General features: G+C 35.3%; 3 protein-coding genes and 1 long non-coding RNA gene across 8 annotated transcripts in view; 3 read left to right on the top strand and 1 right to left on the bottom strand.

Moving 5' to 3' along the window:
• The window catches only part of LOC100247646 (DEAD-box ATP-dependent RNA helicase 5), an 18,788-nt gene extending 3,639 nt beyond the window's left edge, over nt 1–15,149 (top strand). Inside the window, exons 3-13 of one of the 2 annotated variants that reach the window (XM_002274652.5) lie at nt 1–103; nt 925–1,005; nt 2,753–2,831; nt 8,063–8,148; nt 8,229–8,285; nt 8,396–8,463; nt 11,285–11,353; nt 11,518–11,611; nt 13,699–13,863; nt 13,975–14,067; nt 14,771–15,149. The exon at nt 1–103 is cut by the window's left edge and continues 5 nt beyond it. In XM_002274652.5, the coding sequence (XP_002274688.1) occupies nt 1–103; nt 925–1,005; nt 2,753–2,831; nt 8,063–8,148; nt 8,229–8,285; nt 8,396–8,463; nt 11,285–11,353; nt 11,518–11,611; nt 13,699–13,863; nt 13,975–14,067; nt 14,771–14,863 (988 nt within the window). In that variant the 3' untranslated portion in view covers nt 14,864–15,149. Of the gene's footprint in view, nt 104–924; nt 1,006–2,752; nt 2,832–8,062; nt 8,149–8,228; nt 8,286–8,395; nt 8,464–11,284; nt 11,354–11,517; nt 11,612–13,698; nt 13,864–13,974 lie in introns of both variants that reach the window. The other variant, XM_059734681.1, reaches the window with a different exon arrangement.
• Nucleotides 15,150–17,260: 2,111 nt separating this feature from the next.
• On the top strand, nt 17,261–21,980 carry LOC100252755 (hypothetical protein). The gene is made up of 4 exons (XM_002274593.5): nt 17,261–17,505; nt 20,130–20,341; nt 21,288–21,429; nt 21,542–21,980. The coding sequence occupies exons 1-4, from the start codon at nt 17,472–17,474 to the stop codon at nt 21,703–21,705; spliced, it is 552 nt and encodes a 183-aa protein (XP_002274629.2). The 5' UTR covers nt 17,261–17,471; the 3' UTR covers nt 21,706–21,980.
• A 24,270-nt stretch (nt 21,981–46,250) lies between these two features.
• On the bottom strand, nt 46,251–47,519 carry LOC109124367 (uncharacterized). The gene is made up of 4 exons (XR_002032343.2): nt 47,420–47,519; nt 47,097–47,152; nt 46,580–46,775; nt 46,251–46,491 (listed from the first exon to the last, which is right to left on the bottom strand). It is a non-coding gene; the product is annotated as an uncharacterized LOC109124367 (long non-coding RNA).
• Nucleotides 47,520–60,708: 13,189 nt separating this feature from the next.
• On the top strand, nt 60,709–69,064 carry LOC100257906 (translocase of chloroplast 34, chloroplastic). Of its 4 annotated transcripts, none has more exons than XM_010666271.3 (8): nt 60,709–60,819; nt 65,503–65,607; nt 65,705–65,812; nt 65,968–66,092; nt 66,277–66,541; nt 68,324–68,392; nt 68,544–68,705; nt 68,786–69,064. In XM_010666271.3, the coding sequence occupies exons 2-8, from the start codon at nt 65,509–65,511 to the stop codon at nt 68,888–68,890; spliced, it is 933 nt and encodes a 310-aa protein (XP_010664573.1). In that variant the 5' UTR covers nt 60,709–60,819; nt 65,503–65,508; the 3' UTR covers nt 68,891–69,064. The 4 variants fall into 4 exon arrangements, with proteins under 4 accessions (XP_010664573.1, XP_002274573.1, XP_010664575.1 ...); XM_002274537.5 differs by having other exon boundaries at nt 60,728–60,819; nt 65,498–65,607; XM_010666273.3 differs by having other exon boundaries at nt 60,742–60,899.
• Nucleotides 69,065–72,089: the final 3,025 nt, after the last annotated feature.

The raw sequence follows: 72,089 nt of genomic DNA, 5'->3' as shown, positions 1-72,089 counted from the left end.
AGATGTTCTGTGCGAGGCTGGAAAACATTGTGGTGTGAAGTCAGTTTGCTTGTATGGAGGAACTTCTAAAGGACCTCAAATAAGTTCCCTGAAGTCTGGTGTTGTATGATATTCGATTACTCTGCTCCCTTTGAATTCTAGTATAAATTAACCTGGATGATAGTCTGATTTACACTTACCCTTTAGAATGTGTGATGTACAGTTGTTTAAGAAATATTGCAATCATGGTTTCCATTTCATTGGTCTTCAAGCATGGATTTACCTTGGAAATGTATATATGCAAAGAATTTGCAATGTTCCATTGCAATAGTTTCACTTGGAAAGGGTATGCTATTGGGTTTTCCTCTTGGTGCCCTTTTCTAATATATTTCTGCTTTTGCCTATCAAAAAAAAAAAAAAGTTCACTTGGAAAGGCAAAAGAGCAGATCTCTCATCTTCGTCACTTAGCTAAAATGAACACTGAAAACCATTTTTAGTGTCACTGAGCTTAGTTTCTGTATGAATCTCTGACCATTGACATCTTGATGCACTGATTTACCATAATAATAAATGGATTCAATGGTGACTCGGAAGAGAGAAAGGATAGTCTTTCTATTCTTTATAATCCCAATCTTCTGGATCTATGATTTCTGATATGACTCTTGCATTAACTTGCTTTACTAATGGAAAAGTCATGAATATCCTATATGGAAAAGGACGAACTAGCTTAATAATCCAAATATCTAGTAAGGAAATATGTTTACAGTTATTGGATACTGCAAGCTTTGTGTGCAATCGATTACTAAGCTTGTTGTATTTGTAAGGGATCTGTTGTGATTGTTTCTATCTATATAATTCTGTGGAGAGATGAAGATATATATTCTTAATGTGATAAATATGCTTATAATTACCTAATATACGATGTTCCTTTCCATGTTCACTCAGGACATTGTCATAGGTACTCCTGGACGTTTGAAGGATCTAATTGAAATGGGTGTGTGTTGCCTTACAGAGGTATCTTTTGTGGTAAGTAGAGGATCATTTGAATCAACCTATTTGCTAATTATTTTCTTGTATTATGTTGCTTTCAATAGTCAACACGTTGACTCTGAAATTAGCAGTGCTCATGAGTTCTTAGGTAAAAACCTTTAGGCGTAGCTGAAATGATTGAATTTCTTATTCATGCTGGATGGCTCCTTTTTTCTTTTTGGGTAAGAATGATGACTTATTAATTTACTATGTTTTTAAGTAAAAGAGTTCATGGAGTGTAGTGCTTTTCCATATTACCAGATCAGATAATGAAGAACTTGAAGTCATTGTTCAAAGTTTGGTTTGAATTTCAGTTGGCGAAATGAAAATTATGAAACTATTTAAGCTTTTGAGAAAGATTACAAACAATAACAGTTGGACATAAAACAAAACTTTCACTATGTTCCTGCCCTGAATGGTGTTGAAGATGCTGTCATTCTGGTTTTTTTCTTGATTATTTTTTCACATTGCTGTAAGAGAAGTCACTTTTGCTCATTTAGACTTCTTGAGATGTATCTGTTCTTTTTCATGCTGGAAGGAAATGCCTTGCAAACCATGCACTTCAAAATGTACATTAGATTTGAAGCAGAACTGCATTTTCTATTTTGTACCTTCTGTTGATTTATGGTATTTTATAGTAGTGGAGAAACTTATTGCAGTAATTCTAGTTTTTTTAATATTACAGCATTTACCTTGAACAGCTATATATATATAACAAAGGAGGTTTAGTTGGGAAGAAAACTAATGAGTAAATGGACAGTACATCAGATAAATGGAGACACCAACATCTTTTAGCTATAGTATTCACTATAGTGTCGTATAATGCCGGCTGAAGCTAAAAGAACCAAGATCACAGGTCACACTGTTTAAGTATTTTTTTTATTCAAAAATCTAATAGATCTTTTTCTATTAATTAAAAGATCAAGAAGGATGAGATATCCTTCCACGATGTACAGCTTAGATCAAGACAATGAATGGACTCAAGGAACCATACAAGCTGAACAAACAAAAGAAGTTACAAAAATGGAAGCAACATTTGAACAAATATTAAGTAGACTCAAGCTGGCAAATAATCTCCAACAAAAGATACCAACTGCTTTGGTCTTCTTTTTACTGGCCTGTCTGCCATCTGATTAGCTGAGTGAGGAACCCATCAAATGGTGCATCTCAACTCTATAAAGATATATCAAATATTTGGCATAGCCACCTATCAAGCCTCAATGAACCTATTTCCTTTTTGGCCACCTATGAGATAACAACATAATCCCCTCCACCACAAAGTTTGATAAACCCAAAATTTTGCTTGTACAAGGTCCTTCAGAAGGGCTACAACCTCAGTCTCAATAGCAAAACCCTCACCTGCAGGTTTAGAATATGCTTTTGATTGCTGTTTTAGTATTCCTGATGCTTTCTCAATTCTGAGGCGATCTTTCATTTATTCAAAACTAATTATTATTTTTGAATTTTGGATGTGCATGATTGATTCATGTTCTCATACTGTTTCAGTCTGTAAATTTTTAGTTTAAGCTATATATATATATATATATTTGTTTTTGGATTAGCCTATAACTTGATAGGGTCACTGCCTTTTACCTCTCTCCTTCTAGAAACTATGATACCTCTAGTACATTAGTTTCTTTTTTTCTGATTGCAGCTATTTTTGAATTGCTTATGATATACTTTCTTTTTATAACCTAAATAGTATTTTGAGCTACCAGTGGAAGTGATCATTGCTTTTCTTTAGGTGTTAGATGAAGCAGATCGTATGCTGGACATGGGATTTGAACCAGAAGTTCGCTCTATATTAAGCCAGACATGTCCTGGTATGTGATAAAATATTAACAGTTTCCTCCTGCTGCTTCTTCTTTCTTCTCTCTCTCTCTCTCAATCTATATACACTGTTCTTTTTTTGAATTTGAATTCAAAATATAAATTATTAGCAATAAGTTGAATTTTTAAGTTGAAGGAAAAACTTTTGAGTTTGAATTCGGTCATTTTGAAGTGCAGAAGATTGGTAAGAAACTGTATGGACATGTTTGAAGTGTGTGGCAAATGGTTTTATAATTATAAATGTTTGAAGGGCAAAATTAAGTATCATGTATTTTTTAAGTTTGTTGAAAAAAATCACAAAAAGTTAGCTAACTAATACATTGAAAACAAAAATTGAGTGCAAAACTTGAAGAATAGTTTAGTAGGCTGGGTATAAGAATTATCTGTATGGTTTAGTCTTGCTTCCTAAATCTTTAGAGGAGTAGGATTTTGGGAATACTATATGGTAAGAGTACTAAAACTAAAACGAAAAGAAATGTTATTTTTGATAAGAGCTCCTTGTATATTTATTTGTTTAGTAATAAAACATGCATTTTAAAAATAATAAAGTCTTCCATTCTATGATAACTTTAAATCCTAGCTAGAGTTTGCTTTTCAATGAGCCCTTTACACCTATAAATACATGATCAAGAAATGATGTTGTACAACGCACATCAAGCAAGACCCCCAAAATAATACTATCATACTACAATATGTAAGCAAAGAAGTTTGCAAATACATGCAGGGAGCTTGTCTTTGACATACATATTTAAGATGTATAGCCAAAATTAGAAATATTATGAATAGAATAATAAGCATTTATGCATGGTTTTAAAAATCGGACCGGACCGGCCGGTCACGATTCCGGTCCGGTCCGGTCAATTGGCCTGGAAATAGGTTGAACCAAAATCAGATTGGTTGAACCAACGGTCCGACTGTCGAACCGAACGAACCGGATGGTTCAATTAATTTTTAATTTTTTATTTTTATAGTATCAAAACGACATTGTTTAATGCTTCTAACATCAAAACGACGTCGTTTTGGAGGATATAAAAACTCCAAACCCTTCCTCCATTTGAACTTTGGTGAAGAAGCTGGCGCTCCCCCAACACGCCAAGACACCCACGCCAGCTCCCACCGACGGTCTCCTCGGCTGTTACACCACTTGCCTGGCCTGTCGGCCGCCCCAGCGCAAAACCCGCTGCAACCATCCCCCCCTTTCTTCTTTCCTCGCGCTATTTCCGCTGCATCCATCCCCCTCCCCCTCTCTTCTTCCTTCGCAGATTCCCCCGTTGCAAAGCCCCCTCTTGGCGGTCTAAGTGCCCCCTCGGCGGTCTAAATGCCCCCCCAATGGTCAAAGTGCCCCCCCAACGGTCAAAGGGCCCCCCCATCCCTCCCCTCTCTTCTTCCCTCGTAGATCTCCCCGCTGCAAAGCCCCCTCTCGACGGTCAAGGTTTATAATCCATTAATCTGAGTATATTTGTCTGGACATAAAATTGCAGGACTTACCACCAGAACGAGCTTTTGCTGACTTTGTTCTCTGCAATTTGGTGATCATGAACTTCCTGGGTTAAAATTTTAGGAGGGATACTTGCTCCAATCTTGACAGTGAGTGTTATATGAGTAGTTATGTGACTATTTTTCTTAGGGCGTGTAATATGGAGATCACCATTTTACAACTAGAATTTTTGGGTCTTTTTTTTTTGGCTTGGATTTAGCAGTCATACTTATCTATTATATTAAACAAATGAATTGGAGTATCATTGCTCAAAAATAAATATTAAAATTTTAAATTTTGAATTAAAATTATGATTTTAATTTAAATTTCTAATTTGAAACTAATTTTCTGATTTTTAAGTAAAATTTTAATTTTTAAATAATATATAAATTATTATTTTATATTTTAATAATTTATAAATTGTATATTTGTGATGTTACTGGTTCGACAATCGGTCCAACTAGTGAACCGTGAACCGGTAACTTTTCCGGTTCTAAAAACATTGCATTTATGTAAAGTAAGTTACATGGAAGAATATGCAGTAATTTCTTTTCCTTTCCTTTTCTAGATGGTTCTTATGGTTCAAGTTGTAACATATTACCAAAAGGACAACTCATAATCAAGATATTGAAAAATGCAAAAATATCGGTGGTTCAATTTTACAAGAATATCAGAAATATCATACAGAAGTTTGGAAAAAAAATATCTATGAGATGAAAATTGGTCAAAACCCATTGAAATATTAAAACAAGCAATGATGCTCATGTTGAAGTTGTTTTATTGAAGAAAACTATGTATATATGATAAATTTTATAATGTTTGGTAATGATATGTAGAACTTGACTATCCAATTTGTATGTATTGAAGAATATAAAAGAAATAATGACATCTATAATTTTTTTCGTTTAAAAATATCTATAATTTTATTTACAAGTTTATAGTTCTCTTGTATTTAATTACTATACAAAAGATATAAAAAAGACTCGTTATAAAGATTATCATGATGATTTTTGTATTTTCAACTACCAATCAAATGAAATTTAAAAATTAAATAATTAAAATTAATTTGTTTGCTAAAATTTCATTTTAATATATTATTATTTTTTGTATATATAAAAGGTTTGGGAGACACAAATATGGTATATATTAATAGGCGTATATTTTATTAGGGCATAGTTGCCCTGGTGGTTGAAAACTATCTTTTCCATAGGGAAGGGCTTAGGTTTGAACCATCCTACTTGTTCTTTTCTTTAAATTTTGAAAACTTTGGTTATTGAAGATGTTGATGTGGCCACACATATGTTTACCAAATAATTGTCCATTTTGCATGTTCACAAGAAAATCACCTGTCTACTCTAGAAAGTGCCAATATATCCACGATTTATTGGAAAATTGCAAAAAAAGCAGAAATGGACGATTAATTGCAAAAGCTCAATGAACGCATGCACATAAGAGAAATTGTCTATTTTGTCTACACACGAGGAAATCGCCATATGCACAAGAAATCGCCAAAATATTGGCAATAGAGATGAAAAATCAGTGATTTATTAGAAAAGTTGCCAAAAAATAGCATAATCGAGGATCAATTGCAAAAACTTAGTCAAACTGTGGAAAGTTTTTTGTCAAAATCCTCTATTTTGCTTTGGAGCTAGGAGGTTTAGTTTCCTTTTCGATGAATGTCATTTGGAGTTCATGCATGTCGCTTAAGGTGGGGTTCTTTGCATAGCAAGCAACATGGGGAAAGACCTTAACTTTGGATAAGGTTCAGACGAGGGGGTGGTTTTTAGCAAATAGATGTTTCCTTTGCTACAACGAAGAAAAATCCATTGACTACATCCTTGTTCATTGTGTCAAGACACTGGTTCTATGGCAGTTGCTTTTTACTTTCTTTGGCATGTCTTGGTTCTTCCTCTATGGATAGAGAGACCTTTCTTGGTTGACACAGTTCTTTCATGGGCAAAAAGCTAAAAAAGACATGAAATCTTCTGAACAGTTTGGAAGGAAAGAAACAAAATTGATTTGAAAATGGGGACTTTGTGAACCAAAGGCTGAAAAGCTCTTTTGCTTGTAATTTGTGGGCATGGACTGGGGTATTCATAGATGAGGGTCTTTTGTCTTTAATCAACTTTATTGATTGGTTGAGTTCTTAGTGAAGGCAGATGTTGTTTATTGTACTCCCTCTTTTCTCTTGGTTTTGCCTTTTGCAATTAATGTATACTTCCTATATACTTTGGGATGCTCATTTGGTGCCTCCTTTTTATATGTACTCTTTTGTTTTGTGTATCAAGAAAAAAAAAAGTTTCATGCATGCCTTTCACAACAAGTGTGTAGTGTTTTCATATAAGATTTTAGGAAAATTTGTTTGCTGATTTTGAAAAAAATAAAATAAAATGGAAATGAGGATCCCACTTGTTTGAAATCAAATTCATTTTTTCAAATTTCAAAATATTTGAAGTTCGTATACACTGACTTTGCTCAGATAATTGCTCTCTCAAAATGCCCTTTTTAGTTGACACCTCAGCAGCAGCAACTACCTCTTTTTTGTTTCCTCTTCCATCACAAACCTTATCACATCCAATCATGGTATGGATTTAGGGCTGTGGCTCTAATCCCAATTTGATGTAGGAGAAAAGTGATCAAATTTGTTGTCTGCTGCTGGAGTAAGGAAATTGAGGTGGGGAAATTGATGCCTTAAAAGAAATTCTCAGCAATTCAATGCGAGGAAATAATGGAGAATCATGATGTAGTTGAAGTTAGGATTATTCCTTATAAATAACTTCATATATGAGTTTCTATTAATTCAATAGCTAAAAACCTGCTAAATAACTTATTATTAAGGTATGGCATAAGGACAACAACTACCTAACAAGCTTAACCCTTGATTACTCTTCATATCTAATAATCCTAACCTTTGAGGCATTTAAAAACATTGTATTACCCTCATATGACCACTTTAAAAGACTAGGAGCCTAAGTACTATCCATAAAAGCTGACTTAAAGCATAAGAAAGCACACTAAACAAACTGGATAATTAAAAGATGTACTTCTAGAAGTCTAAGCTAAATTTATTGGTAGACCCTCTCTGTTTTGGTAAGCCTCTTGGATGTCAATGTATCAGTCACTTTTGTCCCTAAGATAAATATTGAGGGTTTGATAGGCACATTATCGAGGGTTCAAAGGGTCATTGAAAGGGTTCTGTCCAAACGCATTAATGAGTTGCTCGATGAGCTATCTCCCCTTATTAAGAGAGTTTCTTGAAGAGAATAAGGCCTTTCGACAAGGGAAGAGTTTTGAGGCCCATATTTGTGATATTATGATTCTAATTCTCAGTTTTGCTTCTTAGGACAGATGATCATGTTCTATTTCTGATAATGGGTCCTGTATGTTTTACAAGCTGGATTGTTCTTCCCTTTGTTATCTTGTTTTATTATTTTCATCAAATATGAGTTGCTGGATAATCTAAAGTTATGAAACATTTGCATATAGTCATTGACTTTTGTGCAATTGGATTCCACCTGATGTGTCAGTCAAAACAATAACACAAAAATGAGATAGCTGTGACCTGTTTCTCATTCAACACTCAAGTTTCCTGTAAACTATTAAGCATTGGAGATTCAATGATTTCCTTTAATAAGCTTTTGAATCTAACATCTGCAAGATTTGACCTTCTGTTCTCAAGCCAGTTATAATTGCTTCTCTGGCATATTTTGATGTGGCTTAGGGATTCAAACTCTTAAAATTTTGCAGCTCGCCAAATGGTAATGTTTAGTGCAACATGGCCTCTACCTGTTCATCAATTAGCTCAAGAATTTATGGATCCCAACCCAGTTAAGGTGTGTGATATTTGTAATTGAGTTAATGACCTTTAAACAGTTCTCTATGTCCTTTTGAAAATTAATGAGCTTTCTTTCAGGTTGTAATAGGTTCAGAGGATTTAGCTGCCAACCATGATGTTATGCAAATAGTGGAGGTATAATTTAAGAACACCCCAGTTTACAGACCTATTTTACTGTCTGATTTGATTGCTATATGAATAGATCAATGCCGCTTGAATTGACAACATATATTTTACATATTCAGGTCTTGGATGATCGATCACGTGATGAACGTCTGCTCACTTTGTTAGGGAAATACCACAAGTCCCAAAGGTATTTGTCACATCATTTGTAAAAATTTGTATTTCCTATAAGTTTCCCTGGTAAGTTTTATGATTTTGTTGTCTAAGTGGATCCTCCAGGATTTTTCTCCTGTTTATGAAATAAATTACTGAAATGGACTGATTCTTATCATATACTGGATGTTCTTTATTTTTATCTTTATTTTTATTTGTGTGTGTTTTTGTGGTTGGGAGGTGTTGGTTTGGTAAAAAAGAAGTATGAATTATATATATGTATATATTTTTTTTTTATAACTAATGAACCTTCCATGGCCAACCTTAGGACTCTCTATGGGGACCCAAACCTTGGGGTGTTGATTGCACTTGCAACAACCAGCACTAAGTAAATCAAAGTATCATCAATGGCAAGATTTGAACCTAAGACCATGTGCCTCCTACTAGGACCACACCTCCCAGCATTATATATATAATATAATGAGGAATCATGCAAAATAGGATGAGAGGTCCTCCAAGATAAGATTTTACAAAGTAAATACAATATAGGAATGAAGAACCTCATTAGGTTGAGATATGATCTCCCATGAAGCTATGGAGGTTATGGTTCTACTCTTGGCTAACTTATTTCTTAGTTGATCTATGGGCTTCTAAAGGAATGGACATCCTGCATCTCTATGAGAGCTTCATTATCATATACACCCAATTGTCATATCTTGATGATCCACTCCTATACATTACCCATTAAAGAATGGTTGTCAAGTCTCCCTTGCTGAGGAGGTTAGATAACCTGGTGATCTTACAAATCTTGCATGTGAAGATTGTGGGGCAACTCATGCTCTCCCATAAATCAACCACAAACTTCATCCTGCCTTCAGAGATTCTAAAATCCTTCTCTAACCTTAAAACCCATAAGGTTGCCAAGAAGGCCTCTATAATATGAGCTCTCTTCTTGGGACTAAATCTCATTTAGGAAATAACAATCATCTTATAATGCATTGGGGGCAGTTTGTGCTAGAGAGAACTGCTTCTGCACTAGCTCCAACACAAATAGATAATGGTGAACAAGATGGTCAATCCAACCCAATTCAACCTGTTTAGTAAACATATCACACAGGTTGTTATGTTACTGATGTAATAAATGAATTGTGTTTGTTTCAAAGAAATTTGGCACAATTATTAAATGGGTGATATGAATTTAGTAAAATATGTTATCAATGTAATGAATGAATTGTGTTTGTGTCAAAGAAATTTGGCACAATTATTAAACAGGTGATCTGAATTGAGTAATTTTATAACTTTTGACCTTGATACGACATGAATCTGACCGTCTCAATTGTCACCCCCACTTCCAAGCTTGGGGCTGGTCTACTAAAGGACATGTTTTGCTGTGCACTGTCCCTCACCAGTGAAAGCATGTGTCCTTGGTTTACACTCCTCATATAGTGCTGTATCTTCATTCCAAAAAGTGTTCTTTCCTTCACAGCTCTGATGCCACTTCTGGTGCTTAGATTGTTGCCATCACCACAAGCTAAGGGTTACCTTGTGCACCTTCCATTTGTTGTGGTGGGGTCACTGCACCCACTCCTCGCTCCCTGAGAAACATATCTCAATTTATGGCTCAGATGAGGGCTGCGCTCAGTTCTATCAGAATTCTCTGGTCCACCCTGTGCCATTGTTGACCCTGCAACTTGTAGACTTGGGGGCAGTTTGTGATCTGGTGGATGCTTAGGCTTTGGAGGCAAGTTACACTTGGGCAAAAGAATAATACCTTAGGCTTCAAAATGGATTGGCCCTTGGGGTCAATTGCTTTCCCTACACCTGTCCTTTGACTGGGCCTTAACTTTGTTAAGAACCCCAGATCAGTTAACTGGAGGTATGCTTTTAACAATGGGCTCAATTCCTCCTGTTCTTACTCTGGCAAGCTGATAATTGTGTTCCCTTGATAACATGATGGAGTGAATTGCTGTACCATGGTCATAATTGTCCTGTACTCATACCCTGTTGGAACTATTGCTACACATCATACTTCATCTCAATCATCCAATCTTCGTTCCCTCAGAGAGCATCCTACCTGCCTCATCTGAACCTACCTTGATTAACCCAGTCCTCCAACTTGGCAGTTCATATTTTTCTGCCTCTGTCTGAGCCCCAAGATGTACTGGGAATTCAAATCCATAGGTCACAAACCTCCACTGGGACAGGTGGCCATCTTCCATTCATCAATTTGGACCAGGATGATGACTTTGAAGATCCAAAATGGAGTTCATAGTATGTAAACACTAATTTAGCATGCTGAAAGAATCTGCTAGGGCTTAAAAGGCACCCTGAATCCATAGATGAGGGCAGTCCTCTCATCTCAATCTGCACTTTTTAAAGTCTATTTCTTTTTAATGTGCTAATAGTCTCTGGCCACCTTCATAATGTGTGTTCTTCCAATCAATTTTTCTGACATTGTTTAAATCACCCACTGCTTTCTCGGACCTGCTTAAAAAACACCAACAGCTGAGGATGGGTAATCACAGCTAGTCCCTTAATCATCACTGATCTCACTATTGTGCATGGAGTTGGCAACTGCTTCATAAGGTGATTCTGTTTTGTACAAAAAAAATTCCATCCTAGTATCTTACCCCTTCAAGCATGCCTATACTTCCAAATGCCCAAACACTTATGCTTACCATTATTTTAATTGCCACATTTTAGGTTGTACAATTGTATGTTATTATTATTTTCAATGAAAGGATTGACCTTGACTTTGGTGAATGGGAACACTTACTCTCAACTTCTTGATCAAGTTAAGTTTTTTAATGTATTATGGTGCCACATCCTGCTGATACAGATGTTATGCTTTTGAGCAGGAACAGAGTGTTAGTTTTTGTTTTGTACAAGAAAGAAGCTGCTCGTGTTGAAAATATGCTACAAAGAAGGTAGTTTTCATCACATTTTATATGTTAGTTTTGAGTCATGGCTATAAATCTGGCTATTGAAGTGTCAGTGGCTTCTGAATATATGGTTGGAAAACTATTGGTTTTATTGAAATGTTCTCTCTCTTCAGTTCCCCTTTCATATGCTATTGTTTTCATCTTCCTAGGGGTTGGAATGTTGTTTCTATACATGGTGATAAAGCGCAACAAGCACGTACAGCGGCATTATCATTATTCAAGAAGGGAAGCTGTCCTTTGATGGTATGCTGTCTATGAAATAATAAAATATTATGAATATGTAAGAAAAATGTTGCAATAAAATAAGTAGGATTTTCAGACCTGCACTTGGATTGATATTCAAGCATAATAACTATGGTTGGGAAAGTGACAATTCTACATCTTTTCTGTAATTAATGTTATCTATATCCTGCAACATTCAATTAGATTCTATTATCTGTTTATGCTCATTCAAAATAATTTTTACCTCATTTCTTCTCATATTTTTCAGTTCAACTTGTCATGCATGCAAATATTTTTCTGTAGCACACACATAGATAAAAATAATCAACTTAATGATAAGCTTTAAGATCAAGTTGTCTTTCATGTTCTATAATTTTTTTTTTTTTTTTGATAGGTAAATTTGTGTCCCCATTGGGACGTGAACTTGGAAGGCATCTTTCGTGTTCTATAGTCTAAATAAGTATATTCAGTTATAATGTAATGCCTATTGAAACATGGGGAATCAACATCCCTTTTTTCTTATTTATCTTAAAGGATGAAATCAAATTAGTGGGCTGTTCTTCATTTGGTTATTGTCATCACACCAAGAGCATTCTTTAGGTCCATATTTTTTCCAGTACAATTTTTTTCCCTCCTCTCCCCCCTCTTCTCCTTTTATTTATTTATGGTTTGGGGTGGGGAGTTTATGCGTTTCATGGTCAATTTTAATTATTTTGTCTTCTCTGCATTTTAACTGTCTAGAGAGGGAATTTTTTTAGTTCAAATTGCAATTCACCTTAAGGGAATTTTTTCAAGTTGCAGTTACCCAAGGGGAACCATTTGGTGAGATGGAATATTGTTTTCCCTCTTAAGAAATCAGTAATTTAGGTTTGGAAAATGTGAGTCTCCAAAATGAGTCCTTGATGGGCAAGTGGATGAGGAGATAGCGAGGAGCTTGTTTTGGCACCTCATTATAAGGAGCAAATATGGTTTTCGGGTGATGGGTTTTTTGTGAATTGGGCTTCTATGCTGTCCTTCAATGTCTTTAGAAAGCCATCTTGGGGCATGATATCTTTTCTTCATCATGTCAAGTACCTTGTGGGTAATGCTGTTGGTCTTTGGTTCGTCAATCATCTTTGGTGAGGGTGTTGTCTTGTCATGGAGCAGTTTATCATCCTCTTTTACATTTTCTAGCTCCAAACAAGGCTTGCTTGATTATTTATTTTTATTTTTTTGGTCCTTCGTTAGACTATTGTTGAATCCTAGTTTTTAGAATATTTGGCTTTATTTAGAATTCTTACACTAAGAAGTTATTCCTCATTCATATTCTAAATGAAGATCCAAAGTGATTTCTTATGGAGAGGCAGGAGCTCTAGAGAGAACCTCATTTGGTTAGTTGGTCTATAGTGTGCATGATCTTTTTGTTCTCAATACTACTCTTTTGAGTAAGTGGAGTTGGAGATTTGCGTCAGAAAGGGAGTCAATGTGGAAGCAGGTGATTGTTGGGAAATTTGGGTAGGAAGGGAAGTTGGTGTTTGGGGGTGCTGGGGGGTGTTATAGGGTTGGGTTATGGAAGGCATTCAGGAAATAGTGGGAGGTTTTCAAAAGTAGAGGTCGCTTTGTTGTAAGGAATGAGAGGAGAGTTAAGTTTTGGTTGGATAAGTGGTGTGGCGACTCTTTGCAGAAAGACTCCTTAACTTCTCAAGACAATTCCATGATTGGGAGTTGTAGGTGGAGACCTTCCTGCAATAACTTCATAAGTAAGTGTGTTGGTTTAGCAGTTTGACTCGTAACATGCATGAAAATATGTCAGACATGCCTTACTAGTGTTCAAGATTTGAACAATATTTTGTTTGATGCCAAAGCAGACCAACTTTTAGACCCTAAATGAAGTTTACATTGGGATTGTACAGCAAATGGTGAAATACAAAACGTGTGAAACTTGATAGGCTAGAGGACCAATGTATAAAATTATAAATTTATGGGAAAATATATTTTGAATCTGGGGTAGGTTCCCATTTAAACTATAAATTAAAATGTTCTAAGATCACTGCTGGTTATTATATTTTGAGTCCTTGCAAGAGTGGAAATTGCAAAGTATGACATTTATTTGCTTTATGTTTGTGCAGATAGCTACAGATGTGGCTGCACGAGGATTGGATATTCCAGATGTGGAAGTAGTGATCAACTACAGTTTTCCTCTCACTACAGAGGATTATGTTCACAGAATTGGAAGAACTGGACGAGCTGGTAAGAAGGGTGTTGCACACACATTCTTCATGCAGGAAAACAAGGTAATATTAGAAAATGCTTGCAGGTGTTATTGCTTAAATTTCAGAGTTGAATAGTCTTGGTTTTGCATTTAGCCAATTCTTTTTTGATGAATAGTGATAATGTCATTGCAGGGACTTGCTGGGGAGTTGGTGAATGTTCTCAAAGAAGCAGGGCAGATTGTCCCTGCTGACCTTTTAAAATTTGGCACACATGTAAAGAAAAAGGTGCTCATTTCTCTTTCCTCTCTTAGCACGTGCTCCTACATTTTGTGTGCATGCATGCATATTTGCATATTATGTCAGCTTGTGACTTATATTATCTTTAAAAGAAACTTACAACAAATTAATTCCAAAATGTGAAAATAGAGGGTCAGGATTAGGTAGGTATACCAACATTGAAGAAATTAACTCAGGACACGAAATTTATATGTAAGTTACCTATAAATATTAATGAAGAAAAATTAGGCCTTTTTTTTTTAATTAATTTAACACTGGAAAATTTGTGTTCATTGAAATGTGCATTCTTTTATAGGGTTTGTAAGGCTATACAGACCCGAACTAGACCTTTGTGGTAACAGATCAAATAATAGATTGATAACAAATCCATTTGAACTATTGATAAAATATGGCCCTTTCTCTTTTGATTGAGCTCTTTCATTAACCGAGTATCAGCTAGTACACACCATATTTGGTCTCTTGTTAGGTGGTTAATGAGAAGGTGAAGGGGGATGTTAAAGTTTGTGCTTAATGCAGCAGCCGCATCCAGTGTGTGTGCGAGTCTTTGCTACTTGGTGATTAACATGATGTTGAGCTTATGTTGAAATAGCTGTATGTCAAATATGCTCAATATTTCAGGCCATGAGTGCTGAGCATTATTTTGATTAAGCTGGTGTGGATTGTAATATGATGCCTCATGTCTCAATTGCAGGAGTCCAAGCTATATGGGGCTCACTTCAGAGAAATTGCTGCTGATGCTCCAAAGTCCAAAAAGATCACTTTTGACGACTCTGATGAAGATTGAATGCTGTTGTCACACGACAATTCTTTTCAAGACTACCGTTTTTAAGTATTGAGCTCATCAAAGGGATAGGAAAAGAAAAGAACAAAAAATGGAAAAAGGTGCCATATGATTTTGGTTATTGATTTATGGACTATTTTTTTTCCCCCAAGGTGTATTCTTTCAAGGGAGAAAGTGGGTACTTGTGTGTTTTACCTAATTATTTAGAATACTAGCGAGGAAATTCTTCAAAATATTATAGAGCTTGTCTTATGGTTTTGGAAGTGAATAGACGAAACCTTGTGAACCACCTTCATTGCTTGTGGATTTCTTAGGAAAATGGAAATGATGATTGGCATCACAAAAACAAAGAACAGGATACAAATGAGGAAACAAAAAATGCAAAACTTAGGATGGTCAACCTGTATTATCACCGTTTCGATTTAATCTAAAAAGTTGTTTCCTTTTTACTGCCTTTGGTTTCGTGAATTGTGTAAAAATTCAGTTTTTTATTTTATTTTATCAAATTTACTTTTAAAAAATGTTTAAGTTAATAAAAAAAAAAAGCCTTTTTGGTATTTTTTTTTAAATTTAAAATAAGGGTAGCAATGATGAAAATATTGATAATTACGGATATATAGATATTTCAATTTTATGGATATATCGAAAATATATTGATGGATATTTTGATATAAAATATCGGATAAAAAAATGTAAGAAAAAACTCTTAAAAATAAAATTAGAAATATAATAGAATTGTAATTGATATATATAATATGATTTATTATATTTGATAATAATATTGTATAAGCTAATAAAAAAATATGAATTTCATAAGTATATATTTATTATTAAATTATATCAAATATTATTGGATAATAATGTTGTGATATTTGATTATAATATGTCCAATTTAAAAATATATTTAATATTAAAATTATAATTCATTTAATACAATTGTATTAAATAGTATAAAATAAATGATAATATATGTATAATTTTTAATACTTAATAAATATATTAATGATATTAAAAACACTATGAAGAAAATTATCATGATAATTTTTATATTTTTGGTATTCAAATGGGTGAAAAATTTTCATTTAATTATAATTAATTTGTTCTTTAAAACATTTTTTATTATTATGTTTCTATGTTGAATTTGAGTATATATATATTTGATGCAACTTATGTATTAAGGGGAAAACTTGCCCTAATGGCTGACACAATGCACTGCAAACCTTTTGGCGCATTGCAACTTTTTTTTTTTTTTGATGGGTCGTTTTTAAATTTAACCAAAAAAATGCTTATTTGCATAAATAATTTTGTTTGATTTTTTAAATTTATTTTTGAATTTTCAAAAATATTATAAATTTGATTTAAATAATATTAGACAAACTTCTTATTGAAAAAAATAGTTTTTTTAATTACAAATGGGTTAAAAAATCAATAATTTTTAAGACATTATGAATACTAATATTATATTTGAATCATAAATTATATATTTTTATTAAAAATTGAATTATATATATATATATATTATGAAATATGGATATTTAGATTTTCGTGAAGGTATAATTAAATTTTTATTAAAAATGAATGATAATTTTTAAAAAATAATAATACTTAATAATATTTTATTTAAAATGAATTAAAAAATAAGCAATTTTTTTTTAAATTTATAAATAAACTAATTTTTTTATTACATGTTCATATTTAGTACTTAATTATGAATATAGGATTTTAGATTAATTTTAATTTAATATATTATTAATTGGGTTAGTTTTTGGAATTCTAAATTACTATCTTGCCATCATTACATAAAAAGTGGTCAACCACCAAGTTACACAATTATTGGTCAACAACATGGAAAATATTTATATATCTTACTTTAAATTTTTATCATATAGGACATTTAAATAAATATAAATATTTATATCTACCACTATTTATATAATAATTAATAATTATAAATATAAATTAATTGATATAATAGTTTTTAAAATTTTAAAATAACAAAATTCATATATATGCAATTAATTTAAATATTATAATTTTTTATCTTAAATATATCCTTATATTTAAATATTACATATGTTCTATTTAATAAAATTTAATATATTAATACATTTATATTTATATTTGTCATTTAATATTTAATTTGACATGTCAAATATAAAATATAAATATTATTAAAAAATTTAATTATGTGTATATGTATATTTAATTTATTATAATTATTTTTAATTTTATTAAAATATAAATTATATATTTATGATATCATCTTTGATTATGGTTCAATCCGATTAGTGAATTATAAATTAATAATTTTTTCGATTTAATTTTTCATAATTGTAAAAATATTACTATTATATATGAAGATGGGCCCAATTTTTACATCCATTTGACCCACATAGCACACTTCCCCCAAATTATCTACACAGTTGATGACGTGACATTTCATGATTGGGTAAAGCGGGCTGCCAGTTCACAGTTGTAACGAAACGAAAACCACTCTATAAATAAAAGAATCATTCAAATTGTCAACCCAAAATCACTGGTGGGAAGCTGATCGGCTGCGGTTCGGCTCACGATTTCTACACTTCTTCTAGGGTTTCGATTCCAAGTGATCATGTCTACAAAATCAGGTTGCGCAGTTTACATAGGTTTGTTTCTATACACTTCTGCTTGGTTCCTCGGAAATTTTTTTTCTTTTTCCGAGAAAATTGATCTCAGGTGTGATTTTATCTGTAGCTTGACGGAGAACAATTTGATTCAAGGTTAATTTAACTCAATGGTTGTTTTATGGGGAAAATGTATGAGGAAACTTCATTTTCCGCGAATTTTATTCTTCCAAAGCGTTTCCTTTGAAACAAGCGGAACTGTGGAGAGAAGTTTGGTGATTTGGTTATTTTTTTGTTTTATGGTGGAGAATATTATGATTTTTGTGCATATTAGTCGTGATAGTGAATTGTGTTGTTTCATTTCTTTTTTCTTTTATTTTTCGGCTGCTATAATATTTTACTTTCCGAGAAATTGATATCAGGTGTGATTTTATCTGTAGAACGCAGGGAAGCATTTCTCCTCAATGTTTAATCTAAATTGGTAGTTTTTTATGGGGAAATTTATGAGGAAAGTTACATTTCCGAGAATGTCTTTTCCTGGAAAGTGTTTTACCGCCAAACAAATTGGTGGAGAAAGTTGAATAGATTTGGTTGTTCTGCTATTTTATGGTGGAGTTTGGTAGTGTTTTAAATAATTCAGTCATAATTGTTGATTTTGACGTTTAATTTGTGTTATCCATCTTTTCCATTTTTGTCTGTACGGATGTTAATTCCAGTGTGATATTTATCTGTAGACCTAGGGGTACATTCTAATTTGAGGTTTAACTAACTTGACGGTTGTTTTATGGGGAAAATTTTGAGAAACTTCTTAATTTATATATATGTAGATAGATAGATAGTGTCCGTTTTGTTGTTTAATTTCTAGTTCCTCTTATCCTTTTTGGTAAGGGTTCAGAAATCAGTTGAAGGCACTGTGTTTTCTTAGTTTTTTAACTTCTTACTTTTTAATTTTATACCCTTGCATGTAGATGGTGAAGTTGTTCATTGATAGGTGATGGATATGCATCTTAGATGTTACTTTGCATACTGTTGGCTGTAGATTGCATGACACTTCTCTTAGGAATTAGATGCATACTAAACAGCTGTCAGTATGAGTCATTTCTGGCATAGCTTTGGGATGTCAGGAAAGGATATGCTGAGCTTGCATTTTAGTTTTTACTTTTTAAGTGTTCAGTTCAGGAGTAGGCCTCCTCAGGTGTTGTGCTTATGGAGTGGATGCCATTTAATGATGTTTTTGGCAGGAGGGTGGGCAGAACTGTTGACATGTAGATACACACACCCTTCAAGCCCCCCAATGTGTAGCTCAATTGTAGTGTGCTCTAGCAATGAACTAGAGGTCCCAAGTTCAAGTCCTCCCCGTATTTAAGGAGTGTAGAGTAGAGGGGCAAAGCCATATCACCTGTGGTAACAGTGAACTAGAGGTCTTGAGTTTGAGTCATCCTAGTATTTAAGTGGTCTAGGGTAGAGGAGTGAACCCATATCACTGTCGTTTGCTTTGTCGCCATTTGGAATAAATGACTCCTTGTCATGGTGGATTTCCTCTTATCATAAAAAAAATAAAAAATAAAAAGTAAAGGAAAGAAAAGAAAAGGTTTTGGATAGGAATGGATCAAAGACAATGTAGGGAATGTTTAAAATAATAGAAATAATAATAATTTCAACTATATGATTCAATGGAAGCGATCATTGTCAATCTGCTTTGGATTCTTAGAAGAAGTGTTGAATGTGGGGATAATGGGTGGATTTTCTTAAAATAATTTGAATTCCATTGTTCAAGAACAAACAAAAAAGAAAACAAATTTTGTATAGAGGAATTGAGAGGGATTTTCAAGGTCAATATAAAATTTGTGTAAAGAAAAAGGTTTATAAAATTCATGAATGCATGTTCTCTTAGTAGTAAGTTGATTTTTGGTGAATGGCATAATCAAGAGAACATGTAGTTATTTATTTGTGAGTTGAACATTTTGGGTTATAATATAAAGAACATTGAGTGGAAATATTAAAGAAAGGTATTAACAATATTAAGTTTGGCAAGTTGGAGACTTCTTGATAATATTGGATTAATACACTTCTCAGGACCATTATGTTTGCCAAATATCAACCTAATACTTTTGGTGCTCTGTGTACTAAGTTTCTTATCATAGGATATATGTGTTAAATGCAATGAATTGGTTTGTTCTGATAAAAACAAGCTATACTTTTTGGGGCCTGTTTCTAGGAAATGAATAATAATTTGCAATTTCATAGTCAAATAAGGTTTCTCAATACCATGCTGGCTGCTAATTCAGCCTTCAGAAGTACATATGCAAGCATGAACTTGCACAAATAGGTGCATATTTTATTCTAAATGCATCAACTTGCACACTCACACATTCCATTCTGATAATTGAACTGTTGAACATCTTCCATTTTTGAACAATATTTCTATGTTGGGACAGCTTTATTTGTCCTTTTTCCCCTTAAAGGTTGGACTTCTTTATTTCACTTGTGATCATTACATGGCTCCCTAAGTTGCTTAATTGGTTGATGCTTCATGCTGCACTATGGTCTTTGTCTATTCTTTTGCAGCATGTTATTTATCTGCCTTTATGTTCAAGTTATTTAAATAATAATTCATATAAAAAGGCTAACGTGTTTTAATTGGTTTTAATTTCAATTGTACATAGGTAATTTGGATGAGAGGGTAAGCGAGAGGGTTTTGTATGATATTCTGATTCAGGTAGGGAGGGTGGTGGACTTATACATCCCTCGTGACAAGGAAACTGAACGGCCAAAAGGTTATGCCTTCGCAGAATATGAGACAGAGGAAATTGCAGAATATGCTGTCAAGCTTTTCTCTGGCCTTGTGACATTGTACAACCGAACCCTGAAATTTGCGGTGAGATGTTGATATTTATTGCTTTCTACTTACTACATCCCTAGTCTAATTGCTGTTTGGTGAATGCTTGTTGCAAGAAATAGTTACCTAGATTGTCATGTGGTTTCATTTTTGTAGGATTATGTTATCATTTATTTATTTTAATATTTGGTAAGGGGAGCAGTGTTTGTTTTATTTACACCATTTATCTGTAAGATTTCGTGGCTAATGAGTGTTTGGGAGACTTAAGGCCACATTTGGTTCCTGGAAAGTATTACGGAAAGAAAAAAAATGCTAATGTAAATGATTTTCTCATGTTTCATTTTACTATGAAAAATATGACGGAAAATAAAATATAATTAAAATTAGTTAGACTTGTAGATTTTTAAATTACTTAATCTTTATATAGAAGAAGAAAAATAAGTAAATTGAGTTTAAAGTAACATATAAAATAATTTATTGTCTTTAAATCTAATTTTTATTTTCCTTCATTTTTTCTTTCCTTTCACTTTTCCTCTATTTTCTTTCCCTCCCATTTTTTCCTTTATTTTCTTTCCCTCCCATTTTTTCCTCAAATTTTTTGACAACCAAATAGTCTAAGGTTATATTTGGTCCTTGGAAAGTACTAAAGAAAGCAAAAAATGCTAAAGAAAATGATTTTCTTATACTTAGTTTCATTATGGAAAATACCAAAGAAAATCAAATATAGTTAAAATTAGTTAAAAATATTTAATCTTTACAAAGAAGAGAAAAAATAAGTGAAATGAGTTTGAAGTAACATATAAATTATTGGTTTTAAATATATTTTTTTTATTTTCTTTCACTTTTTCTTTCGTTTTACTTTTCTTCTTTATTTTCTTTCCCTTACAATTTTTCTTAAATTTTCCGAGAACCAAACCTAAAAGTGTTGGTCCAGTATTCTCCTTCTTGGGGCTCTAAATAATGACAAATGAAATCTTACCAACAGATTTCTGGGCAAGATAAGCCCTCACCAGCAGCAATCACCCCAAGACACCATGTACCATATAACAATATGGAAAGTTCTCAACACTCCATGGGGTTGAAAACGCCTTGCAGATTATCGGCTCACCCAGTAAATAATGCACAAGGTGATGTATCCTTCTTTTATTCCGTCACCCTCATGCTTTACCATGGAAACAGTCACAGTTTTGGCTCTTTTTACTTACATGCTGAACTTCCTTCTCTTTTTGTCGCTGCCAGCATCCTCTGATGTGTTACACCAACCTAATAGGAATAGTTCACAACATGATGGCAACAATTATGACTACAGTCGAAGAGTTTTTGGTGCAACATTGGATAACATTAGCCGCTCTAGGTCAAGATACTATGATTCCAGTAGTCCAGTCACATATCCCTCTTACTAATTTGCTGCAGATGAATTAGGGAGTAACTCTTCTCTGAGGCCTAAAATGCTTCTCTTTTTTATTTAAGTAGCATACCTGCTGTGTAAATCTGAAGGTTAGTGGAAGATGCTTGATTGTGGTTAGTTTTCTTCTGTAGTTAGTCCTACTAATAGGTGTTCTGGGTTATGTCATTGTTATGCTTCTCATAGTTAGACTTTTGATGTTGTGTTTCTTCTTTTACTCATGTAAAGATGTTAGAAGTTTTCTTCATCTTAAAAAGCATGCTTTTGTACTAAGTTTTGTCGGAGCTGTGATGGGCTTGGCCATGACACAGAAGTATCCATTGTTATGATTGGTTGTGTCAAGAACCATCCATACTCCTGCTTATGTAAATCTCCTGTCAGGGTGTCATGTAGAACTTTCCAGGTCTGTCAATCGTCCACATAAATAGCTAAAAGTTTCTGAATAAGACAAACTTATATTAGTAGTCACATTTAAAGATTTATTTCTATGGAAGGGCTTAAATTTTCCTTTCTCCAGGACTTCGCTTTTAACTTAGTTTTAGCATGCTCATGAGTAGTTCTAATCACTCGTTCCACTTTTTCTCTCCCTTGTTGACAAACCAGACAGGGAAAGTGGAATTTTACCGGACTGTCTGATTAAGAGGGTATTGTTTCTAATATTGGTTCTACCTATTTTCAGGAAGTAGGTGGTTCAGGTTGGGTATTTGAATAGCCAGACTTGATCTCAAGTCTGGTTATATACGGGTCTGGTTTGCATAAGTATCTCTAATCTTGTTGTTTATTTCAAGTTGATTTTGAATGCTTAGTTTAAATTTATTATTTTTATTATTTAGAGATGAAACAAAATGTCTTCTTCCATTTTTTCCCCTCAATCTGAATCAAATTCAACTCCATAAAAAATTATTTTCTTGCCTTAAAGTTTAATCGACAACAATTCTAACTGTATATGCTACAAAAGTTGCCCTCCTAATGACTTGGGGTAGGTGAAATTAATGCTCTACATTATATTAGAAGAATCCTAGAGATTTTTTAGGATGCAACAATGTCGTTCTTAAGCATGACGATGAGTAACCTTAATAATGGTGGTTGAATGTCATAAAACGATTACAATATTTTCATTGGACACTAATTGATTTTCAAATGAGATGATCAAGTCTGATCCAAGAATGTCATAGCCAAAGGTCATGGTTTTAAGCCATAGGAGCATTTTGTAAGGTTTTACCTAGAGGGTCCAAAACTTATGGTGATTAGTTATAAATTATCATAATCATGAATCGAACCAATGACCTTTATTTGTAGAAGTGTATTAAAAAAGTGCATTAAAAATATGAGTATTTTGTATAAGAATTTCTAAATTTTCAATGTGAATTGAAGTTATTATTATTTTAATTGTGTCCACAAATTTATAGTTTAATAATACAAGATTAAAGATGCAGAAAACAATTGGGTTCTTAGTTGATGCAAAAATGGTAACATGAATCTGGATTTCTGAATCCCTTTTATGGCAGAATAATCTCGAACTTCTCCATCTTTTCTTCAATCCAAGTTCTTGGAGTTCAGAGTGTTTATATCTTGCTTGGGTGAGGTTGTTTTGGAGTGGGGTACATTTTAGGTATCTGGCGCAGTTCTTCCTGCTATTATTTTAGGCATACCTGAAAAATTCTATGATACCAAATTATCAAGCATGGGGTATTTTTTGGGCTTTTGTTCTATCATCTATGATACCAAATTATCTCTTTTGGTACCATGTTTGTTGAGTGTAATGAATAAGTTTAGATCATGTCTAAAATCAATAAATTTTAAGTTAATAAAATTTAGATCTTTTAGTGATTAGAATCAATTAACACTATTTACTTTTCGAACAGTAACATAGATGATCCTTTAACCCCTCACAAAAAGGATCCTTCGACTTCGAGGAGAGAAATTAAATGAGTACTTTCTTTTAGAAAGGAGGGTATGTCTCTTTACCATGTGGGGTTGATGGCAAATTTTACAATGCTTGTGACAAAACAGTTAGATTTCCACGTACAAATTTTCAGCTTGAAAACATTTTTCCTTTTTCACATCGGTACAATGGGCGCCCTCCTCTGTATTTGTAAGTTTCTATTTCTAGAGATTTAGACTTTGGTTACTTGGATATAGTATTACAGATGCCTATATATATATATAGTATGACATAGAATAAGAGAGGGGATAGCATATTTGATTTCATGTTTGGTTGGTGATAGGAAATGATAAGTTATCCTCTTACTTATTTTATTTTATATTTAACCAAACCTTAATAAGTTGATAAGTTGGGTGATATATCCACCATTTTTAAGGGACAATCATGCTTTAGGGCGAGATGGGATTAATAATAGCTTTAAGGACAAGTTTACATAAATGGAACGAAGAGGTAGAGAAAGTTTGTAAATTGCAGGAGAGAATATAAGCCTATTTTGTTAGCTGAAAATGCCCATAATACCTTAAAAGATAATTAGGTACTCATGATAATCAATATATTAATTTATCACAAAAATTTAAAAATAATAAATAAAATCATTCTCAAAATCTATTTAATATTTATATAGTTTTTATTTATTTTTTTCAAGTTGTAACTGTTATCTTAATTTATTTTTTATTTTTAAGGTGCAATTATTATTATATTATTATAATATATTTTTTTCCCTTGAAATTTTATATTTTTTTATTTTTGAAATTTAATTAAATGACAATGGTATGAGACAAGTTTTATTTTATATATATTTTGGGGAAAAGTGGGTTTTGATTTACTAATTTGAAAAAATATAGAAAAGGAAATCGTAACTTTTATAAATCAATTTTATCTTTATCTATTTAAAAATATTTTAAGATACATGCACTTTTTCATTAGTCGGATATTTATTTCCTGAAATGATCTTTTACTTGTAACATTAATAATATCAATTGATAACTTTTTTTTTATTGTGAGAATTGATTAAAATAGAAAATTTTAAAAATGAAAAATACAATTAAATTTTAAAAAGCTTTAAAGCTAAAAATATAAAAATAAAATATTAACTTTTACTTTGTCGAATGATATTAGTAGAAAATATAGATATCGAGTAAGAGTTGGAAATACAATAAGATTCAATATTTTATTTATTTTTTAAAATTTTAGGTTTTTTGGTTTTAATTGTATTCAATTATTAAGTATTTTAGTTTAATTGCATTTTAAATTTTTAAAATTTATTATTTTTTTATTGTTGATGTGAACTAACAAATTTTTTATTCAATTTTATTAAAAAAAAGAAAGAAAAGATGAGTAAATTTATAAAATATTGTATTGTAGACCCCTCTTTGCAAGCCAGGTGTTAATAGCTTGTTGCTACCACCCTATTATTATTATTTTTATGACTTGAAACAAAAGGGATTCCATGACCACTTGGGAGGGGGGAAGCTTTTAGATTTTTTGAAGTGGGGGGGGGGGGCGCGGCCCTTTCAGTAGGGACGAGTTCCATTGAATGTGCAACAAGAGAGAATGGTCGACCATGAGGGTGGGCGAAAGAAGCCATGCTGGCTGATGGAGGAACAGTGGAGTTGGTAATGGCTTGCTGCGGAAGATAGAAAACGAGGGGAAGAGGAGGGAACCGGGGGGATTTTTTTTTGGAAGGAGGCTGTTGTTGAGAGCTTCCGGGGGGGTTCTCTGAATTAGAGGAGGAAGCTTGGCCGGAAACAGGATAGCAGACTGATTTTCTGGAGTAAAACTTGGAGTCTTGTTGGTCTTTGCTAGAGAAATACTTCCACAGGTATGAATGCTATAGGCTTGTTGCTTGATTTGGCTGCTTATTATTCCTCCATATATCCTGTCAATATTTGCATGTTGTTTGGTTTGCTTGGGGTGGATAGTGAAGACCACTTGCTCGTTAATATATAACCGAGTGTTCAGGTTTGCCATTGTTGATTTTAGTAATGCCTTGCTCCTGTTATGAAAATGTCCATAGTCGCATTTGAAAGGTTTTTTTCCCACCTAATCAGAGGGCTCATTGACGACCTGGGAAGTGAAGCCTTATCTGAAGATATTTTAGCTTGCTTCCTTGGTGCTTTGTTTTCATGAGTTTTTCATTGTTGTGGCCACCTCTGTTCTTGGATCCTATTCATTGTATGAGCTTTAAGAAGTAGAAGGTTCCTTCTCCGCGTATGGGTGCATCCCTTTTGCTTTGGCTTACGTCAGGTCCACTGCCCCTTCGCCTCATCTCTAGTACGCCATATATGGCCACCCCTCAAGCTCTCTCCAATGTTTCTGCTAGCATCTCAAGTTCATCCACCCTTGTGCATGGGAGTCATGCAAATATGACTACCTCTTCCACATCCATTTCCTGTTAACCCACATCACTTAATATCATTGATTCTATGCCCTCGCTATATCCCCATGCACCTTTCACTCACACCCCCACTAACCCATTTTCTTTATCACCTACCATATCCATCCCGAGACCCATCAAGCCCGCTCCGTTTCACCACCTTTCTCCCTCTATGCCATTCACATCCATCCCTTCATGCCCCAAACTTCCTAATACCCATGCATGTTGCCACCTTTTCTCTCTCTACACTCTATCATATACCCATTTTTGTTCATGCCCATCATACAAATTTTCTACCATGCACGGGAATCACTCATCCATAACCGTCTTCATACCCATCATTCCATTCATTCAATCTCACGGCTCACTTCCTGTGTATACATGCAGGGATCACACACCCATGGACTCCCCTCATTCCGATGCCAAGCCGTTTTTCTCGTAGCCTTTTCCTTTCAAACATCATCTCACTCTCTTTCGTATGCATGCAACTCGCAAGACGCAACATCCATTTCATCCAGGCTTTTCCCTCTCCTAGTGTTTTATTCTCTCTAATTTTCGTTCCCATGGCGCCAAAGGCAGAGAAGAAGCCAGCATAGAAGAAGCTAAAGGCCGGGAAGAAGCTTCCCAAGGAAGACGCTGCTGCCGGTGACAAGAAGAAGAAGTGGTTGAAGAGGAACATGAGTAATAGGCCCAAGAAGAGAAAAAAAATGGTTTGGGCTTTAATGGGCAGGACCCAGATGAAAGGCCCAAGAAGAGATAAAAAAAAAAAATGGTTTGGGCTTTAATGGGCAGGACCCAGATGAAAGGCCCAAGAAGAGATAAAAAAAAAAAAAATGGTTTGGGCTTTAGTGGGCAGGACCCAGATGAAAAGCCCAAGAAGAGATAGGAGATGGCTTGGGCTTTAGTAGTCAATAGTGGTTGGACCTTGTTGGAGGAAAGCCCAATACTTTTTTTTGTACAAGTGGAACCAAAGAGTATCCGTTTTATGGCTTGGGATTTACTAATTGATTTGTTTAATTATCATTTTTGCTAGTAATATTATTATATTTATTTATTTATTAACATATTTTCTAAAAGAAAAAAAGGGTTTTTATCCTTAAATAACCTTTCAAAATTCATTTTTAAATTTTAATTATATAAAACACCATTTTCGAAGTGCTTTCTTAAAATTTAATTTTAAATTCAATTTATAAAACTTTGGTTCTCGAAAATTCAATTTACCTAAACTTCATTTTCTTTTTTTTTTTTAAAAAAATTCAATTTTCCAAATTTCCATTCTTGAAGTAATTTTCTAAGGTTCTAATTTTAGGTCTAGTTCTCCAAGATTCAAAAAATTTTAATTTAATTAAATTTAATACCCCAATAAAATTCCATGATTTTGAATTTAATCTTCTTAAAGTGCCACTTTCAAACAAATTTTCAAGAGTCCATTTCCTCTCAAATCAAATCTTCAAAAATTTCACTTTCAAATAATTCTTCAAAATTCCGTTTTCTTAGATTTAATCTTCAATTTTCCATTTATCAAATTATTTTATTTTACTTTATTTCATTTTATTTGAAAATTCCATCTTCATTTAACTTCCAAAATCTCAATTCTCACTTTTTTTTAGTCATCATTATTTTCGTTATTATTATTATTATTATTATTTTATTTATCATTTTATTTATTTGTTTTAAGATTTCGTCTTTAAACAATTCTTAAAAAATCTGACTCCCAAATTTAATTTTCAACCTCAAAATCTCATTGTTCACTTTCACCCGTTCAAATATCATTTTGATTAATAAGTAACATTATTCCATATTTATTTATTTAGTCCTTTTAAAAAAATCTCAATTATTAAAGTACAATTCTTAAAAAATCCGACTTTCAGATTTAGTTTTTCAATCTCAAAAACTTCGCTATTTACTCTCATTTGGTTAAACATCATTTTTGTTAATCATTATTATTATTCCATATTTGTTTATTTCTTTTCAAAATCTCTATCATCAAATTTGATTTTCAATTCTAAAAATTTCACTATTCGTCTAAATGTTATTTTCGTTAATTAGAATTATTATCCTATATTTATTTATTTATTTAAAGTCTAATCCTTCAAAAATCCAATGCCCTAATTTAATTTTTCAACCCTAAAAATTCCACTATTCGTCTAAATGTTATTTTCGTTAATTAGAATTATTATCCCATATTTATTTATTTGTTTAAAGTCTAATCCTTCAAAAATCCAATGTCCTAATTTAATTTTCAATCCTAAAAATTCCACTATTCGTCTAAATGTTATTTTCGTTAATTAGAATTACTATCCCATATTTATTTATTTATTTAAAATCCAATCCTTCAAAAATCCAATGTCCTAATTTAATTTTCAACCCTAAAAATTCCACTATTCGTCTAAATGTTATTTTCGTTAATTAGAATTATTATCCTATATTTATTTATTTATTTATTTAAAGTCTAATTCTTCAAAAATCCAACGTCCTAATTTAATTTTCAATCTCAAAAAATTCATTACTCATTTTTTATTCGTTTAAATATTATTTTTGTTAATTAGCATTATTATTCCATGTTTATTTATTTATTCTAATCGTTAAAGTTTAATTCTTCAGAACCCGACTTCCAAATCTAATTTCCAATCTCAAAATCTCTACCGTTCGTATACTGTTGTTTAATGATTATTTTCGTTATTAATGTTATCTCATCCATTTATTTATTCAGTTATTCATATATCAAAGATCTCATCTTTAAATAAATTTTTAAATTTTCAATCTCTAAGCTTAATCTCCAATCTCTAAAAATACCATCTTTCGCAATTATTTACATAATCTTTATTATTTCATCGTCATTATTATTCCATTCATTCACTTATTCACTCGTCCACTTATCCACTCATTTAAAATCTCGAACTCTCAAATCATTTTCAAAATTCCAATTTCGTTCAAATTTAATTTCTAAAATTTTCATTCTCACATTTAATCTCTAAAAGTCTAATCTTCAAATAAACTCTAAAACTTCAAATTTCCAATAATCTTCGAGATTCCAATTTTTCAAATAAATTTCAAAAATCTAATTTTCTCTCAAATAGTTTTAATTCCGCTCTGGTTTTTAAACGATCTTCTGCTCCTCTTGATTTTAATAAGCATGAATGAATTTTTCATAATTCCAGAATACTGGAATCGGTGACATTAATTCATGCAAAATAAACGGGTTTTGGTGGGGGCCCAACATGGGTGACTTTATGATTGATTGATTGATTGATTTGATTATCATATATGATTGATTTATCTTACTCTCTGACATGCATGAGATTATTCTTAAATTGTGCACTAATCCTCTCTATTGATAGCGCATGGTGGCTCGTTGCCCAGGTATGTACCCATTTTCCCTCTAGTCATTGTCTATGCATGTCCCGATTCTCACATGTGCATGATTTATTTTGGGTATTCATTGATTTACTCATCCATTGCCATGATTGCTTCAATTTTATTAGTAGAGACCCGACTTTAGGGACTTAAAGGGGTGCTACGGTTTTTATCGTACCTTCTCGATAAGTAACCCGACCCCTGAACCCGATCTGATTTTTCGTAGATCACCTTTTATAAAATAAGGAGTCACACTTAGGGTTTTCTTTCTTATTTTGTTTACCCTTTTAAAATAAGACAAAAATAAGTGGCGACTCCAAGTCATTTTTCTTAATCAATAAAATCATTTTTCAAAATAAAAATCGAGCTCGCCATCAAGTGAGAAATGTATGAGCTGAAATGCGGGGTCCACGAAATGACGACTCCACTGAGGAGGATTTAGAGGGTCAAACTTGAACTTAAGATGAAGCAAATGTGGCGTTTGATGAGTCGATCAGTGGGTACTCATCTCTTGATTGCACATTGAGAGTTTCTGAGTTTTCATTTGGGACATTTACATGATTGATTGTGTTGGTTGATTATCTTGATTGAGGATTCAGATATAGTGATTCTTTTTGCGTTCCATTGATATATTTGTTTGAAACATTTTTTATATGCTGATCATGATGATTGGTTTATATTGATTGAGGATTTCGAGATAGTTATTTTCTCTATTCTTCATTGGCATATTCGTTTGAAATATTGACATACTGATCACATTGATTGCTCATCTTGTTTCGCTTAGCATAGTGATTATGATCTTTGCCATGATTGTTCTGATTGCTTTGCACGTATGGATTCATTGTCATATACCGTTTGATTCGACATAGTGATTCACTTACTTGTATATTATCTAGATCGTCTTTGAGCATGATGTACGTATCATTTTTTTATCTGATCGTTATAGCTTGTATGTGTGCATGAGTGATATATCCTGTACTCTGCTTGACCGCATGTTGCGTGACTGCCCTTCTTCTACATGATTGCATGACGCTTGTCCATGTGGGCTGCACATCTATCCCCTTTACCTCTAACTCTCTTGGTCTCGGTCATTCCTTTCATTCCGGTTCTCACTATTGCAAGTGAGGCCCTCTGCGTGCTTGTTACTCTGATCGAGCTAGAGATTAGGGGTAGGGTCTGGCGACGGGCTATACCGATGTTTGGGAGCGTTTTGAAGGTGACTGACACTTTGATGTCAATTGGAGTCTGATTATTGAAGACCTGTATAGCCCAGAGCTAGGTTTCATGGATATTTGTGTGGCCAGTGTGTTTCATTGTCCTGTTTTAACTTCCTAGGGTTTTTGGATGCACCCACACCATCACCGCGCACTCTAGTTGACCATTGAGCGTTGAGAGTTCGAGAGGTTTTCACCATAGGGAACCCCTTGGGATGTCAAGGTACTGCATGTGTGGAGGTGATGACCACCTTGCATGGAAGCACCCCGTCTCTTCAGAGGCGTGTAGAAGGTTGCGTACCGCCGGAGGGTATGATCGCTTCTGTTAGGGATCTTTTAAAGTCCACCCATATCCATATTAGAGCCACCTTGACCTCGTAGGTTGAGCCGTAGATCCTTCGATTAGGACTCTCTTCCTACACGTGGGTGCATCTGAGGGCTTTCAGAGCCTCTATAGTCATAGCTTGGATTCTGAATACTCTTTCTTCAGTCTTCAATTGAGAGTGCACAGAGATTAGTATGAGTTTGAGTACGGTCGGACCGTCCGTCTTCACTTGGATGCCTTGCTTGTTTCCGTTCAGATTATTATTGCTGCCATGCTTTCTCCGGGTCATATCCTTATTCATTTATTCGCGTTTTCAGGATTGGATCTTTGTTCACAGTTTGGATACACCTCTTTGGGTCAGAGTAGAGGGGAGATTAGTCCGGTACACCGAGAGATCGAGTATGGATCAACAGGTTGTTACAGTGGATCGGTTTACAACTGCCATGGCTTCTATTCAGGAGGCTTTGGCTAGCCTCAGGCAGGAGATTGCCACCGCCACCACCGATGCCAACGGTGCCTCAGGCCTCACCTTATGTATTGCATGGGCATTCTGAGGTTGCTCCACCTGCAGTCGTTCCGACCACGGTCACTGATGATGCTCATGCACGTATGGACCATCTTGAGCAGCGTATGAGGCAGATGAGAGTGTCAGATGGATCAGTTGTTTGGGATGATTTCAAGGGTATGTCGGTAGCCAGTTTGCCGGTTAAGTTTAAGATGTCAGACATCGAGAGATATACGGGTATTGGCTGTCCTCGCATCCACCTCAAACTCTACAGCACAGTGATGAGAGCACACGGATTGGATGAGTCGCAGATGATCACTCTGTTCCCGCTATTTCTGAGTGGGGCAGCCCAGCGCTGGTTTGCATCCCTAGAGTCTTCACGATGCCGGACGTGGGACGACTTGGCCCAGGAGTTTTTACAACAGTTTTCATTTAACACTGTCGTAGATATATTTAGGAGAGAGCTCGAGGCTCTGAGATAGAGGACAGATGAATCCGTTTCATCATTCATCTCCCGCTGGCGCGGGAAGATTGTCAAGATCATTGACAGGCCTCCGGAGAGGGATCGGATACAGATGGTATTGAGGAGCCTACAGCCTAGGATTGCCAGACACGTGGTCGAGGTACCCTTCACAGATTTTGGTTTGTTGGTTTCGGCTTTGTACGATGTCGAGGACGGCATCTTGAGAGGATTGTGGACTGATTCTTCCCCTAGTGATGTTAAGGGGAAGAAGCCCTTCGAGGGACAGAGGTCAGGGGATGTGAGCGCCATTAGTTCTTCCAGTCAGAGGCCTCCTAGACGTCATAAGCCAGTCCCACAGTTTCCCGAGACTCATCATTCTTATTCACCTCAACAGCATAGGCTGTGAGCGCCTCGTCCGACTTATGATCAGTCCTACGTGCCATAGACTTTGACTTTGCCTTATTATGCCACCCAGGGCATTGAGAGACCCCCAGTTTCCTACACAACTGTAGGACAACCATGTTATGCTGCTCAGTTCATTGCGAGACCCACAACGCCTTATCCTCGACCCAGAGCTCAGCAAACTTCTGTTCCATTTGCTTTGGGGACACAAAGGCAGTTCTCGTAGTTAGGCATGTCATTGAGCTAGGCTCTTTCAGAAGCTCACAGAGGCAGAGTTGTTGACTGCTCTCACTCTCAGGCCGCCACCTCAGCCAATTCCACCCTAGTTTAGGATGGATTTGCACTGTGCATACCATTAGGGGCCTAGACATGAGACCGATCGTTGTATTGCTCTCAGACAAGCCGTACAGGATTTGATCGACTAGGGTTTGGTACACTTTGGTCAGCCGAGTGTGACCACAAACCCGTTACCGACCCACACCACACATGCAGTCCCTCCACTAATCGATAGTATTCATTTCTTGGACTTTGATGAGATCAATGACCACGTCCACATGTTGAGTGGGGATGATTCAGACCCAGAGCCCATCATTCCAGATGTGATTTATGAGATGAGTGAGGTGACTCTAGGGTCTCGGATGCCCGCTCCATTCCGATTAGTTCCTGAGGTAGTATCTATACAGGCGACCACTTCCGAGCCTCTAATTTTCACATGTTATAGCGTTCAGACGCCATTCGTCTTGATCTCGGATGTTGAGGAGGTTCAGGCTCCGCGTGTTGATGATTCTTAGACTCTGGATGTTCAGTATATTCTCCGAGGAGGTAGAGTGATGCGATAGCCACCTCCCGGGGCAGCTAGGCCGGTTGAGGGTACATCTGCCCTAGAGGAGGTCAGAGCAAAGAATGACGAGATTTTGAGGCAGCTATAGAGCACTCAAGCTCGTATTTCCATATGGAGCTTGTTGGCATCCTCGAGCACTCACCGTGATGCATTGATTGGAGCCTTGAACTAGATCAGGGTCGAGACTACCACCTCACTTGAGGGATTGATTCATATGATGACGATCGGTAGAGCCACATGCATCGTATTCTTTGATGATGACTTGCTACCGGAGGGCTCGGACCACACACGTCCACTCTATATATCTGTCAGTTGTTTAGGCCGTCGAGTCCCATCTGTCCTTTTGGACAATGGCTCGGCCTTGAACGTCTGTTCTCTGGCCACCGCCATTGCCCTCGGCTATGCACCATCTGATTTCGGTCCCTCCACTTAGACCATTCGCGCGTATGACGGTACTCGGAGGGAGGTCATGGGTACACTGGAGATTGAGCTACTGATTGGCCCTGACCCTTTGACTTTTGCGTTGATCGCTCCTTCCTCCCCAGATCGCACGAGCCTTATGACGCTTTGCTTCCCGGATGAGATCGATGAGCATGGGACTTTTGCCGAGATCAAAGACATAGTGGACGGAGCTGTCCACGTGACGAGTATGTTGATGAGATGCTTGCGATGAGCTTGAGCCAGATTGAGGAGATAGCCCCGCCTGAGCTCGCTTCACCATTTGATATCTTTGGGGTCTCCGTCCTCGAGATCGCCGAGGAGATCCAGGTCGCCCCTGCTCCGGAGACTACTGAGGATGTTATAGTTATTGGCGGTTTGTTTGATGGCCCTGTTGGCCTAGTTGAGGGGGCGTCTGACTTTGTGGACCCACCTCTTTCCTTTGATGTTTTATCGGGATTTGTCTCCCATCATGACTATGTTTCTGACTTTTCATCTATGGATTTGAGCATCTTTGAGTATTTGCCTGTCTGTCATGTTATCGCTTTATCCACACCATCTTCACTCGCATCACAGATTTTTGACATTGATGATGAGATTGCACAGCGTGATTCAGAATATGACTGGTCTTCTGTTTCCGATTCGGATCCTGTTGATGAGAGAGTTTCACCTGTTGTAGGGGACGTGATGATTGTTGATTTTGGCACAGCATATCAGCCTAGGGAGTTGAGGATCGGATCAGATTTATCTGTTGATGAGAGAGATAGCCTCATCCAGTTGCTCAGAGCATACTTAGACGTTTCGCATGGTCCTATGAGGACATGCCAGACCTTGATCCATCTATCGTCCAACATCGTTTTCCACTTCTGCCCCATGTCAGACCGGTTAAGTAGAAATTGAGACAATTGCACCCTTGTTGGAGTTTGCAGGTCAAGGAGGAAATTCAGAAGCAGCTCAGTGTAGGATTTTTATCAGTGGTCGAGTACTCGGAGTGGTTGGCCAATGTCGTCCCTGTTCCCAAAAAGGACGACAAGGTGAGAGTCTGTGTTGATTTTCGAGATCTCAACAAAGCTAGTCTTAAAGATGATTTTCCTCTCCCACACATCGACATGTTGGTTGATAGTACGACGGGTCATTCGATGTTGCCCTTCATGGACGAATTTTCTAGGTACAGTCAGATCTTGATGGCTCTAGAGGACATGGAGAAGACGTCCTTCATTACCGAAAGGGGTACTTATTGCTATAGAGTCATGCCATTTGGATTGAAGAACACAGGAACCACCTATCAGAAAGCAGCGACCACCCTCTTCCATGACATGATGCATCGGGATGTCGAGGTTTATGTAGACGACATGATAGTGAAATCCTGAGATAGACCATATCACCTAGCAGCTTTGGAGAGGTTCTTTGAGAGGATCAGGCAGTTCAAATTGAGACTGAATCCCAAGAAGTGCACTTTCGGAGTGACTTCTGGGAAACTCTTGGGGTATATGGTTAGTGAGAGAGGCATAGAGGCAGATCCGGATAAGATTAGAGCCATCCTTGACATGCCTGCATCGAGGACAGAGAGAGAGGTCAGAGGCTTCTTAGGTAGACTTCAGTACATTAGCAGATTCATCGCCAGATTGACAAACATTTGTGAGCCCATTTTTCGACTCTTGAGGAATAGTCAGCCTACTGTTTGGGATGATCAGTGTTAGCGCACATTTGAGAGGATCCGAGAGTATTTGTTGTCACCTCCAGTCTTGACACCTCCTATACCAGGCCGCCTATTACTCCCATACTTGTCAGTCTCAGACGTGGCCTTGGGATGTATGTTGGCTCAACTCGATGATTCGGGCAAGGATCGAGCCATTTATTATCTGAGTAAGAGGATGTTAGACTACGAGACGAGATATGTCGTGATCGAGCGCTACTGCTTGGCATTGGTTTGGGCCACTCGACGATTGAGACATTACATGACCGAGTATTCAGTGCATTTGATATCTCGTCTAGATCCTCTGAGATATTTGTTTGATAGGCCTGCTCTGGTCGGTTGCCTCATGAGATGGTTGGTATTTCTAACTGAGTTTGACATCCACTATGTCACCCAGAAGTCCATCAGAGGGAGCATTATCGTGGATCACCTAGCTTCTTTACCAGTTTCCGATGATAGAGCCATTGATGATGACTTCCCGGACGAGGATGTCGTAGCTGTGACTAGTCTATTGGGTTGGCGCATGTACTTTGATGGTGCAGCCAACCATTCTGGATACGGGATAGGCGTCTTGTTGATATCTCCTTATGGCGATCACATTCCTAGATCTGTTCGTTTGGCATTCTCAGATCGACATCCTACCACGAACAACATTGTTGAGTATGAGACTTGCATCTTGGGATTAGAGACGACTCTCAAGCTCGGGATTAGACAGATGGAGGTGTTTAGTGACTCCAATTTGGTATTGAGACAAATTCAGGGCGAATGGAAGACTAGAGATGTGAAGCTTAGGCCTTACCACACGTATTTAGAGCTACTAGTCGGGAGATTTGACGATTTGAGATATACACATCTGCCTAGAGCGTAGAACCAGTTTGCTGATGCCTTAGCTACTTTGGCTTCCATGATTGACATTCCTGTTGATGCCACTATTTGCCCATTGTTGATCAAGTCGAGATTTGTTCCTGCCTACTGTTGTCTAATCAACGATACGGAGATAGACGATGGTCTGCCCTGGTACCATGACATATATCACTTTCTGAGACTTGGCGTATATCCTGAGGCCGCCACGACCAAGGATAAGAGAGCATCGAGACAGTTGGCCGCCCGATTTATGATTTGTGGCGAGACGTTATATAGACGATCAACTGATGGGATGTTATTGTTGTGCTTAGACAGTGCCTCTGCCAATCGAGTGATGAGAGAGGTTCATGCGGGAGTTTGCGGATCACATATGGAAGGACATATGTTAGCCCGTAAGATCATGAGGACTGACTATTTCTGGTTAACCATGAAGACGGATTGTTGTCAGTTTGTTCAGAGATGTCCCGAGTGTCAGATACATGGGGATCTCATTCACGTGCCGCCCTCCGAGTTGCATGCACTGACTTCACCATGGTCATTTTCAGTATGGGGTATCGACATCATCAGGAAGATTTCACCAAAATCTTCCAATGGTCATGAGTTCATCTTGGTCGTCATTGATTACTTCACCAAGTGGGTGGAGGCTGCTTCATATGCGAGATTGACATCATCTGGAGTTACTAGTTTCATCAGATCACACATTATTTGTCGTTATAGAGTCCCTCATGAGTTGATTTCGGATAGAGGGTACATTTCAGGGCAGAGGTTGACACCTTAGTGCAGCGATATAGCATCCGGCATCATAGGTTGTCTGTGTACAGGCTGCAGACGAACGGGGCAGTAGAGGCCGCGAATAAGAATATCAAGAGGATATTATGGAGGATGGTCGAGACTTCTTGGGATTGGTCAAAGAAGGTCCCATTTGCATTGTGGGCTTATCGGACTTCTTTTCGCACCTCTACAAGAGCCACACCCTACTCATTGGTATACGGCATGGAGGCGGTGCTACCCGTTGAGATTGAGATGAGTTCATTAAGAGTAACACTAGAGTAGCATATTCCCGAGGCAGATTGGGCTCAGGCTCAATTTGATTAGCTCAATCTCCTAGATGAAAGGAGATTGAGAGCAGCAGACCATGTTCGTGCGTATCAGAGGAAGATAACCCGTGCTTTTAAGAAGCGGGTCAAGCCCAAACCATCACGGATAGGTGACTTGGTTCTAAAAGTCATTAGGGGATTGATTAGAGATCCTAGAGGGAAGTTCAGACACCCAACTGGAGCGGACCTTATTTCATTAAGGAGTTGACCCTAGAGGGCGCCGCATGGTTGATGGATTTAGATGGAAACCGATTCTTAGAGCCGATCAATGTGGATCAGCTAAAGAGGTACTATGTTTGAGACCATGGTCGTAGGATGGGTGGCCATCAGTTCGGTTAGTCATATACCTTGTTATTCCCTTCTGATATATAGTCTGTTGCTAGCCCATTGAGCTTCGCATGCGCATTATAGTCTTTCTTTCTTATCGCCTTGCTCACATTTTCACACCGGGATAGGGGCCCTTTAGTGTATGCATGCATTGTTTGGGAGTTTCACGAGCCTTGGACCTAGAGGCACGTTTTTCTCATTATCTTTTCCTATCACTGCATCTCTGCATTTTCATCTCATCTCGTTGGTTGTGTTCCTCGTCTCTTCTTCCTTATCCTATCTACTACTTGTTTGTTTCATATTCTCTCCACCCTGAGTGGTGATCTTCCTCAGTTTATCACATGGAGGATAGTCACATCATTTCCACCATCTATCTCGCGGACATTGGTTTAGAGATCCTTAGTTTGAGAAGGTCATCTCGTTTGAGAAGGTCATCTCGTTAGAGAGAGTTTTTGTTGCCTTAGCACTTGAGGTGGTGTCCATCCATTATCGACATCATCCTTGGGGTTCATTTGTTCATGTTCAGGGTATATGTATTTGTATATATGTAAAAAATAAAAAAATAAAAAAAAATAAAAAATAGAAAAGAAAAAAATGATGATGAAAATGAAAATGAAAAGAAAAGAAAAAATAAGCACATGTGTGTATGTGCATAGTATTCTCGATCATTGAGTGTGTGTATCGATATCTGAGGGTCATTTTTATCGAGTATGTTTGTTATTGAGAGTTCGTATGTGAGTTCTCTGAGATTCTATGTTATTTGTATTTGCTTTGTCTTATCTCTTTGAAAGTGAGATGAGTGACCTTTTCCTAAGGACTTCGAGTCATTGTCCTTTCGATCATTACATTCATTATTGATGTGACTTCACTTCATGTTTGATTTGAGTCGATCACCACCTTTCTTCGTATATTCATTGTTTCGCTGTCATCTTTGTCATTGCTTATGATTCATCCATTCGCTTCACCCTCCTTGTCCTTTTCTTACATTGACCTATTCCAAATTTGACGTTTCCCTTTCATCGTTCCTGCATATCTCATTATCAGTTTGATTTGCCTCATTGTCTTATTATTGACATCATATTCGCGTTAGGCATCCTCAGGTCCATGGCTCACAGGATTTACTATACATGTTGCATTTCATATATGAGGGCATGAGTTTTTTATCATTGGGTATTTGAGCCTAGTTTTCCTTCATTTCTATTGTCCTATTACCCTAGCCTACGTTACGTCCTGTGTCTTAAGACCACCCTGAGGCCATGGGATCAGATGTTGTCTTTGATAGCCTCTACTTGGACAAGTGTTTGAGATTTAGTTGATATTTAGATATCGTCATGCTTCTTCTTCTGGGAGTCGCCTCTTTGATGTGTAGGTCTAATTCAATTGTGTTCGGATTACTGGGATCGTGCATTTGACGATGATTGATTTGGTGTCACCTGATTTTTGACCTATCGTACCTCTGTTGCCACACTGGGGCATATCCCATTTCATTTGGAGGTTTATGGATCCTCATGGACTTGCACGATCTTCATCACTTACTGGATGCTCACTGAGACGTGGACATGATCGTTGCCTTATCATGATTCCTCAGTGGAGCCTCCCGAGAGCCATCCAGCTAGGCCCGCACTTCTCGACATTTAGATGCCATCATGCTTTTCCATCCAAGAGGTACATCTTGGATTTGTGGGCATGATTCAGTTATGGATTCGGATGACTAAGATTACATGTTTGATGAGAGATGGTTTCATGTCACTTGTTTTTTTGACCTGTCACACATCCGATGCCATACTAGGGCATATTTCCATTTCGGATGAGATTTACGGATCTTCACGAAGGTCATATGTTCGATGATAGATGATTTCATGTCGCCCGGTCTTCGGCCTATCATACATTCGATGCCATACTAGGGCATATTACCGTTCTGGATGAGATTTACAGATCTTGGTGGAGTTGCACGCTTATCCTCATTCGCGAGACGTATGTCGAGACGATGATCTATTCGTTATCTTCACGATGATTCCTTAGTGGAGCCTCTTAGGAGTTGCCCAGTTAGGCTTGCATTTCTCGACACTTAGATGTCATCATGCTTTCCTTTTGGGGGGCGCCCCTTTGATCTATGGGTTTGATTCAGTTATAGACATGGATGACTTGGATCGCGCATTCGATGATGGATGATTTGAGTTCATCTGATTTTCCGACTTGTCACATTTTGATGCCATGCTCGGGCGTATTCCTCATTTCGGTCGAGATTTGTAGAATCCCCCACTAATTTGCACGATCATCCTCGGTTTTGAGATACACATCGGGTTGGTGATTCGATTTCATTGTGTCCTGATACTCCGTGGAGCCTCTTTTGAGTCTTTCAGCAAGATTCACATTTTCTGATATAGTCGTGATTTTTAGACGGAGTTATCTCATGTGCGTGGATTCCCGCGTCACCCTTTCTACGGAGTACATGTTAGATCCTTTGTACGTCCCCATGGAGTTATTCGCGAGTTATCAGGATAGATCGGATATACCTGATGCCATATTGGGGCATATTTCCCTCCTATAGCTATGGAGATGATAATTCTCTCACAGATCTGTTACAGTTTTCATTACTTGGTCGAGAGATATTGCATTTTCTTATCTGGTCACTATTCCTGTGCTTTTTCGTCGAGATGAGCTTTTAGTGGAGCACGATGTTTGAGTTTTGATCATCCCACTAGCCAGGACTATTCAGTAGATTGTTATGTTGAGACCGTGATATGTCTCTTACCATACTACACCCTGAGACTCTATCGGATTATCCATTCGGGATGACGATGGATTCTTCCGGCAGAGCATTATGAGTTAGAGGAGTTCGGCTTATTGCGACACTTTGACAGACCTCATGATTTCGTCGAGCGGGTCATGAGACTATGTTCACCGTCGACCCGATCATTCCGACTCACTAGTGGAGCATCGTTCGAGACTCGTAGAGTCCCTTTTAGCCATTTACACTGGATTGAGGGTTGTGGTGGCATGCTACACTGGGACATATTTCCTCTTCATTGTTTTCTTGTTGTTTGGCATTCAGAGCCTTCATTCATCCACTGTTTACGACATCCATAAATCATTGCCGAGCTTGTTGCTACCACCCTAAAGTCACCCCACTCATCTTATAAATCACATATGGCATGATGGGCTCTAGGTTTGAATCGTCCCCACTCAACATGTGGACGTGGTCGTCGATCTCATCAAAGTCCAAGAAATGAATACTATCAGCTGGTGGAGGGACTACATGTGTGGTGTGGGTCGGTAACGGGTTTGTGGTCACACTCGGCTGACCCAAGTGTACCAAACCCTGGTAGATCAAATCCTGGACGGCATGTTTGAGAGCAGTACAACAATCAGTCTCATGTCCAAGCCCCTGATGGTATGCATAGTGCAAATCCATCCTGAACTGGGGTGGAATCGGCTGAGGTGGCGGCCTGGGAGTGAGAGCAGTCAACAACCCTGTCTTTGTGAGCTTCCGAAGAGCTTGGCTCAATGGCATGCCTAACTGCGAGAATTGCCTCTATGTCCTTAAGGCAAATGTAGTAGAAGTCTGTTGAGCTTTGGGTCAGGGATAAGGCGTTGTGGGTCTCGCAATGAACTGAGCAACATAACATGGCTATCCTGCGGCTGTGTAGGAAACTGGGGGTCTCTCAATGCCCTGGGTGGCATAATAAGGCAAAGTCAAAGTCTGTGGCACGTAGGACTGATCATAAGTCGGACGAGGCGCTCGCAATCTATACTGCTGAGGTGAATAAGAATGATGAGTCTTGGGAAACCGTGGGACCGGCTGATGACATTTAAGAGGCCTCTAACTGGAAGAACTAATGACGCTCACATCCCCTGACCTCTGTCCCCTAAAGGGCTTTTTCTCCTTAATATCACTAGGGGAAGAATCAGTCCACAATCTTCTCAAGATGCCGTCCTCGACATCGTACAAAGTCGAAACCAACGAACCAAAATCTGTGAAGGGTACCTCGACCACGTGTCTGGAAATCCTTGGTTGTAGGCTCCTCAAAACCATCTATATTTGATCCCTTTACAAAGGTCTGTCAATGATCTCGACAATCTTCCTGCGCTAACGGGAGATGAATGATGAAACAGACTCATCCGTCCTTTGTCTCAGAGCCTCGAGCTCTCTCCTCGATACATCTACGACAGTGTTATATGAAAACTGTCGTAAGAACTCCTAGGCCAAGTCGTCCCACGTCCGGCGTCGTGAAGACTCTAGGGATGCAAACCAGTGCTGGGCTGCCCCACTCAGAGATAGCGGGAACAAAGTGATCATCTGTGACTCATCCAATCCGTGTGCTCTTATCACTATGCTGTAGAGTCTGAGGTGGATGCGAGGACAACCAATGCCCGTATATCTCTTGATGTCTGGCATCCTAAACTTAGCCGGCAAACTGGTTACCGACATATCCTCGAAATCATCCCAAAGAACTGATCCATCTAACACTCTCATCTGCCTCATACGCTGCTCAAGACGGTCCATACGTGCATAAGCGTCATCAGTAACTGTGGTCGGAATGACTGCAGGTGGAGCAACCTCAGAATGCCCATGCAATACATAAGGTGAGGCCTGAGGCACCGTCGGCACCGACGGTGGCAGTGGCAGTGGCAACGAATCATGAAGAGTCTCATCCTGAACTACGGGCGGTCTGCTCTACTGGCTGCTAATCTCCTGCCTGAGGCTAGCCAAAGCCTCCTAGATAGAAGCCATGACGGCCGTAAACTGATCCACTATATCAACCTGCTGATCCATACTCGATCTTTCAGAATACGGGATTAATCTCTCCTCTACTCTGACCCAAAGAGTCATATCCAGATTGTGAACGAAGATCCAATCCTGAAAACGCGAAGAAATGAATAAGGATATGACCCGGGGAAAGCATGGCAGCAATAATAATCTGAACGGAAACAAGCAAGGCATCCAAGTGAAGACGGACAGTCCGACCGTACTCAAACTCATACTGATCTCTATGCACTCTCAACTGGAGACTGAAGAAAGAGTATTTGGAATCCAAGCTATGACTACAGAGGCTTTGAAAGCCCTCAGATGCACCCACGTGTAGGGAGGGAGTCCTAATCGAAGGATCTACAGCTCAACCTACGAGGTCAAGGTGGCTCTAATATGGATATGGGTGGACTTTAAAAGATCCCTAGCAGAAACGATCATACCCTTCGGCGATACGCAACCTTCTGCACGTCTCCGAAGAGACGGGGTGCTTCCATGCAAGGTGGTCATCACCTCCACATATGCATTACCTAGACATCCCAGGGGGTTCCCTATGGTGAAAACCTCTCGAACTCTCAACGCTCAATGGTCAACTAGAGTGCGCGGTGATGGTGTGGGTGCATCTGAAAACCCTAGGAAGCTAAAACAAGAAAATGAAACACACTGGCCACACAAATATCCATGAAACCTAGCTCTGGGATATACAGGTCTTCAATGATCGGACTCCAATCGACATCAAAGTGTCAGTCACCTCCAGAACGCTCCCAAACATCGATATAGCCCGCCAAACCCTACCCCTAATCTCTGGCTCGGTTAGAGTAACAAGCACGTAGAGGGCCTCACACTTGCAATAGTGAGAATCGGATTTAAAGGAATGACCGAGACCAAGAGAGTTGGAGGTAAAGGGGATAGATGTGCGGCCCACATGGACAAGCGTCATGCAATCATGCAAAAGAAGGGCAGTCACGCAACATGGGGTCAAGCAGAGTACATGATATATCACTCATGCACACATACAAGCTATGACGATCAGATAAAAAAATGATACGTACATCATGCTCGAAGACGATCTAGATAATATACAAGCAAGTGAATCACTATGTCGAATCAAACGGTATATGACAATGAATCCATACGTGCAAAGTAATCAGAACAATCATGGCAAAGATTAGAATCACTATGTTAAGCGAAACAAGATGAGCAATCAATGTGATCAGCATGTCAATATCTCAAACGAATATGCCAATGAAGCATAGAGAAAATAACTGTCTCGAAATCCTCAATCAATATAAACCAATCATCATGATCAGCATATAAAAAATGTCTCAAACAAATATATCAATGGAATGCTATATCTGAATCCTCAATCTAGATAATCAACCAACACGATCAATCATGTTAATGTCCTAAATGAAAACTCGGAAACTTTCAATGTGCAATCAAGAGATGAGTACCCACTGATCGACTCATCAAATGTCACATTTGCTTCATCTTAAGTTCAAGCTTGACCCTCTAAATCCTCCCTAGTGGAGTCGCCATTTCGTGGACCCTGTATTTCGGCTCATGCGTTTTTCACTCGATGGCGAGCTCCATTTTTATTTTGAAAAATGATTTTATTGATTAAGAAAAATGACTTGGAGTCGTCACTTATTTTTGTCTTATTTTAAAAGGGTAAACAAAATAAGAAAGAAAACCCTAAGTGTGACTCCTTATTTTGGAAAAGGTAATCTACGAAAAATCGGATCAGGTTCGGGGGTCAGGTTACTTATCGGGAAGGTACGGTAAAAATCGTAGCACTCCTCTAAGTCCTTAAAGTCGGGTCTCTACTAATAAAATTGAAGCAATCATGGCAATGGATGAGTAAATCAATGAATATCCAGAATAAATCATGTACATGTGATAATCGAGACATAGACAATGACTATAGGGATGGGTACATACCTGGGCAATGAGCCACCATGCGCTATCAATAGAAAGGGTTAGTGCACAATTTAAGAATAATCTCATGCATGTCAGAGAGTAGGATAAATCAATCATGTATGATAATCAGATTGAAAATTAAATTAGGACGTTAGATTTTTGAAGAATTGGACTTTAAATAAATAAATAAATATGAGATAATAATTCTAATTAATGAAAATAACATTTAGAAGAATAATGGAATTTTTAGGGTTGAAAATTAAATTAGGACATTGGATTTTTGAAGGATTGGACTTTAAATAAATAAATAAATATGGGATAATAATTCTAATTAACGAAAATAACATTTAGACGAATAGTGCAAAAACTTCGCTATTTACTCTCATTTGGTTAAACATCATTATTGTTAATCATTATTATTATTCCATATTTGTTTATTTCTTTTAAAAATCTCAATTATCAAATTTAATTTTCAATCCTAAAAATTCCACTATTCGTCTAAATGTTATTTTCGTTAATTAGAATTATTATCTCATATTTATTTATTTATTTAAAATCTAATCTTTCAAAAATCCAATACCCTAATTTAATTTTTCAACCCTAAAAATTTCATTATTCGTCTAAATGTTATTTTCGTTAATTAGAATTATTATCCCATATTTATTTATTTGTTTAAAGTCTAATCATTCAAAAATTCAATGTCCTAATTTAATTTTCAATCCTATTGAGATTGAAAAACTAAATATGAAAGTCGGATTTGTTAAGAATTGTACTTTAATAGTTGTAAATAAATAAATATGGAATAATGTTACTTATTAATCAAAATGATATTTGAACGTGAATAGTGAGATTTTGAGGTTGAAAATTAAATTTGGGAGTAAGATTTTTTAAGAATTGTTTAAAGACGAAATCTTAAAACAAATAAATAAAATGATAAATAGAATAATAATAATAATAATAATAATAACGAAAATAATGATGACTAAAAAACAGTGAGAATTGAGATTTTGGAAGTTAAATGAAGATGGTTCAAATAAAATGAAATAAAGTAAAATAAAATATTTGATAAATGGAAAATTGAAGATTAAATCTAAGAAAACGGAATTTTGAATAATTATTTGAAAGTGAAATTTTTGAAGATTTGATTTGAGAAAAAATGGAGTCTTGAAAATTTGTTTGAAAGTGGCACTTTAAGAAGTTAAATTCAAAATCGTGGAATTTTATTGGGGGATTAAATTTATCCAGTTTCATATATCCAGTTTCATAAATAGGATCGTCAGCAGCTATGTACCATTCTCAATGAAGAAGACATTAATTAGCTGAATTTCGGGATGTTGTGGCCTTGGTTTGAAGAAGGCTCAGAAATAGCTAATGCTTTGGGCAGAAATTTTTTATTTTTTATTTTTGTCTTCTGATTTGCCAAAGTTCATTAGTTGCTCATTTTTTTTCCTTTATTTTTTATTTTATTTTATTTTTTATTTAATATGTTTGGTTCCCGGAAATTACTAAGAAAAGAAAAAATAAATAAAGGAAAATGATTTTTTCATATTTGGTTGTCTCAATAAAATGAGTTTAAAGTAACAAAAAAAATAATTTATCGACTTTTAATTTATTTTCCTTTACTTTTTCTTTCCTTCTACTTTTTCTTTGTATTTTCTTTCCCTTGCATTTTCCCTCAAATTTTATAGAACCAAACATAACGTTTTGTAGGATTGTTAGAATTTAAATGTATTCTAAAAAATTTTAAACCTTGTCTTAAATAAAAAAGGAAGACTCATATTATATAATGACAAATATGATTTTATTCTCCCTTATAAATAAAGTCCACCTTAACCTCTCACAGCCATAAAATGATAGTTTATAGTAAAATCAAAATAAAAAATTCTTAACATTTTTTCTTTCTTTTGTTTGTACTTTTGGCATTTTAAATCACAAGGTTTAGATCAGTTTGTAAAGCCTGCAACTTTGAAATGCAACTCCAGGAATGAAAAGTTGCAAGAATTCCCCCCAGCTTTCCCATGGGGTTTCTGGGTAGCCAAGCAGAAGCAGAAAATACATGAAACATGCACAAAATTGAAAACATCTACATTATCACGTTCCAAATATCAGAGTAGTAGTATTCTTTATTTACATCAGTATACAGGATTCTTTATTTTCAACTGAGTAGCAAACTTTCATGAAATGAACAAAAAATATATTCAGGACCCAAAACAAGCCATTTTGCCTTTTCACCAATGACTTTCTTCTTCTCCATCTCAGCAGCCTTCAACAATAAAAGAAAAAACATCAAACCCAGAAAAGAATGAATCAAAGAGAATATTAGAATTAAAGAAAAATGAAAAAAGGGATACCTCATTCCACATGATTCTCGTCCTCAAGGTCCTCTATAAACTGACCATCAATCCACAGACGCACAAGAACGAGAACAAAAAACCATAAAAACAATACCAAAAAGAGAACATGGTAGACATGAGATTCTATCTCCTTTTGTTCTAGTTCCAGCCCCTCTCCAAAAGCTCTCATAGTGATGTTCCACATTTTCGGTGTCTGTTTCTTGGTCAACAAAAATGATTTTCACTGAGTTTCATGGCAACCAAACAGAAGCACCACGAAATAAACAGAGATGCACAACAGAAACAGAAAAGATCATGATTTCCCAAAAGAATCAGGTGGAGCGTATTTTTGTACAAAATTTCTTTTCCTTTTCCCAGGTTTACTCGGCAACCAAACAAAGCATTTTACAAAGTATAATAATTAAGGAATATAATTCAAAGTTGGCACAGAGAATCAACAAAGACTTTACTTAAAAGAAATAAAGAGAGATAATAAAATTTTCTTGGCAAGCAAACACGGGCATTAGAATTTTACAGGTTCAACCCTTCAGAGTTCGGCTTTATACAGGTTCAACTCCTCGATTGAAACAACTGCATTACAAAGACAAGAAGGTTTTAAGAAAGATCTAGGTAAAGAGATAGCATTGAGAATGCTTGCACCAAAAAAAGAAAGGAAAAGATTATCTCAGTTCTCCAAGAAAATGTAAAACATTGATGCATTTTCTCCACAAGCAAACAAAGAAAATGAAATCTCTTGCACACAAATTAAAACCTAAGAAAAGTGGCAGATTCTTGAATTTTTCTTGGGAGCCAAACAGGGTTAAATCGTAAAGTTAGAGGATTAGAGTTAGGCCTTACTCACGAATCACCGGAGTCCACACGCTCTGCTATTCAACTCAGTTGCCAAATGAAGTAAACGAACCACTGTTTTATGTGTATATATATACAAGAAAAATAAATTATGATAATTCATGTAGTTTGATAACAATAATTAGTTAATAACTACCAAAAAAACTGAACACGTCAAGCAACCCGTCCAAAAAAAAGGTTAGAAATTCCTTAAATTTTATTTTATTTTTATCCTTAAAATCAAAATTTTAATAATAATTAAGAAATATATTTTTAGATTAGGCATTTTATGGATTTTTTTTTCCTTCTTATTATATGGGTTAGAAAACCTCAATAAATTATCATAATGAATTTTGAAGGGGAAAAAAAAAAAAAAATCAGTTTCCTACCCATAGAGTTACACTAAAAGATAACCTAACAAAAAGTTCAGAAAGGAAATGAGTCATGCCTGTATGAGAGCCATGGCTTGTCAGCTAGGCTCTCACTTCTTTCCCTGTGCTTTGGAATCTAAAATTTCTTCTTCATATTGTATGTAAGCTTAGGTGAAAAATTCGTAAGCAACATGTTCCAAGTCACAATCATTTGTTGCCTATGCACATCATAAAGACGACCGTAGCATCAGTTCAGATGCTGGAACAGCTGACAAAGCCTCAATGGTCTGATTTAAAAACTGGAAAATTTTCTTTGGTGAAGCCGAAGCCTCTTCTCCAGCAACATTTTCATCCTGACCTTGCTGTTTCCTGATCAACTTAAGAGAAGAACCTTCCATATGGCATTACTCAGCTTGGAAAAAACTTACTTGCAGGAATTCAGGTAACACTTCTGCACTTGAGGCTTCACAGTTTGATAATCTCTCCATTAATTGAGACAACATTGTCTTAACGTCAACAGTAGGCTGAAGTTGTGGAGTTGACAGTATCTTTGAGATTCAACTGGTCCTTCCCATTCTTTATGACTAGTATTAGATCGGCAGCAAGTGAGAACTCTACTTGATGTGTAAGCTTAATCACTGTTTTCGAACCCAAATGACCCAGTAAACATTCATTAAAGAGATGGGTTCCGGCAATGAACAATCACAGAACTATAACTGACAGATTGCCAAATGAGAGAACCTCCAGACCCTTCTTCAAGGGACATGCATCAAGGACCCTTCCATGGCTTTCTTTAGTGACAGCTTTGTCTTCTTAGGTCGAGATACTGGTTGGGTTTCCTGGTTCCTGTCTACAGAGGCTTTTGCATTCATCAGTAGAAACTTGGATTCTTTCAGCCGTTTCTCGAGTGAACCAACCTTCTCCTTCAATGTGAATGCCTCGGAATTAGAAAGAATTAATTTATCTTCAGCTTCCCTCCGGCCAGCCTTCAAGTTGTTCATCTGCTGTACAAGGAAGTTATGAAGTTCATCACTATTCTTGACTACATAGATATACCTTACTATTCCAAACTTAGAGCATGCAACTTGAACATCTACTTTAATGTCCAGATCAAAATCTGGCTCCGTCTCTAACGTAGGATCAAGCATATTCCTTCATAACAAACAGTCGCTGGCGGCACCAATAGCGTCAATAGAAGGAACAATAACAACTGAAACTTGAAGACTAGCACCTGGCAATCCTGCAATTCAAATTCCAAACACTCATTTCTCAGAAATAATTCTCTAGCATTAACAGGGTTCCCAAGAACAGTCCGAGACTCATGCTGCATCATTCTTCCATGAAACACTTTTCTTCCATCCAACGATTTCCACCACTCCATTTGGTTATGCTTGGTCAACAGAATAAAGACGGATTTCTGATCCTCTAATTCTGTACATATTCTATCTGGAAGATTTGGGCGAACAAATCTTTGCCTGGAAATGTCAATATGCTAGACGTGTCAGGAGTCATAAGAATCAATGAATGCACATGATTTTGAATCTGCAGCTGTCATCAGGGACTATCATCACTTATGATTCCCAATTTGACCCATCTGAAATACTTGCCTCAGCATCACAGATGAAATACAAAATTTCCATGACACCTCGGAGTTCCTTTGGAGTGTGTCAGCATGAGGATACCAGCAGTTCAGTGACCCTGTTTTCATAATAAAATTGGTCACCTCAAATATATAAATAAGAGGAATGCTTTGGCAAAACACAGGAAAGGAATTCCTGGTACAGAACTGACATAAGGCTTCAAGATTTTCCAAAATCTCTATCCCTACAGAAAGTAATTCTGAACACTAATAACTCCTAGTAGTAGAGACAAATTGTTGGGATTGGCCCCTAAAAGCAAAACATGATGTAACAAAGTTACACTTGACTATCCCTTTGTTATCCTTTTTTGTATATTAACATTGATTTGAGCATTCAGCACTTGTCTCTTACATTGTACATGATTTTGAGTGCATTAAGAGTTACACAGAATATATAAGTCATAAGTTCCTTGTAAATAAATAAGTTATCCACAGTCGGCTCATAGATTTGGACAATCCAGTAGAGACCGTAGTGTACCACCCCCTAATTAGGAGGGATGTCTTGTCTTGTCCATCAAGATAGGTTTCCCATAGTGAGTGTACTAGTATATGTGATGTACATTGGAGAGGACCTATAGTGTATCATAACGCAAGGCTATCAATTGTCATGACTCACCAAGCTACTATACTGCATGGACTCTCAACCTTGAGTGAATATTGAGTTTGTGTCAAAATCAATAGGGGGTTTAACCTATGGGTGAGAACCTAAAGTGGTCATATATCCCTATAGATTTGGTCACTATTGATGAAGGTTGGTAGTAATAGGTATTCTCAATAGAACCACTATGATATCTCGTGGGATTGAGACAGTGTGTGCTCTTAGGTGATCCAAAAAACATGTGATCATAAAATTTATGATCATAGTAATTCCTTCAGTGGAATTTGACATATGCTCTTTGGAATTAAAGTATGTCAATTGATCACATAATAAGTGAGATCTATAACTTAAGGATTTGAGAGGTAATCTTGATAGGTGATAGCACTACCTTGTTAGATTACAAACACCAATTCATAAGGAGTCTACATGCAATGGATAGTATGGCATGGACCTGAACTTCGTCTCATTGTTATTTACATAAGGTATTGGAGTGCAGTTGATTTTCTTTAGTGAAATATTGAATCAACTTCATAATTGAATTTTGAGGGAGCCAGTACTCCTATTCATGTTATTGGTCCCCACTCTAAGCTCATATACCATAGTGACACGGTTTATGAGGGTTAGATTGACTCTAAGTTCATTCTTGCGTATAAGGGTGTTTTGGTAATCAGGCAAGGTTGCATAGGTAATAATAAGCAAGGTCTCTGAATTTAGTTAATTAATTAATTAGATAATCCTATGTGGTTAATTAATCAATTATGACTTGTTTTAAGCAAGATTAAGTGAGTCAAGCCTTAATGGGCTCAAGTCACTTAAGCCTAGTGAGCAACCCTATAAATACCCCCTTATGGGTTAGGGTTTCCAAATGACTTTCAATTAATCATCTTCCATCTTCAAAGAGAGAGCCAAAGCTTCCTCCCTTCCATTGCCCACACTTTGTTGTGCCAAGATCATAGTTCAAGTCATTAAGCGGAAGATCTCAGGTGTACGGGACCTTTGGACTCATCAGGCTTCTTCTTTATCAGATGGATTTTGATATGGGAACATCTAGATCATAGGTATGAATATTGTATCTCTAGATCTATAGTTAACAATGGTTTTTATAGTCATATGTTTTCATTGCGATAGATTTAAAGATGTTTAGGAATAGATGCACACACCCTACAAGATCCAGGGCATGGGAACGAAGTAATCCGAGGTTCCCAACACAAATCGCCTAGCATCAATGAAGACCAATTTTCCATTTGTATGCAAAAATATGTCATCCACTTTCCCTTACCTGATCTACATCATGCAAGAAATCCATTTTGTCCCCAACAAGAGACCCAGCATTGGAAACATTTCCATTCTTAATTTGTATTCATCCCTACAAGATTGTTAACCTATCTATCATAAGCTCTACGCCTACGAAAAACTTTCAACTGCTCTAGAATAGTCTATCCCATAAATAATCCCTCATTTCATTCACTTTAACTTTTCTGATTCCACTATAGTTGAAATATGGACATGCTATGGTATGAGACATAGATAAACCAAATGAAGAATCACTTTTGAATCAATACTCAAGACCTTTTCTTCCCGTCCAATGACCTAACAACGATTGAACCATCTCTAGTAGTAGTAAAACACTAAAAAATTGTCCTTATAGAGAATTGATGCCCTTATGTCCAATGCAATACAGGTGAACTAGCTATGACATATCCTTTCCAAATAGCTTTAGGACCATTCCTAATGATTTCACACTTCGATTTTTTATTAAATAAAGCAAAAACCAAAGAAAAACTAGGCACTTGAGATGCTATCAGGCTGCTTGGAGCATCAAATATTTGAAAGGCCAACTCTCATAACACATTAACCAACTTACTATAGATTACCAGATTCAATCTTAACCAAGTTTCAACCATTTCTTCATTGCTCAAAACATCCTAGATCCTATCAAAAGCAAGAACCATGAACTGATCCTCTTTTGCAAGCATTCAATGAAAAAATTCTAATGTGGAGATGACCTCATGCTCTTTTCACGGCACGAAACCCAAAAATTTCAAATTGATCTATTAATCATGCAAAGCAACACAAATTCCAGAGAAACATCTTCATAGTTTAAACCCATAAACATCCAACCTAGAAATGCAACAAACTAAGAGCTCCTAGAAACAAAGATAACCTTTACATTTTACTAACCCTAAGCAACCTCCATTGTATATATACAATCTTCACAGAGTTCCCACCTCTCTTGAAATACTTGTGCTATCATGATCTCCATAGCCTAGAGCACTGAAGAAAGGAAAAGGAAGAAACATAAATGCAAAAGCATAGAAATGAATCCTAAGAAAAATAGAGGAAATGTAGACAATGGGTAGGTGACTAAACAAGCCACATTTCATTATTTTTCAATGGGCTTCAAACAACTAAACATGCCAAGATGAGTTCAAATAAAACTAAAACAAATGTTAAGCAAAAAATAATACCCAATAATCAATAGAAACAAAGAACAACAAATAACACCTAATAATAAAAAAGAAAGAAGAATAGTGGAAAATGAGAAGTCTGATGATCATTCCTGGAAAAGATCTCTTCTTAAGTACTAGTCTGCTTGGCTTTGAGATAGTTCATCTCCTCTAGTTGGAAGGACTGAGCTCTCTTCCTTTTTCTTTCTAAGACCCAATCCCAAAAAAGCATCTAAGTGACCTAGGTGAAAAGCGCTTAAGTGACCTAAGTGGAAAGTGCCAAGGTGAACTAGGTGGAAATTAAACTAAGAAGGTGTCTAAGTGAGCTAAGTGGGAACACAATTAAGTGAAACCTAACCTAAGCTCAAAAGGTGGCCAAGGTCACAATGAGAGTCCAAATGAGCCTAAATGGATCAGGTGCATCTAAATGAGTCAGAAGTACCTAAATGGGCCTAAGTGATAAAAAATGTGCTAAGTGGCCTAGAAGGTTGAGAAAAGTGCCTAAGTGATGTAAGGTGATAAAAAATGTGTTAAGTAACCTAGGGTGATTAGAAATGTGTCAAGTGACCTAGGAGTGTACCTAAATGGGATATTCTAAAAAGAAAAAAGGAAAATTCTAGATCTAACTTGGGGGTTCCAAGTATCACAATCAGGGACCAAATAAATCATTCAACCAGAATCTCCAAAGTGGCTTTAAAACGTAAGTTATATGAGTAACAATGGGCCACTAGGGAACTACTGTGAAGTACTAAAAGAACACCTAATAGGGGATGTGCTAAAAGGACAAAATGAAGGGTCTACAATATTATTAAAAAAGTTTTAAATTTATTAAAAACATGACTTTAGATTCCAAAGAAAAAAAAGATTTATTTAAAAAAATTATTTAAGGAAAAACTCAATTTGTCAAAAAGAAATTCGATTTTATTAAAAGAAGATTTTTTTTTCCTTTTTAGTTTTATTCTAAAAATGTTCTTTTTTTTCTTACTTTTATTAAAAATCGGTTTGTCAATTTTTATTTTGAAAAAAAAAAAAGTTTCTGATTTGATTTTAAGAAAATGGTTTTTATTTACTAATATAAAAAACAAGATCTGATCAAAAAATATTTTTGATTATTAAACGAACATTTATTTAAAAAGATTGAATTTTTATTCCAAAAAGAATTTTGGTTCATTAAAAGAAAAAAAAAATATTAAAATAGTTTTCAAACAAAAACATTATTCTATTGTTGGATTATTCTACCAATAGAAAGATGAAACACAAATAAATAATGATATGCTACACTTGTCATGCATTTTTCATTAATAAATAAAACAACTAAGACTAACAAAATAACAACATATTTATCATATAACAAACAAAAATATATCCATGAATAAAAAATAAATCAAATATGTTGGCAGATCGAAGGGTTGGCTACGTCCATCAACTCTCCTTGTGTTCGCCGTGGGCGCTTAGGTGAATGCACTATAAAGATATGGTATGCGTCTTTCCTAACAGCAATTGCTTTTAGGAGAGTTGGTAGCGTTTGAGGTCCTACAAGTGGTATCAGAGTCGAGGTCACAGGTTTGAACCCTAGGGGTGTCATTGGGGGGGAGATTGTTGGCAGATCGGAGGGTTGGTCACGTCCATCAACTCCCCTTGTGTTCGCCGAGGACGCTTGGGTGAATGCACTATAAGGTTAGGGTATGCGCATTTCCTAACAACAATTGTTTTTAGGAGAGTTGGTAGCACCTGAGGTCCTACAAGTGGTATCAAAGTCGAGGTCACGAGTTCGAACCTTAGGGATGTCGCTGGGAGGGAGATTGTTGGCAAATCAGAGGGTTAGCCGCGTCTATCAACTCCCCTTGTGTTCATCGTGGGTGTTTGGGTGAATGCACTATAAGACTAGTGTATGCGCCTTTCCTAACAGCAATTGCTTATAGGAGAGTTGGTAGCACCTGAGGTCCTACAAAATATATACAATAAAAAAAAAAAACTAAACACTAATGATCCATTTTCATGTATATAAAAAGAAAATAAAACAAATATATACAACAAAAAACTAGGAAGAAAATAATGAACTGAGTAACCTTACTATGCAGTCCCAATAACAGTAGTTGCTCTCCCACAGTTCCAAAATGAAGCTCAAACATATCAAAACTCCTAACCCTCACAAAACATTCATTGAAAATATAGAAAGAGAGAGAACTCATCCTCCTATCATACAAATATATATATTTTCAATGAATGTTTTGTGAGAGTTGGGAGTTTTGATATGTTTGAGCTTCATTTTGGAACTATGGGAAAGCAACTACTGTTATTGGGACTATATATATATATATATTATATTGAAAATCTAAATAGGAAAGCCTTCAATCAATTAGGGAGTTGTCCCCTCCAATTTGTCATTGCCTATACTTTACTTCAACCACCATCAACTCCGCTCCCATATTGCTTTTCCCACTCTCAACAACCATTAGTCTATGAAAAAAAATAAAGTCCTTAAAGCGAAAGAAACCAATTCAAAGCTCATCCAAAGAAAAAAATGCAAGCAACCTCAACATAATGAAATTAAAAGCAAAAAACTCAAGCCTAAATCAACATAACTACAAATTATATTAAATCAAGTCCAAGTCCACATTAAAATTGTAGTCAAGCCCAAAGCCCCACATTTAATCATCATAAGCATATTAAACCCAAGGACTAAAGCTCATATTAAATATCCCAAGACCAAATTCAAGCAATATCAAGAAGTTGAAATCAATAATGAAACAACAAAGCCTAATAGCAAAAAAACAAAAAACAAAAAACACACACACACACACAAACAAACAAACAACCACTATAGAAACCAAGGAGGAATTTACCTCTTTTTAAAAAAAATAAAAATAAAAATAAAAAATCCCTAAGGTGGCAAACATAGTGGATGGCGAGATCTGATGAAGGAAATGGTGTGGTGCAATGGCAAGCGTGTGGCAAAGAGGTACAATGGCTGCCAAGGTGGAGTCGTGGCCATGGTATCTCATGGCCAGAGATGGGTGTGGCGGAGGCTATGAAAGCATGGGTCTTAGTGTGGACAATGGAAAGGATAACAAGAAAGAGAGGAAGTGAGGCATGTCGATGAGGATGTTGACCGTGCTATCAAGTACTAGTAGTGGAGACAAGGGTGGTTGGAAGTGAGAAAGTGGGGAAAAAGAAAATAAAAGAAAAAGAAGAGAAGAAGAAGGGGAAGGAGCAAGGTTTGTGAGTGGGATGGCAAAAATTTGATGAAGAGTTGTTCATGAAGCCCCTCCACACCCTAAGAAGAAGGAAAAAAAATAGACTATGTATATGGGTGAATGAGTTAAGTTGAAGAAAATGGACCAAAGTTGAAAGACAATGTGCCTAGAAATAAAGATAAAAGGAAAAGGCCCAAAAATAAAATAAAATAAGTAATAAAATTAAAAATAAAATAACTAAGAAATAAAATAAAGATGAATGAAAAGAAAGATTTGGACAAATTTTGGGATCTACAACTTCCCTTATTTTAAGTTAAAATGAGAAGTGAGTGAAAACAACAAATAAAAAATATATGAGAAGTATTAAACGAAATTTCATATTAATATGAGTTAGGTATATTTAATCAAAACGTAAGATGAGGTAAGTAAAATTACCCCTTGAAAATAAAAAAACTGTTTTTGAGAATTCATTTTCCAATCATAATTTTGTTTTTAAAAACACTAAAATTTTTGCTTTTAAGAACTGTTTTAAAACGTTTGTCAAACAAAGCATATATAAATTGATTTTGTTTTTTTTTTTCATATAGTCAAAAGTTATATGAATTTATTATTTTTAATTCCATATAACTGGAAGCATATAAACTGATAACTTTTGAATCATATAGCAAGAAGTAGTATATATAAATTAACTTATTAACATTCATATAGCCATAATCTATAAATCTAAAACATATTTGAAGTATGATAAATTGATATTTCATTAGAACAATGATACATGCCCAAAGCATTGTGGATACATTGGTTTAAAAGCCATTCCCTAGAAGTGAAAAAGGCATAAAGATATGTATATGCATGTAAAAATCAGTACTCTTAAAGATGTCATACTTATTTAGAAAATGATAAGAATGACTGAATAGTTTAAAATTGATTAAATAAATAGTCAGTGAAGAGACACAAGTTACATTTGAAAATGTATAAATTGAATAAATTGTTGTAGAAGAGGAATAACTTGCACAATAACCCTTAAAAATGTATAGGTACCTGAAAGTAAAGAGATCTCTATTAGTTATATAAATATTAAGAGGAAGACAATATCAAATAATGTTGTCATTGACAATATATCTTCCTTTTAGATGACCTTAATATTGTAAGGAATGATGACGAATGTCAATATAGCAATATAGAAATAATTGACTAGGGTAGAAAGAAGAAATTGAACATAACTAAACTTGCCTATAGAAGTATATAAGACCTAATGCTTAAAAATATAAGTTTGATTAGATACAAATGGACCCAAAGTTCAATATCTGAAAAAGTAAAGTTTAGTGAATATAAATGGCTTGAAATTAATTTGATACAATGAGATGCAAAATAAAAAAATAAAAAAATGATATAAATGGTTATTGTATAAAAATGTGCTTAAGATAAAATGAAAAATTATAGCCTAAGGTTTCCTAAAGATATCTTGAATCAACTCCCACAATGACTTAATAATATGATCAAGAATTTTTGAAGAATTCGATACATACTTTATGATGTAAATACAACATATTTACATAGATCTATAGATATGTTAAAATCCCTAAAAGATTTAAAATGTCTGAAACAAATAATTCTACAAAGGATTAAAATATTTGAAACAATGATTGAAAATCTCAAATCACATTTTAAATCAAGTCATGATGATAATATATATGATTAAAATTGCTTCCTTATATGGATTAAAGTGGGAGTTTGTAGTTGTTGTAATCCTGTTGAAATTCCTAAAAGGTTAATAAAAACAATTAATTATCTAAAGTAAGAATTTAAAATAAAAGATCTTAGAAAACCAAAGTTTTGTCTTGACCCGTGGCTTGAGCATTTTCCAAGTGCATATTAGTCCATAAATTTATATAATATATATAGAAAGTTTTGAAGTACTTTCATATGAACAACTTATACCTATTTAGTTCCTTAATAGTTATTCATTCACTTGAAGTGAATAAAAATTGATTTCCTCCTTTAAAAAAAATGAAGAATTATTTGATCTAGAAGTATCATATTGTGGGAGAAAAGTGGTAAAAAATTCTTATTGAATCAATTATTACAATCCTAGTTTATATCCTATATTTATAGAGAAATTCAAGGAAATAAACAAACTAATAATCCTTATAAATCAACACAATCCTTATAAATGAGGGATTATTCTTCCTAATCTAATTTACAAGTTATAAACAAAATTACATAAATATAGATATATATATATATATAAGAAACACCAAATAGGAAAATTCAAATTTCTAACACTCCCCCTCAAGTAGGTGAATAAATATTATTCCTTTCCCAGGTTGCCTATAATTGCTTGAAATGTTGTTCTTGCCAAAACCTTGGTCATAACATTTACAAGTTGTCTTTTTGACGACATGAGTGGAGTGCAAATCAACCGACTTTCTAACTTTTCTTTTATGAAGTGTTTATCAACCTCAACATGTTTTATTTGATCATGTTGTACCAGATTATGAGCAATGTTGATGACTGATTTGTTATCACAATACAACCTCATTACTCCTTCCCATTTAATCCATAGGCCCTCAATAATAATTCTTATGTCATAGCTCTAAACTTTGCCTTCACACTAGACTTGCCACAAACTTATTGTTTTTTACTCCTCCAAGTCACTAACTTTCCTCTAAGAAATGTGCAAAAACTTGATGTAAACCTCCTTCAGATTATGCATAAACTAACTCACTACACTCATGGAATAGGCAATATGCAATTTTGTGTCTAACAAGTAAATCAATCGTCCCACTAATCTTTGATACACACCTCGATCCACTTCTTTGTCTTCCAATGCTTCCCCAAGCTTATGATTTGCCTCAATCGGAGTCCCTATAAGTTTACATCCAAGATTTCCCGTTTACTTAATCAAGTCAAGGATATATTTTTGTTGTGATACAAAAATGCCCTATTTTGATCTTGCCACTTTAGTTCCCAAAAAATATTTTAGTTTGCCCAAATTCTTCATCTCAAACTCAACATCCCCATCCTCATCCTCATCCTCGTTCTTGTCTATGTCCTTGATTGATAGTTATGGTGATGGCATAATCAAAGGTGTTGGTAGTAGAGTGGATGACTCCTTGGTGCTAGATGGTAACTCTGAAAATGTATGAGCAACGGGAGGTACTTCATTGTGCATGGTGGACTCCTCTTAAAGTGGCGGGTTGACATGTAGCTATATCACCACCTCATCACAAAATAAAAGCTTTAATTGAGGCTATGATTGTGTATATACCTATTGATGTGATCTAAGTGCATGTGATATATATAATGATGGTATTTTAACATTACAACCCCCTTGGAAGGCTCTAATGGAACCCTCCTCATAAGCAGTTGAGAGCCCACTAAAATGCTTTAATTGGGTTCTCTCAAAAACCAAAAATTCATCAAATAACACAATTAGGTATTTTACAAAGTCAAATTGCAACAAAACTATAGAGTCTATGAGTTGGTGTTGTAGTATGTGGCTCATATTTGAGCGAAAAGACATGGAGAAAAAAGGGGCAAAATGTTGTTGCTCCGCTTCGTTCCACTTTGCTACGCTCTCGTTCCACTCTGCTTCGCTCCGGCATTTGCCATTCAGGCTTGTACTTCTTTTGTTGTGGGGCAAACGATAGGTTAAGGGGCGTTGCCCCCCATGGTATGGTTCAAGGGTACTTTTGAATTTCATTCTTAAGAGTTAGTATAAATACCCTTTTATGTAACCCTAATTTGAACATAATGAATATCCTTTTTCCCTATTCTTGTGGACGTAGGCAATTAGCCAAACCACGTTAAATCTCCGTGTTCTTCTTTCTCGTTTTTTTTTTTCTATTTTTCGCCATTAATCGTTGCACAAATTCCAACAGTTGTTTGGAATAAAATAGGAAATTACCAATCAATATAGGCAATTATACAAGAGAGGAAACAAAGAAAGAAATATTTCATAGTCAAATCTCACACAACAATCCTTAACAAATACAAAACCAAAGAGATGAGCACAAAACAAAAAAAAAAAAAATGGTTGTCAATTGGGTCACCCCAAAACGAAAATAAAAAAAGTAATACCCTTGATGGGCATTGAAACCAACTTGAGTGAGCTCTGTTTTCAAAAATCAAGGTGGAAGAAGAAGAAGTTGAGGCATGTTTGAGAAGAAGCCAATTGACAAAAAAATAAAAATAAAAAAATAAAAATTTCATTGATTAATTAATAAGTTTTGATGAATTTTTAAATGTTCATTTGTAAGATAATAGTATTATTTGGTACATAAAAAACAATAAGACATGAGTGAATCATAAGTGTTAATTTTTAAAATATGATTAAAAAATTTGATAATCAAAATGTTTTTAATTATTTTATTTTTTATTTTCTAATTAAGGGTGTGTTTGGGAGGTTTTTAAAGATAGTTTGAAAAAAATTAATTTTTAAGAAAAATTATAAAAAATAATTCTTATTTATTTATTTTTAAATAAATTCTATTTGAAAACACCAAGATGAAAATGGTTTTTTTTTTTAATTTATTCTCCATAAAGACATTCCACACTTATCTATAATATAGAGGTTTCTAAAATATTATCAGTATTTTTAGGTGTTAATTATCTTATAAAAATGAAATTGGAGACACCTAAAATTAATTTTAAAGAATAATTTTTTTTAAATATATATTTAAAAAAAATTATTATTAGATTAATTAGTTAAAATAAATGAAATAATCCTCATATTTATGAATTTAACCGTTTTCACGATTTTCTTTTAAGAGATTTCATTTTTGATATAAATGTATTTAATTATTTTAATTATTTATATGTAGATTTAAAAAAAAAAAGTTATTTTTTATAATAAAAGAATAAAGATATTTTTGTTAAAATGTAGCAAAAAATGATAGAGCGTTAAATTTCAAAAATTGAGTTTTAGATTGCCGGCCTAAACCCACATACATCCAAGTTGGTCGTAACGTTGGGAGGAACGGCCTTCGTTGTGTTACACGTGTCCCTATTGTAAAAAAAAGGGTGAAGTAAATGATTCAAAAGAGGGATAAATGGTGGATACGTTTCTTGTTTGGCGAAACAAAGCCCTAAGCCACCTGCCAGAGACAAAAGGACGAAGAAGATAAGCGGGCTCACTCTCAGACTCATAAGAGGGTACTTTTCCTTTGCGTTCTCTATCAGTTTTTTTTTTCCTTTGCTCTTCTGTTTGGTTGGAGAGAAATTGAAGGAAAAAGGTGAAGAAGAAAATTACAAGTTATGGTTTCTGCTTCTTATAGTTTTCTAGGATGTGGAATTCCATTACAAGTTTTGGTTCTGCTTCTTATAGTTTTCTAGGATGCGGAATTCCACTTACTTTGACGTCTTTCCCCACATTTCTGAGCAAGAACACGGTGGCTATATCCCGTTTTGTTGCTAAGAAACTGCGAGAAAAGAAATTAATTTCAGACTTTGCTTACTTACCTTTCTTAGCAGTCAGGCGGTGCGTATTGTTCAGTTTGGTTGCTAAGAAACTTTGGGGGTTGTAGTTTGGTAGAAGAATAAATTTCCAAATCATGGTTATGTGTGGTTGTTTCTCTTTGCATCTTAAATTGTCATTTCTGTATGTTGAGATGGTGCTTTATTGTCTGATGTTTATTTTTATCCTATTTTATTTTTCTTGTGTGGCTGTTTTTGTTTTCGGAAATGAGCGTCTCTGTTTTAGAATTATTTGGTTTGAAATTTTAAGGTCAAAAGACTATAACTCATCAGGTTTTGTTAAGGTTGTAGAAGTTACGCATAGAGGTTAGAGAATTTGGAAGTTAAGAAGAACAGATTAGAGAAAGAAGAAAATCAAGGTAACATCTAGGGTTTTAGGCAATTACTTCTAAGAGAAAATTTTGGGCAAAAGATCCTGTGGAGAAGATTGGAGGTTTTAAACATCTCTTCATTGCTTAAATCTTTCATCATATCTCTTGAAAACAGTAAACGACTAACCAGGTATTGTTGGTAGCAATAAAAGCTAAGGTGGTGTTTGTTTTTTTGACCGAAATCTAAATAGAACTTAATTTAACTTAACTCTAATTACAACTTAATATTATTAAGTATTAAGTTGTTTGTTTTTTCATAATGAGGGTGGGGTGTGAGGTTTGGGGGTTAGAAGTATGAATTACCTAACTTGTTAGATTAAGAAAAAAGCCACATATTTAATTTTTTCTATTCAATTAAAAATATTGGTAAAAAAGTTAGAAGTTCAAGAAAAAAAAAAAAAAAAAAAAATTAAAAACAAACGGTTGGGATCTAAAAGTAAATTGCATTCAACATTAAGTTAAAAAAGACAAACACCACCTAAGAGTTGGACCAACTAGATCAATTAAAAACTATCCCAAACAATGGGTATACCTGACCAACCTTCAGGCAAGTCTGGAACTGGATATGAAAAATATACCCCTGAAACAAAAGACTTAAAGACTATTGAAACTAATGACAAGACTCAAAATGCTTTGAACTCCTCAAGTAAGTTATAGCTAATATTCATGCGAAATAACTGTTTTTGTTGTAGAATCGGTTTTCCTCCTCTTTGAGTGTTCCTCTAACCTCTATTATACTGCTCTACCCACATCAAGCTTCTGATATTGCCTTTTGATTTCTCAAACAATAGCCTCTTCTAGCAGGGTCATCTCTACTGTCTCTGTTGAATTTGCTTGCTCAGGCATTCAATCTGAACTCGTGTCCCCACTTACTTTCTAGATGTGGCTACAGAAGCTAATGAATGTGGCTCTCTTGGTTGAGAATGATGAGATTGGTCTCTTGTGTAAGGTATCAAGAAAGCCTATAATTATTATTTTGAACTTTTTACTTTTTCTTTTGAGGATTATCAGTTTTGGGGAGAGATGGCAACGTTGGATGTCAGCTTGTATTTCGTTGGTTAGGTTTTTGGAGTGGGTCAATGGTAGTGTAAGGTTTTTCAAGAGTTCAAGGAATCCAAAATCAAGGCGATTTTTTATTTATCCCCTTACTTATTCATCCTTCTTTGGGAGCCCTTTAATGGTATGATTGGCAGGGTGGAGAATTGGCATATGTTTGGATTGTTTTGAGGAGAACAAGTGTTTTGGTGGGGAATTCTGTTTATCACTCAAATATGTTGATAACATGGTAGTTTCTTGTGCGCTGACCCAAAATCCTACTAGGAAGGATATATATTTATCACTAATAATATGCTGATGACCTGCTAATTTTTACGGGGTTAACCAAAGTCAATTAAGAATTCTCAGATGCATTTTGCTTGGTTTTTAAAATAGTTTTAAGCTTCAAATTAATATGGATAAGAGTAGTATTGTTGTTTCTGGCTTGCTTACACCTACAATGGATAGTTCTTGAAGGATGTGATTGCATTCACTTAACACCCTTGCGATAAACAAGAATTACAATCAAGTATTGGCCCCAAATCCTTCTGGCATATATATTAATTTTGTGGTGATTGGTTGGAAGATTTTTCCCAAGATGGATTGGAGAAGTGGTTGGCATCAAACTAGAGTGAGATGTGATGATCATGGAAGGCTGCATTTGAGGAACAGTTTGGTTTGTGTGAATGGTTGGTAATGTCAGTTACACTCTCAAGTGTACTGAGCACTTTCATGTGAGTTATGACTTAGGTACTAAAACCTTCCTTGGATTTGTATGTAGTTTATTTTTGTAGAAGTTTCAACAAGGTCATGCAAGAGTGGGAATTTATGTCACTTGTAATGGGGAGCTCTATGTAGACATGAAAAAAGCGCTCTTTCATAGGGGAACAAGGTTGTATTTCCTACTTTTGTAGTTGTTGCAAATTGGACCTGGGAAAAGTAAAAGCCATCAAGAACTGGCCATTGCCAAACTTCATCAATAATGTTCGCATCATTTGTGGGTTGGTTTCATATAGCCGAGGTTTATTTGAAAATTAAACTCTATCAGGAGTTCAACTAAAATGACTGAAAAGAACACTTTTGTGTTTAAACTCTGCAAAAAGTTTTAAGATCAAATTAAAAGGATGATGAATAAGGGCTATTCTCAGGGGGGAAATACCTGTAGCATTTTCTATAGAGAAGTTGAGTGAAGCAGAATGTTGGAGAAAATACATGCAAAAAGGCATAGAATTCCAAGCAGAAAAAAAGGGTATTTTCTTCTTATAACATTCCCTGTAATTTTAGGAGTGTGTACTTTAACTGATCATCAATTGCTAAAGTGTTCGAATTCTCAAAAGAAGCTTAATCCACATCATGCCAGTTGAAGTGAGTAACTAAGAAAGTTGCAGATGCATTAGGTAGGCACTCTTTGTCGTTAGCTGTGGTGTGTGTGGCAAGGTTATGGGTTCTTTTAGAACTTCATGTGAAAATCTTGGGAATCAATTAAAATACTCCTGCACATGCCTCCCACAAGAAAATGGTAAAACTAAGGTAGTCAATTATTGCTTGGATAGGCTGTGAAGATGAAAAATATGGAATTCTTGTGCACTGTGAATAGAATTACTTGCAACAATTTTGTATTACAGATTAACAAGAGGGGGAAGAGAAACATTTGAAGCAACTTGTGGAATAAAGCCTCAAAATGTTCTTGTCTTGGTTCTACTAGAATACATCAACATCAAAGGACTGAGGATTTTGAAGATGGGGACTTGGTGGTATTCCGTTTAAGATGAGGTAGATTTCGTAAGGGTTGTTAAAACAAGCTAAAGTTTAGGATTTCACATTTCTAGAGAAGTGGTTGGGCAGACCGGCAAGTGAAAGCAGTTGGATTGCTAAAGAAGATCTAGAGAAGCCTGTCACAGAAACACATATGCTGAATATATGAAGTGCTTTCATAGGACTTGAGTTCTTCTCAGCTTGTGGATGATGATGCAGGAGCATCCAAGAGGCTTGAAGCAGGTTTGCCGGTTTGCTTGACCTAGATTACTAAATAGCCCAAAAATGGAAAATTTATTTGTTCAATTCAAAATGGTTAGAACAATGTTACTATATCATGGAGGTAGCAAATTTCCTATAAAAGAACTCAAATGTATTGGTCAGCGATTTTTTGACACATTCTCCACATGATTGGCCAAGAAAGGAACCTGGCCACAGGAACATTCCAACTCAAAGTAATATTGAGCAGCCACTCGTCAAGCTTCCTATGATGTGGTGGTCATGTGGCCTTTTAAGTAGTGTGAAGGGCTAAGGTTATACAATTGTAAGAGTAATCATACTGTTGGGTGTCTGTAGCCCTAGTGTAATTACACTTTGAGAGTTAATTGTAATCAGTCCATTCATCTAATTTTAGAAATAAGATCAAGGAGTCATTCTGGGGTCTGCTAAACAGCCTCAAATGTATTAAATCATAGCTTCAATTTCTTTGTATCTTTGGCCACTCTTTTATTACATAATTGCTGGAAATTTATAATATAAGTCATGGATTGCACTTATTTCAACTGCTAGGCAGCAGATCTGATGCTTTGACTGCCCTAAAACCATTTTCAAAAGCTTATCTCCACCCATCTATCCACCACCCCCAATCTGAAAAGCCCACTCTTAGCCTAAAGAAGGAAGGTAGTAGGGGATTTAAGATTCAGTTAGCTTAACTTTAGCCTGTTAATCTTTGCCTTGTTAGCTTGGATGCCTCAGAAACAAATGTGGTTGCATCTTCCTGTTGCTGTTCATCTGAAAATCTGTAGATTAGAATTGTTGCAATCTTTTGGGGACATTCCATTTAGCTGCAACTAATTTATGAGGTCAATTATTTGTGACAATTAATATTTGCTTGGAAACTTTATTTCTGAAGCTTTTATATAGTCCATGATGCCCATCCATTGACTATGTATTTTTTTTCCCCTTTTGATTGCTAGAACAGGAATCCATGGCATCCCAATTAATCCGTGAATGGACTGGGATTCAACAATTCCCCCCTGTTACACAGACCAAATTGATTGAACTGCTGGGAAAACTAAAGCAGGAGGTTTAGTTTTTTTTCACCCAAATGATCCTGGTAAAGCCTCATGATATAGTGTTTCCATAATATTTTGCAATTTTATTTTATTCATCTACTCTTGTAGAATGTGAGCACATTGACAATCCTTGTAATGGGGAAAGGTGGTGTTGGAAAATCTTCAACTGTAAACTCAATCATAGGGGAAAGAGCAGTTGCTGTCAGTGCTTTTCAGGTATTTATTGTTGTCAGTCTGTGTTCCAGGTTTATTATTTTATTATATTTCTTTCTATTTTCAGTTGTGAATCATGTTTGTAAGTATAGGATGCATAGTTCGTGCGCTTGCTGTGCTGGTTATTTATGTATGGACACTTTATTATTCCTCTGCAGTCAGAAGGACCAAGGCCTGTTATGGTTTCACGGTCCCGAGCAGGATTCACATTGAACATTATTGACACACCAGGGCTTGTAGAAGGGGGATATGTCAATGATCAGGCACTTGAGATCATAAAACGGTTTGTTCTATCTTTGTGTGGCATTAATTTTGTGAGGTCTCAGCCAAAGGATGTGAGTCCTTTTATGTCTCTGTCATTTTTAAGTATGTGATTGAATTCTTGCTGACTATTGAGGGACACGTCTTTTAACATCTCTTTCACAATATTGAGATTAAATTGATTTTTCGTTGGGCTGTCTGAACAGATTTCTTCTAAACAAGACCATAGATGTTCTACTCTATGTGGACCGATTAGATGCATATAGGGTAGACAACTTGGATAGGCAGGTTGTCAAAGCTATAACTGATAGTTTTGGCAAAGAAATATGGCGAAGAGGTGTGGTTGTCCTTACACATGCTCAACTCTCTCCACCAGATGGGTTAAATTATGAGGATTTCTTCTCCAAAAGATCAGAGGCTCTCATGAAAGTTGTTCGATCGGGAGCTCGGTTAAGGAAGCAGGATATCCAGGTATATTATTTCTCAACCTTTAGGAGGCTATTCCAGCAAGTCCCCTCCTCCCTATCACAATCTAGTGCCTTTGGCAGCCTTGAAGTTAAAGTGTCTTCTTGTTTCTATGTTATTTCAAGTCTATTCATAATTCTCTTCTATTATTTTCTCTTATTCTCCATGGGAAGATGGATAGTGTGGTGAGTGTAGTTAGTGAACCTAATGAAAAACGGGGAATTTAGGGGTTCTATTCAAGGCACATTTATTTAATTTATTTTTGATGATGTATAGAAATTCAATTTATGTAGTACTTCATTTTACTACTTTATTTGCTTGGAGGCACCCTTCAGATTTTCCTTTCTATTTTTCCTTAAAACAAGAAACTAATAGTAACTTCTATATTAAATGCAAGAACTCTCTTAAGACTTAATTTAAAAAGATAATGACTTCTAAAAAGTGTTTTACAAAATTGAAGTATTAAAAAATTTTTACTACCTCAAATTTAAAAACTTCTAAAATTAATTTCTAAAGATATAATTTAAATCTATACTTTTTATAGAAGAGTTACTAAATATCATATAAAAGTTACTACTATTTAATATTTTTGAAAACAAAAATGGGAAATGTTTCCAAACAACTACTTAATAATTTAATTTTATTACCCTTAACTTTTTCATGCATGTGTGCACACACACACACATATGTATATATATATATAGATAGATAGATAGATAGATATAGAACTTTGGGCTATTTTTGTTTCTTGGAAAGTTTCTGGGAAAAAAAGAAAGGAGAAAAACAAGCAAAGAAAAAAGTGAGGAAAAGATATAAAAACTTTCTTTTGTTTTGGTTGTCCATGGAAAAGTTGAGGAAAGAAAATTAAATTGTTAAGAAAGGCACTTTCCTCAAACTTTCCTCAACTTTTTGGAAGGAAAATAGGGTGGAAAAATTTTATTCATTTTTGTCTTTCTTTTCCTTACTTTTTTTTTTCTTTATTATTCAAAAGAATATAATTTTCCTTAATATTTTTTTTCTTTTCTTTTGTGTGTTTGGTTCTAAAAATTTGAAGAAAAATACAAGCCAAAAAAAAAAAAGAAAAAAAGAAAAAAGAAAAAAAAAGAAAAAAAAAAAAAAGAAAGAAGAAAATGTGAAGGAAAAAAATAAAAAATAGATTAAAAGTTAATAAATTATTTTTACATGGTTCTTTAAATTCTTTTAATTTATTTTTCCTCTTCTATATAAAACTTAAATAATTTGAAAATGCATGAGTTTATAAATAGTTTTATTATATCGATTATTATTATTTTTATTATTATTTTTTATTTTTTATTTTTTCCCATAGTAATCCAAATATAAGAAAATTATTTTCTTTAACATTTTTTCTTTCTTCCCTTAGTACTTTCTTGGAAACAAACATAGCCTTGGTATTTTCCAAGAACAAACATTGAATTAGGAAAGGAGTTAGAAGCATTCCATATCTAGTAGGTTATATCAGTTACTTGCACTGCTCCTCTTACTAGTAAAGAGTTTATTATTGCCATATGATGTTAGTAATATAATTGTGATTTTCATTATATGGACTCTAGTGTAAATACAGAGGTATATTGTGTTAGCTACTATTGCTGCTTTTATCTACTTGTACTGTTGTCCAATATTCATTGTCCTTTTCTCATTTGTCCTGCTATTGCTACTTATTCGGTATTAGTTTATTCTTGTTAATGTTTTCAAATTTGTAAATTGATTACTTGACCAGTTGTGTGAATATTGTTCTCTCTAATTTATGTCCATGTTGTCATTCTTTAGGATTCTGGCATTCCTGTTGTTCTGGTCGAGAATAGTGGGAGATGTCATAAGAATGAAAGTGATGAAAAGGTTTGTATTTTAGCCTCACAACATTTATAGTTGTTTCATTTTCTTTTCCCGTGATTCTTTATTTGCATTGCTTTTTCTATTTTTACCACTTCATTTGCATTGGCTTTTCTATTGGTACTATTGGGAGGATTGGTTGTGACTTGAGTTGCAGATTCTGCCAAATGGAACTGCTTGGATCCCCAATTTAGTCAAAACAATCACAGATGCTGTGTCAAATGGAAGCAAGGGTATTTTGGTTGACAAGAAGTTGATTGAAGGGCCGAACCCAAACGAGAGAGGAAAGTTACTCATTCCTTTTATTTTAGCCTTCCAAGTAAGCTTCTAAACTTGGCAGATTAGTGCAGGAATTAGTTGTCAATTTACTTGACTTTTTTTGTATTTACTTTACGACAGTACTTCTTTATCGTGAAACGAATTCAACGGGCAATCAAAAGTGATATGGCAAAGGAGAGAAAAGCTCCATGGGAGTCGCGGGAGGCCAACCGTTATGAACCTTGATCGTGGTAAAACTTTTTGGAATGTGTTTTTGTTCCTTTTTGGTACTAGTTGTAATACAAGTTATCTCGGGAGCTTGATTTTATGTTTTGAGAGGTGGTTTTTGTGCACTCCTGCCCTACTCATGTATTTTCATCTGGATAGTTGAGATTTTCTTCAAGTTTCATTTCTCATCAACTGTTTTTACATAAACCTTCCAACCCAATATGGTTATCCCATTTCACATTTCTAATGGTTTCTGGCTTGGGCACAAAAGGGTGTAGATTGGGTTTGGTATGAGCTCCTTATGGGCCCAATGGCTTCGCATTCTTAAGGGGCTGGAGGATTGAACCATTGACTTTGGCTGAGTGGAAGGGCTGGTGTACCACCAGGCTAGGTACAAGTTAATAACTCCACGGTTAGTTAAATTTACTAATAATATATTTGAAAATAATATAAATAAAATAACCTATTATCTTTTAAAATTATAAAATAATTTAATATTTAATATGTAAATAAAATTAAAAAGTGTAATCTTCTTTTCATTTTCATTATATATCTTCATATTTATATTTATTTATTATTTAATTTGAAAATATCAAACATGAAAAATAAAAATGATTGAATTTATGCTTCTTTATACATATTTAAAATTTTTTTTATAATTATTTTTAGTTTTAATGAAATATAAACTATATATTTTTGATATCACTAGTTCGATTACAATATGACAGTAGGTCTGATAATTGAAGCGTGAATCAATAACTTTTTTAATTGAATGTTGGGCTTGGTTCTAGTTCGATTACAATATGACAGTAGGTCTGATAATTGAAGCGTGAATCAATAACTTTTTTAATTGAATGTTGGGCTTGGTTTTTAAAACATTGAATTTTTCTATAAACTAGTCTAGCTCATGGAGCTATTTTTGGACTTTTTTTATGAACATGTCTAGCCCATGGAGCTAGTTTTGGACATAACAAGAAGTGGGTTGTAGACATTCATCTTTGTGATGTATTTCTATTATATCTTAAAAAATTATTTGAATTTAGGGAGTACCCTAATTGAGTTGATACATGTAATGATTGAAATGGGCCGTTTGAGAGTTGGACAGTCTTCGAATGGCTTGAATCGCTTGAATCCATGGTAGGGCGGGCCATCCAGATCGTATGAATTAATCAACCTTTGTTTGACCGAAATCTTTAGGCTTTCCAACTCATTGACCCAAACTCCTTCCCCCAAAGGCCCTATATCATATATGTGCTTCGTAATTTTTAACTTTGTTTGGTGGGAACTTGAATCTGGGACCTATGGTTAATAAATAAGTTAAGGTCATCTGAGCTACATAACCATTTTGATAATATATTAAGATGTAGACCCTTTTTGCAAACCAAGTCTATTAGTTTTTTATTGCTTTTATTAATAGTATTAGAGGGATATCAGCTGACAGCACTTTGGACGAGTGGGGGACCGGCTTCCACGAAGCTTCATGCACGAGACGCGTAGCCTTGGACGTGACCACCTCGCCATGGTTGTGGTTGAAGTTTCAGAGGAGGATGGCTGGAGCAGTAGAGCGGGTAGCGACTTGCGGGAAAAGGAAGAAACAGGGAGGGGTGAAAAGCTTAAAAAGGAGCAAGAGAGGTTGAGGAGGGGTTCGGAAAAAAAAAAAAAAACGGAGAGCTGGGTACCTGAGAGAAAAAAACAGAGAGGGGCAAAGAAAAGGGGTTGCAGTGGGCGAGCCGTGAGTAGCAAGGAGGAAGGAAGTTTACCGGTCTTTTGAAGCTTGGAGGAGCACTTTCAGGTTGTTCATTTATCTGCATCTGTGTTTTTATCTTCATCTCTATATACCATCGATCCATGTTCATGCTTCGGGTTGCTCTGTTTTTGCCTCGTGGGTATTTTCTCCTATGTTTTGGGTATAAATAAGGTACAAAATTGCGGGTTTGTTATGCTGAAAGCCAAATACCCTCAAAGAAAGTTTATGCTCCAACTACATTGGCTCCTGCACGTGATTTCTGGACTCAAGAAAAAAAAAAAAAAAAACATAGATAGAGAGGGAGATTAGACCCAGTTTTAGAGAGAGAAACACAACTTTCCAGAGAGGGAAAGCTATTTGGATTGGTGGGGTTGGCTGTGTGTTTGGGGAAGGTTCTTCGTGAAAGGCGAATCAAAGATGGTTTTCAACTCAAAGATGAAGTTGGGGTTTTGGTGTTGATTTGGATATTTGCCTAGATTGATTTTGGGGTTTTAGGGAGGGAACTAGATTTTTTTTTTTTAGTGTTTTCGTTTTTTTTTTCCTTTTCGGAGGCGGATTTTTTTTTTTTTTTTTTTCTGGGTTTCTAATTTAAAATCTTTTGGTATTGTATGCTAAATTTTGAAAATTTTTGAATGCTTCCCGTTTTGAGTGGTGGGTTTCAGTGGAGAATGGGAGACTTGTAGTTGTGGTTTCATTTTGGGGTTTTAAGGGTAGCTTTTAATTCATAGGCTGTGAAGTTTCCCATGCAAATTTGTGAGCATCTTCAGCAGTGGAGTTTTGGGTCAAAATGACCCATTTAAAAAAAAATTATAACATCTAACCATTTTTTGAAACTTATGTTCAAATTGGCACCAAATACGTAGGCGCCATATCATTAATTTTTTTCTCGTTATTTTAGTTAAAACCGCAATTAGCAACTGCGACTTCATATTTAAACTAAAGTCGCAGTTGCCAATTACAACTTCATTTTTGAACTAAAGCCGCAGTTTCCAACTGAGATTTTAGTTAATTTTTTTTTAAATTTAAAATTTAATTAAAAATTATTAAATTACAATTTATGATTGAAATTTAAAAAATTTACTTAAATAATAAGTTATTTATATTTAAATTTAAAAATCTAGTATTACTTCAACAAACATAAATTGATAAATAGAAGATATTATAAATAAATATTTTATTTATTAATAAATTAATAATCTTAAAATAATAAACTTATATAACATATAAATAATATATAAAATTGTATAATTTATTAATTTAAGATATTTAATGTGTTGTTTTTTAAGATATTAATTTGTTTGTATTATGATAAATTTATCTTTATCGAAATAATAGTATACTTTTAAGCCGCAATTGATAACTGAGATTTCAATTATAATTTTTTTTTTACTTTCAAATTTAATTAAAAACTATTAAATTACAATTTATGATTGAAATTTAAAAAATTTACTTAAATAATAAATTATTTAT

The sequence above is a fragment of the Vitis vinifera genome, chromosome 2 (genome assembly GCF_030704535.1).
Source record: "Vitis vinifera cultivar Pinot Noir 40024 chromosome 2, ASM3070453v1".
NCBI classification, from domain to species: Eukaryota; Viridiplantae; Streptophyta; class Magnoliopsida; order Vitales; family Vitaceae; genus Vitis; species Vitis vinifera.
Note: the sequence above shows the minus strand (reverse complement) of the source record. Positions and strands in the feature narration are given on the sequence as shown.

Excerpts from the sequence above, each read along its gene's own strand:
- LOC100252755 (XM_002274593.5), top strand. The coding sequence starts at position 17,472 with ATGTCTACAAAATCAGGTTGCGCAGTTTACATAG. Across the intron at positions 17,506-20,129 it reads AGGTTGCGCAGTTTACATAG|GTAATTTGGATGAGAGGGTA; the intron begins GTTTGTTTCTAT and ends AATTGTACATAG. Across the intron at positions 21,430-21,541 it reads CCCAGTAAATAATGCACAAG|CATCCTCTGATGTGTTACAC; the intron begins GTGATGTATCCT and ends TGTCGCTGCCAG.
- LOC100257906 (XM_010666271.3), top strand. The coding sequence starts at position 65,509 with ATGGCATCCCAATTAATCCGTGAATGGACTGGGATTCAACAATTCCCC. Across the intron at positions 65,608-65,704 it reads TGGGAAAACTAAAGCAGGAG|AATGTGAGCACATTGACAAT; the intron begins GTTTAGTTTTTT and ends CTACTCTTGTAG. Across the intron at positions 65,813-65,967 it reads TTGCTGTCAGTGCTTTTCAG|TCAGAAGGACCAAGGCCTGT; the intron begins GTATTTATTGTT and ends ATTCCTCTGCAG.